We start from the raw sequence: 67,821 nt of genomic DNA, 5'->3' as shown, positions 1-67,821 counted from the left end.
TGAAGTGGTTAACCATTGGTTTTTTTTCTGGAAGGAGTATATTCTTTGCAGGGGCATTAAGTGGGAGGAAGGCCGACTTTGGCCAATTTATCCTAAATCCCGATAGGTCGCCAAATTCATCAATCAACTTGAGAAGATGAGGCATTGCGGTGTCGTCCGCATATAAACAAATTTTGTGTTGTGTGCCCTTGATTACGATTGGTTCTATGAGTTGGGATTGTCTTATATATTGTGCTAAAGGTTCTAGTGATAAATCGAATAGTCCGGGACTAAGAGGGCAACCCTGTCTCGAAGAGCGTGATACCGGAAAGATTTCGGAGGTGATTATGCCTGTTGTAATCATGGCCGATGGGTCTTTGTATAATACTTTAATCATATCAATGAATCCTTTTCCTAACCCCATCCTTTCTAATACTGCCCATAGATACGACCATTCCAACCTATCAAAAGCTTTCATTGCATCCAGGCACAGCATCACCTTAGGTGTGGTGTCGTCCTTGCTGGCATCTAGTACGTATAGTAGTCGTCTTATGTTATCAGTGATCAAGCGGCCTCTTATGAAGCCAGTTTGATCCGGATGAACTAAAGACGTCATATGCTTTTGAAGTCTGATGGCTAATACCTTAGAGAACAGTTTGATATCGGTTCCGAGTAGGCTTAAGGGTCTGTAACTACCGCACTCGGTGGGGTCTTTGTCTTTTTTAAGGAGGACTGTTATGAGTGCAATATTGTCGTTCTTATGAAAGTTCCCCTCCTTGACTGAGTATAAAATCATATTAAGTAATAGGGGTCCAATTATGTCCCAGCATGAGAGGTACATTTCTGGTGGGATACCGTCTCTTCCAGGAGCCCTACCACTTTGCATTTCGGATATGGCCTTCCTGAGTTCCTCTAGTGTGATAGGTGTTTCTAACTGTTTAGCGTCATCCTCTGAAAGTTTGGGGAGGTTAATTTGATTAAGATATGTGTCCATTTTGTTTTGATCAAAGCTTCTTTGAGTTGTGTAATGAATTCCTTGTTATTCAGCAGTGTCGTGTTAAATCGCCATCTTGGGGCTCGGGATGATAGTATACCAAATGATCCTTTTAGTAGTAAATAACAGTGATCTGATAATGCATTGGGTACCATCTCCACTTCATAGTTATCAAATAGTCTCGGGGTTGCGAAAACATAATCTATTCTGGAAAGTGTTTTATGTCTTGCTGATCGACAGGAGTACTTCCGGGTCGTGGGGTTGAGTGATCGCCATAGGTCAGATCGCTGTTATAATTGCTGTTATAATGTTGCTGTTATATTGTTCCAGTACATAATGTTCCAGTACATTCCTCGTGCCATAGAACAATAACAATCCAGTGTATTCCAGAATCTTCCATTATGACTCATAGCCTTCAAGTAAAAAGAGAATAGAAAATTCTAGAATGTTCCAAAATAGTCGGTATCAATCATGACCTGCATATTGCCATGAATCTATATATATATGGTGTTAAGCGTTTTATATCAAATTACTTATCCCTCAATGTTGTCAAAAGCTTGTATGATGCCGTTTTTGATGTCCATACAATTGCAAAGTTATCCATGAAAGATGAATCTTGTCAACCACTTTTTATATTCTTCATGTAGTCTTCTGCCGCCTCAAGCGAACGTAGCACGAATCTCCTTCCCTCCCCCTCCACAATGGAAAGAATGGCTGGATACCGTAGAATGGGGTGGAGACCTTTCTCATATAGACGATGCACTACATCCTTGTAGCGGCCCCGTATTAGTTATGGCATCTTTGCACATGTCTTCATGTCCACTATCGGTTCCGTAGGTAGGATTTCAGGACCTAGAATTTCGACTAGCACTGCAGCAAACTTGGCATCTGTGCAATCGACTGATTCATCCAAACCCACTATACGGAGGTTAAATCTGCGGGCGTGTCGTTCGATTTCAAGCAGTTTGACCAAGTTTTCCTCCTTGTTGTCCTGGATCATTTGCCAAAGTCGTTTGTCTCCCAGTTGAGTCTCCTTCGAAACTACGGCGATAGTCTCAAATAGTTCCTTATTCTTCTCCTCTTGTTTCAGTGAGTATTCGTTCACAGTATTTGCAACCACCGTTATGCGATCGGATTGTGCTACAGCCTGTGCATTGATGTCAACAAGTTTAGCCTCTATAGCTAACTTAAATGCGTTAGCATTAGCTTCGGCTCTCTCCACAGCTTTAGCGATATCATTAACCTTATCGGTTAAGATCTTTATCATAGCTGTCAGCGTTTTGAAGTCGGATGAAGTACTCTCCATGACTGTCTCGGATGAGGTCGTAGGAATGTTGGAATCCATGCGATTGTCTGGCTTTTTGTTATCAATAGCGTCTGCCTTTCCCTTCACCGTGGAGCGTGTCACCGCACCGTCTACCGTTGGAGTATCTGCTTCACGGCTTTTTGTGTTATCTTTCTCTCCTGGCATGCTGCGTTTCCCTGTTGATATAGTTAGTTGAAGGTCTTAGTTAATATATACGTCAAGGTTTAAACATATTAGTGTTGTATAAAGTAGGTTTTTAAGCGAAATTAACAAAAACTGGAGCGGAGCTTGTGACAAATGCGACTGTCACATACTGTCGTCAAACCGGAAGTCTGAACAACGATTCTTGCGTATTTTGGAGGAAAAGTTCCCGGTAAAATCCTTGATAAATCCCTTTACCGACATCCATAATATTCTGGGGTCCTGTACCGATTTTGCATTCTCCAGCAGGAATACAACAAGAGCTTCTTTGAATTGTGTAATGAATTCCTTGTTTTTCAGCAATATCGAGTTAAATCGCCATCTTGGGGCTCGGGATGACAGTATACCAAATGATCCTTTTAGGAGTAAATAACAGTGATCTGATCTGTGCATTAGGTACCATTTCCACGTCATAGTTATCAAATAGTCTAGGGGATGCAAAAACATAATCTATTCTGGAAAATGTGTTATGTCTTGCAGATCGACAAGGGTACTTTCGGGTCGTAGGGTTGAGTGATCGCCATAGGTCATTTACCCCTGTATTCTTAGACCAATCCTTTAATGCATTAGATCAGGGGTGGGCAATTATTTTTCCCGGGGGGCCGAATGAGCAACTGAAAATATGTTGGGGGGCCGGGCCAAAATTCCAAACTCAATTATGCATAATATACATTTTATTTCTATATAAAAAGCAGTAAATGGCATTGTTTTGACCCCTGGTAAGAGTGTATGTTATTATTTGGCAATTAAAAGGTGAGGTTAGCTTTCAAAAATATCATTTATTCAAATAGAATTTATTTCCAAAATGATAAACAAAATGTGAAACATTAATAACAAAGGGCATTTTGAGTTTCATATACTATTGAAACAAGGATTTTCTTAGCTTTCTAAAGACATCACATCATCTTATAGCAAAAATAAACAAGACATGTCACTGAACTGTGTAAAGAAAAGTGTCCCAGTTTTGTAGCCTTTTTTACTTTACATGCCTATATTAAACATTTAAGAAAAAAAAATATCAACTGTCCCATTTCACTTGTTATATTTCCACATTTTAGTGTTCTTCAGTTCTTTTTTGTTTCATTCAGTGTGAGAAATCCAGTCTCTGTTGAGCTTTAACAAGTCCATCAAAGTCAGGTTGCATGTCTGAGGTGGAGATGCGAAGCACAGCTGCCAGATGTTCATCAGTGAGAGAGGATCTGTACCTGGACTTGGTAAACGAGAATGTCTGTTCACATATGTAGGTGGATCCAAAGAGAACCAACATCTTCTGAGCATGTCTCCTAAGCGTATATTGTGCGTGTGAACGTTGACATGAAAAGAAAAAAGTAAAAAAAAAAAATATAAAAAAAAAAATATATAAAAAAAAAAAAAAATAATAATAATTATCATGTAATCTTTCGCGGGCCGGTCAGAATCATCCCGCGGGCCGGATGCGGCCCGCGGGCCGTACAATGCCCAGGTCTGCATTAGATGAATTTTTCTGATCATTGGAAAAGGTGGGATAAGATTTATCCATCCCGGGATCCCAAATGGCATTAAAATCTGCGCCAGTATTCAGGAAAGTTTAACATTGTTCTGGTAAGTGTAGCATAGAAGTTAGCCTCGTACAGATTTGGGGCATATGCCGCTACCAACACTATTTTCCTGTTCCTGTATACAATTTTAGCTATGGTTATCCGACCATCTGTATCAGACCATACTTCCTGCAATTCAATATTCAGCTTCTGTTTCGCGACTATAGCAACTCCACGGGATCTCGTTCCAAAGGAAGAGTGGCTAATGTTATGATATATGTTGTCCGCTAGCGTTACTTTGTCTTCCACTAAAAGGTGCGTTTCGCTTAGAAGAGCCACATCAACCTGTTTGTTTTTCATCAGTGTGAGCACGCTTTTGCGTTTATGTTGTTTATTTATTCCCCCAGTATTCCAGATCATTATATTCAAACTAGCCATAATCTATACATGTTGTTGTGTATTTGTTAGTAATGCGCCACTCTCTGTAGTCTGCTACGGTCTTGTGCAGTGCTATTCCCAAACCAGGAAGTGATATTGCCAGTCAGGATGCTCTCTATTGTGCATGAGTAGAAGTTCTTGAGGATCTTCTGACTCACGTTGAACTTCCTTAAGCGCCTAAGGAAGTAGAGGCGTTGTCGTGCCTTCTTGATAACACTGTCAATGTGTGTGGTCCATGTCAAGGCCTCGGATATGTGGACTCCGAGGTACTTAAAACTCTCTCAATCGGTGCCCCATCGATGCTGAGGGGGCTGTAGTCCCTGACCCCCGACCTCCTAAAGTCCACAATCATCTCCTTTGTTTTGCTGACGTTCAGGGAGAGGCAGTTCTCTTGACACCATCCCGCTAGAACCTTAACCTCCTCCAGGTAGGCCCTCTCGTCGTTTGCAGAGATCAGGCCCACCACTACTGTGTCGTCAGCAAATTTGATGATTGTGTTGTTGTTCCGCTGTGCCACACAGTCATGTGTGTACAGGGAGTAGAGGAGGGGACTCAGAACACAGCCCTGGGGGGCCCCTATGTTGAGAGTGATGGATGAGGAGGTGCAGTTGCCTGCTCTCACCACCTGGGGTCTGCCCGTCAGGAAGTCCATGACCCACTGGCAGAGGTCATAGTTCAAGCCCAGGTTGGTCGGCACAGACTTATAGGACGGGGCCGGGGATGCCGTCCGGTCCTGCTGCCTTCCTGATATTCACTTTCTTAAAGGTCCTCCTCACCTCATGTTCTGTTATACTGAACACTGAATCTCCATCAGCAGCGCCCCCCCCCCCCCCCCCCCCCTCTATTGCAGTGGTTTGTAGGCTGGTGTTGTTATTCCCAGCCTCAAACCTCGCATAGAAGGTATTGAGATCATTTGCTAAGGAGATGTCACTGTTCAGTTTGAGGGAGGTGCCTTTGTAATCTGTCATCGTTCTGAGGCCCTGCCACATAGCTCTAGAGTCAGCCTGTTCATATTGAAGTTTGCCTTTTTTCTTCTATTACTGCCCTCCTAACGTTGTATCTCGCCATCTTGTGGTCATTCATGTTGCCTGCCACAAGCCCGGCGTTGTAGGCTGAGGTGCGCGCCTTCAGAGCTTCGCGGACGGTTTTGTCTACCCAAGGCTTTTGGTTTGGGTAAACTCTAATTGTGGTAGTGGGGATTGTTTCTTCCACCAAAGTACAAACAAAGTCCAGCACTGTCTCCGTGTAGTCATTAATGTTATCTGTGTTATCGCGGAACACACTCCAGTCTGTACATTCTAGTGCAGCTTGGAGCGTCTCCTCTGATTCCACAGACCATCGCTGCACATCTCGCGATACTACCGGGGCGCGCTTGAGACTTTGTTTATATTTTGGTGAAAGAAAGATGGCGTCATGATCAGATTTGCCAAAGCCACTGGCAGCCTGAGACTTGTATCCACACTTAAATTGCGAGTGACAATGGTCTAAAATATTACCGCCTCTGTTATTACAAGTCACATGCTGGTAGAAGTCTGGCAATACTCTTCTCAGGTTGGCGCTATTGAAATCACCCACAACCACAATAGTAGCATCAACATTAGCTGCTTGGAGTTTATTTACCTCGTTGTGTAGCTTGGAGAGTGCGTCGCCTGTGTTTGCTTGTGGTGGAATATACACTCCGACCAAGATGACCGACGTTAACTCTCTCGTGAGAAAGAAAGGCTGACACTTGATGGATATATACTCCAGGTTGGGGGAGCAGTGGTTTGAAAGTTCCTTCACGTTGCCTGGATCACTCCAATTGTTGTTCAACATGAAGGCTATTCCACCTCCCCGCTGTTTACCGGATTCTTCTGTTCGAACTTTGCGGTGGATGAAGAAGTGATCAGCCGGTTGGATAGCATGGTCTGGGACGTCCGGCGTTAGCCACGTCTCGGTGAAGCAGAGAACATTACAGTCCCTAACAGGGTTCGAAATTAACGGGGGCTTGGGGCATAATGCCCTTGAAAATGGACAAAATGCCCTCGAAAATCAGTTAAGGAGGGCACTTAATGCCCCCGACAGTTTACTAATTATATATATATATTTATCCGGTAATGGAGCGTCTGTGGGAGTACGGTTCAGATGACGCGCAAATAAAAAAAAATCATTTGGCGGAGCCGGTGTTCTGCACTGGCTGCAGGCAGCCAGCTGCCAGTCAGTTTGTGTAAAAATGGCACGCACAATATAAATCAATCTTCATTACGACTTTAAAAACATAGCCATTAACATTACATATGCCTACACACATCTTGCCATAGCGTTAGGAGTTTGTAAACACAACGCACGTTTTAACTATGGTAGCCCGACGCAGCCCGCAAGCTAATACTGTAGTCAATGAAATGTCACCGTAGCTACTAGCTACTGTAGCAGAGGAGGAAATGGGAGTCTGAGAGGCGGGGTGTTTAAAGACAATGATAGGCGTTTATTCAACATCCAAGAAGGCTAACATACAACTGTGTTTTACTAACTCCAACCGGGACTATTGCCGCTTTTCCACTGCATGTTGATGTTAGAACGTCTCCTCCTAACGTTACCGGAGCTGATAACATTGTCTGGGCTGGTGGTCCGTGACGCTAAAATGTCCGTGGGGGACCCGGCGCCAACCCATAGATAGTTCCAACTCACCGAATTACGTAATCCACCACAGTTGCACTCAATATTTAAATAATGTTAGTCTAAATAAATGTAGACAGAAACATAATAATTTCAAGCAGAAAACGAATCTTTCCATTAAGAACTGACAATCAGGGAATTTAAACATGGTTGACATTGTTTTTGTGTGTTTATATTAAAGAAAGGAAAGTCTAGTGCTGGCTGAGCATATTGTTTGTTTGCACTAAGTTAATACTTTGACAAATGTAGCCTATATTTTTCAGTCAGTTCGGTCTTTGTGTGCCAAACATTATTAAAGGCTGTAAACACTGTAAACCTTTTATTTTATTTTTAATAAATGAGAAGCATGTTTAGATTTGAGTGTTAAATTTTTTTTAATAAAAATTAACATATATCGAACTGAAAACCGTGACCCCAAAATCGTGATACGAACCAAACCGTCCCATTTTGTGAACCGTCCCACCCCTACCGTTTATCATAAAAATGCAGTGCCCCCGAAATACAAAAAAAAGCCCCTGAAAATCAATTAAGGGGGGCAAAAAAAGCCCTTGAAAAAAAATGTTAATTTCTAACCCTGGTCCCTAATGTCTCTTTGGAATTGAATCCTTGCTCTTGCTCTCTCGTCCAGTTTATTATCTATTGATTGTACATTGGCCAGCAATATGCTGGGCAATGGCGTTCTGTGTCGCCTGGATCTCAGTCTGTTTCGAATGCCGGCTCTCCTTCCTCGCCGCCTGCGTTCTTTGTTGTTGTTGCCTGGGCCGCAGCTCAGGATCTCAGCTGGCCATTGTTGTTGTTCAGTGAGCCGATCCAGAGAGCAATCCAGATGCTAAGTTTTTCTTAATCCAATGTCGATGAGTGACTGCCGGTCATACACATTAAATGCACCAACAGCTGGTACAAACAAAACTCTTAAAACTATAAATATTAACAAAAGTAAGCACAGTCTCGTCGGAGCGAACAGATAGGCAGCCGGACGTAGCAGCGCCAGCCCCCCTCTCAGTCATGTACCTGCACGACTGGCGGGGGGGTGCTTAGTAATATATGTGATTGGGCCAGCCCAGTGTCAGTCAGTACCAATGGGCCGCTGTCCCAGCCTAGTAGTGGGCCGGTCGTTGACAAAAAAACTTTTTTTACAAAAGATTTTTTTTTATCAAATCATAACGGCCCAAATATGCATCGGCCCACCGGGCAAATGCCCGGTATGCCAGATGACCAGTCCAGGCCTGAGGGTCCCCCATTTTCAATTCATCATAACATTTATGACATACAGATAAACAGTACTGTTACATCCAGATATTTATGACATACAAGATATACAAATTTACAGTACACACTGTCCTTTATAAAGAAAATAAACGTAAATAGCTATGTAACGTTACAGTACAGGACTATAGATGGAAATGATAGCTTCTTGCTAAATCTGGTGCACCCATCCATTTGTTTAATGCAAATGATTGTCAGTACACACTGTCCTTTATAAACAAAATAAACTAAAGGTGCCTAAATTATGCATTACTATATTTAGATATAATAGATAATAGCTAAGCTACTGACATTGTCATTGTGATAATGTCAGTAGTAGCTAGCTGTATCTATTGTTTACACTTGAAATGTGTATTTTTATTTTGTGTGCATTTTTCTTTTCACAATATTATTTGAAAAATATTATGTAAAATGTAACTGAGTTGCAGCACTTAAAAAAACTATTTCTGAGTTGCAGCACTTAAAAACATTAAATGGACTGTCGATATATCTTATTAAATTGTGGACATTTATTCATTCCCACTTATTAGACACTATTTCTGATGGTAAAATGAGCATAAAAAGCAAAATACAGAATTCTGAAATATTAAAACGGAAAAAACTGAATTTGGGAAAGAATTTAATGGAATTTGGAAAATAATCAAATGGATTTCATATGGCTCTAATAAATGGTCAGTCCTTGCGAATTGGAATTCATGAAGACATCTCATTGTAACTGTAAGTACAGTTTGTAAGACAATTATGTTACCAAAGTCTGTATACCTTTTGGCAAGTTTTATTTGTATTTGCTCTGCAGTAGCTTATGTTGGACCTTAATTCATTAGACTGTGAGTAAAATATTGCATAGGCAATATTTTTTTTGGAAGTGTTCATATTTGACTTGGTGGCACTAGAGCGAGTGGGGGAGAATTGCGGATCTAGTTACAGCATGTTTGTCAAGTGCCATAGAAATAAGGGCAATAAAAGTTTCTCTCCAGTCGGTTCAAGGTTCATTTGAAAGTCAATATAGGCCTACACTGTATTTGCTGCTCCCTGAGCACACGGCTTAGGGGCGGACAATAATTCAATATTATTGCTTATCGTATAAGGATCATATTGTGATCAGGATGTTGTGAGAATTGACCAGTGAGATCTTCATTATTTGAGTTTTGGTTTGATATCACACTTTACATTATCATACAGTTCAATGTGATGAACAGCTAATTTCTTTCCATCAGTAGGAACAAGGATTATTTATCTTGTGATGTCAACAGATATTGTGGTATATATCCCTATCATAAAGAAATCCAAATGATTATGGTGATATTAATTTATTTCATAATAGCCAGGCACATGTTTTATGTATTAACTCAACTTTGTAACAAAATCGTATTTCTTCTCAATAAGTGCTAGTAAAAAATTACATGATGGGGAATCTCTGAGGTCTCTTCATAACCTGCCATCCATGTTTTGGGGACAATAAATACAGCCATTTATAGGCTATACAGTGTAATAGTCCTGTAATGAGTAAAGCACTTAATAAAACTGCCAGGATAGACTTTATTGTCCCCCAAGGGGAAATACTTTCCACACTGCACACATTACTGCAGTACATACAACATCTAATGACAGACAGCAGTACATACTTTAGGGCAGGGGTGCCCAACCTTTTTTGAACCAAGATCTACTTTTTAATTTGCCACCTAGCCGAGAGCTACCAGCCCAAATGTGTCCTACTCTCGGCTAGTATTAGTATATATATATATATATATATATATATATATATATATATATATATATATATATATATATATATATATATATATATATATATATATATATATATATATATATATATATATATATATATATATATATATATATTAAGCATTACATCACGCGCAGGAGTGGTTTGTGAAAAATAAACCATGCCTAGGGGTGGTCGTTAGACCCCCCTAGGCATGGTTTATTTTTCACAAATTACGACTGCAAGTGGTGTAATGCTTTTATACAACTGCCACATTCATCCAACCTTATTGCTATACAATAAACACACATTAATCGAAGATTTATTGAAAAAACCATCCGCCACAAAAAGTAGTTCCCACAACAACAAAAAAGAGAAGTTGCCTCCATGTGGAAGCAGCTCGGAAGTGCATCCAACTGTTCTCAGTAAGACATCCAGCAACATCCAGCAAACTAACACATCCAACGGTCTCTCAACTAAGACATCCAACAAACTAACACATCCAACTGTCTTTCACCTAGACATCCAACGAACTAACACATCCAACTGTCTTTCAACTAAGACATCCAACCAACTAACACATCCAACTTTTCTTTAGTTTTTAACCTACTTTCTATAGAACTTCATTTTTAGATGCTTCTATAGAAAGTAGGTAAAACAAATTAAAAAAAAGTTTTCTTTGCTCTATAGCCCTATTTTTTTATTTTATTTCTTAAACCTACTTTCTATAGAATCAGCTGGGAGGTGCGCTGTTTTAAGTGAGCGTGGGTTATTGAATTGATTGATTGCTAATTTTATTACTGTCCGCCTTGTTTCCAACTGGTTAAGTTTAGGCCCTCTTTCAAAGTTGGTTTGGAAGGAGTTTGGAACCAGGGCTGGTGGTCTATCGCCCTGCTCTAAAGACAAACTCTAACCTTAACCAACTTCGAAAGAGGGCCTAAACTTAACCAGTTGGAAACCAGGCGGACAGTAATAAAATTAGCAATCAATCAATCAATCAATTCAATAGGCCATGCTCACTTAAAACAGCGCAGCACCCAGCTGCTTCTATGTCTCTCAGTCTGACTCTCCTCCGCCATTGCAGACAGGAGTGTGTGTGTGTGTGTGTGTGTGTGTGTGTGTGTGTGTGTGTGTGTGTGTGTGTGTGTGTGTGTGTGTGTGTGTGTGTGTGTGTGTGTGTGTGTGTGTGTGTGTGTGTGTGTGTGTGTGTGTGTGTGTGTGTGTGTGTGTGCAGGCACGTGCACACATAGAGCCCAAGGGGTGCTTGAGCACCTGCCTTTTTAAGCCTCATAAAAAAGTGCCCTTTTTGAAGAAAACGATTTAAAAAAAATCTTTATTTTTATTTTTTTTATTTTATTTTTTGCGCATTTTGCCAACTGAAAAATGTCAGGATAGAATAAAATATTAGGTAAAGAGAGAGAGATGCCCCATATTCCATTGCAGTTTGCACGACCTCATCAGCATGCCTCTCCGCGGACCTATAATATATTTTATGCATAGCGTGGGTGGTGATGATGATGATGATAGAAACTAGGGATGCCCCGATCGATCGGCCACCGATCGTTATCGGCCGATAATCAGTATAAATATGTGATCGGTGATCGGTGATAATGCTTTATTTTCGCCGATCGTCAAAACCGATCTCACTCGCTGTTGAGTTCTGTCTCAGACACCGGGTGGTGCGGCGTCTGCTCATCCCTCCAGCCCCTCCCGCACGCATGTAAACACGGGTCTAGTCTAGTCTAGTGGGACGGGAGGACGGCGTCTCCCTGAGCTACGTTACAAAATGACCCAGTCAACTATTCACTTTTAGTTTAATACATGATGAGGCATTGTCTAACCGAACGGTATCTAGCCGGCTAGCTATTGATAGCTCCTGATATCAACAAATGCTCCAGCAATAGTCTAGTAGAGACGTGTATGATACCTGTTAGCTCGCGTTAGTGCAAGTTAGTTCACTGTTCAAAACGAAATGTCCCATTGAACTAAAATATACTAAATATTAACGTTATATATCCGGCTAGCAGTAGCTACAGATAGCTCCTGATATCAATGTCTTATAACACTGATTCGACGCGTATTCGAGCTGAGGGCATGCTGAATGTGATATGACCAAAGCACAGTAACGTTATATCAATAGGGTCCAGCTGCAGTGCAGGAGAATCCTTGCCGTAGCTCGAGGCTACTCGAGTATAGGGCCCAGCTGCAGCTCCGGAGAATCCTGGCTGTAGCTGGAGGCTACTCGAGTACACACAGACAGTGGAGCTTGTTGCGTGGTGGCGATGTCTCGCAGATAATACAAGTACAAGTCTAATTATATAATATATATATTTTATTAAAAAATATATACTGTATATTATATAAAATAATTTAAAAAAGAATTTAATAAAAAAAACTATATAAAATAATTTTAAAAATTTTTTAATCAAAAACGATCAGTATCGGATCGGTATCGGCCGATATGGCTCACGACGATCGGTGATCGGTATCGGTGGCAAAAAACGTGATCGGGGCATCCCTAATAGAAACCGCTGTGGCGCATACAGTTGAATGCTGGTATTACACTCATTGAGGGACACGAAGAAGTCAAGTCCGATGGGATTTGTGAATCTCAAATACAAATCGGGATTGGAATAAAAAATGCATTTATATTAAACAATACAGAATATACAGCACTTCTTGGGGTCTGTAGGGTAAGCACTTATTCCCTCCCCCCTGAACATTTATGGAGATGTATGGGCATTTTAAGTCAGTGATAAAAGTGTCTTTCAAGGATAAGTAAGCTCCTGCACTGATTATTATAGTTCAATATTCAATATTTGATCACCAAAAACCCCCAAAAAGCATAAAAATTATTATTTTGTTCCACAATGACTCATGACCCATCAATTACACAATACAACATTGTGTAAGAGACTAAGACATTCGCAGTGACAGAATCGGTTTTTATTTAGTCGTTATGACGCTATCAACATATCCATTTGTAAAGATTATTGTCCGCCATCTTGTTTTTTTTTTATTTATTTTTTAAACTCGCATGCGGAGTGATAGTGATTCGGTTGTGGGCGGGTCCTGGGACCAAGAGCGTGGAATATGACAGATACATACGTGTAAATTGACTGTTTCAGCCAATCAGAATCGAGAAATGTGCATGCCGTTGTATAAATATATATATAGTAGTAGTATATATGATGAATTGAAAATGGGGGACCCTGATGTAAACAAGATGAAAGTCTTTCTCTGATCTGCATCCCCTTAACAATTGTATGTATTGAGCTGTACTGTACTGTACCCATTCTGCAATCTGTTAATAAAGTTTTCAATCAATCAATCAATCAGTAGTAATAGTATTACCCATTCAATATGCACATGACAGAAAATATTATATGGCATATAATATTTTCTGTCATGTGCATATTGAATGGGTATATAATATAATATGCTATTTTATATATCATTGTAACAGTGTAGTGTAGGAATTACAAGAATGACAAGACTGTAACTGTAACTTCTCACGTTTATTTCACACTCTGCATACACACTGACAACACACACACACACTCGGTTCAATGGGCATGAGAAAACATATGTTTACATTGCCAAAGCAAAAGTGGAACAATACAATCAAAACAAAAATATATGTACAATTAAAAGGGAATATGAATGATGTGTAAACAGAGCTGTCACATTGCAAAATGGAATACAATCAAAAAACAATTCCACAAAAAGGTCTGTCAACAGTCACTGATAGTTCTCCTTTATCTGTTTTATTATTATTTTTTAATTAAATGTCTCTACCTCTGTGTGATACTTGGAATTACCGAAGAGTGAATCGGCAGCCACAGTCAATGCCTCTTTTACACAGTCGCCGTCTTTGAAGGATTTTTCCTTTTTAGCGAGAATGTGACTGACACGATAAGATGCAATTGTTGCAGGTTTTGCCTTGGTGTTGGGCTTCGTAAAAGTGGACTGTTGTCCCACTAGTGAAGACTTCATCTGCTGGAGTTCTGTTCTTCGTAGGACTGTTTTTGGAGGAAAATCCGTGCAGTGTTTCTTGTGCATCGTTGTATAATGCCGCTCCAAATTACCCTTTTTCGGCACAGCCACGGTTTGTTTGCAAATCAGACAGACTGATTTTGCGTTGAAATAAACAAAAAAGTAAGTCTCCTCCCACTCTTCATGGAAATGATATGTTTTTGGGCTTTTGGCTGCTCCGGTTCTGCTTGCGGCGCTGCCGCTGGTGCTATCCGGTATCTCGTTGGAGGCGGCGTTGGAGCTGCTCCCTGGCGGCGGCGGCAGCTCGTCGGAATAATGTACAGTTTCCTCCCCCTCATATGTATATATTTTCTGTTAGGATCTCTATTTAACAGTACTGTATATTTGCATATCTTGTATTTCACAAATGTAACAGTACTATGTCATGTAGATGTATGTCATAAATGTCATGATATATATATATGTTGTCGTGTATGTCATAAATGTCATTATGAATTGAAAATTGTGTGTATTGAGCCGTACTGTATTGTACTCATTCTGCAATCTGTTAATACATTTTTCAATCAATCAATCAAAAAAGGTCAGAGCCGGACATCAAAGAGTCAATTATAGGTTGCTATACATGCCTGTATAGCAATATACAGAAGATATGTACAGTATATATGCCTCAAATTAATAATAATGCATAACGCTGGTTAGTTACATAGCAGGGGACACAAACAGGCTGGATAAGCTGGTCAGGAAGGCCAGTAGCGTGGTTGGGGTGGAGCTGGACTCCCTAGCAAGGGTGGCGGAGAGGAGGAGCCTTGCCTATCCCCAGGCCATCAGGATGCTCAATGAACAATGATTGCTCAATGAACAAGGCTTGAACAATGAACAATCGTAACAACCATCAAATGCACTCACAGCACACACATCCACACGCACACACTCACTTTAAACAAACAACTCACTGCTGCACCCACTTTACCCACTTTAGACTAAACTAAACACACTTTATATTTATTGGCAAAGAATTTGCACTACAACCCATACCTCATTACACCTTACTGTAAATTGTACCTAAATTGTACCTCATCCCATTTCTGCATTGTACTGTATATTGTATTGTAACTCAGTTACTTTCTACTCTGCATTATACATTGTATATATGTATATATTGAACACTTTTTGTCTACGTACTTGACTTCTATTTTATACTCACTATACTTTTATACTTATCTATTTTTATCTAGCACAATCTCTGGAGCAAAACAGAAAGAAGCATTTTATATAAAAGTATTCTGTACTTCTGTATGACAACTAATAAAGAAACTTGAAACTTGAACTTGAACTTGCTAAGCTCCAGGCCATCAGGGAAAACCCCTCCCACCCACTATACAGAGACTTGGCTGACAGGAGGAGCATGTTCAGTGCCAGGCTCACACTACCCAAATGCAGCACTGAACGGCACAGGAAGTCCTTCATTCCAATAGCCATCAGACTATACAATGCATCACTGTGCCTCACTGCATCACTGAGCACAGAGTGACAGTTACCATCTTCATGGACTCTTAGTTTTAAAACAGCATTGGGCAATATTACACCTACTGTAGACCTCAGTATATTTGTACTGTATTTATTTACTGTATATTGTATATATCTCTCCATCTATCAAACTCAGCCTGTGCTTGAGCATTAGCATCTGCAGCTAATGTATCTGTCGCCATTAGCATACCCCATAGTCCTTTAGCTTTTAGCAAGTGCTCCATCTGAAACTTCCAGTTGCCCAGTTCTCTGGTCCGCTCAGCCGGTCAATAAACAGCTTGTCATCCATTGTGAAATCCCACATTACTGTTCATCTCACACAAAACTCTGTGTAGCTTCTTGGCGTCGATCTTGGCCCATAACCTGTTGTATATTTACCAGAGCGTGTTGCACCATACAGCATTTACAAGCAGAGCAGAGGTGGTATTTAGTGATAGTGCCATCCAAAGTCTGATCTGCTAATGAGTGTTCATTTATGTTAATACTTGGAGAAGTAAATAGTTATCTGACAGCAGTGGGGGCAATCAAATATTATGTATGTACCTTGCATTCATGAAATACTTGAATCCCTTTCATGTCATGGGGCAACTTGATAATTGAGTGAGAAAACACTTGTTTAAAATACTTTTTGATTTGTAACCAGTTGTATAAATGTAAATAAGCACAGCACTGGTGGCAATACAATATTTGAAATGATGCATGTATACTTCAACTTCAAATTACTTTATTTTCCTTTCGGAACTTCATTTGTGCAGTGGTTGAAAGACAAACATATACATACTCACATGCAAATACTTGAATTAATATGAATGAATAATTTCATGCCATGGGGCAACTTGATAGAGTGATACAATTAATTTAGTTTATTATTAATTTAATTTATTGAGTGATTTGATTTTTGATTTGATTTGAAATCTCTATTTCGAACATGTAAATCAATACAAACAAAATAAATAACTAAACAAAATCAAAACATAACTCAAACAGAATAACAACTAAAAACAAGCAAAACATAACTCAATTTACATGTTAGAAAAGGAGTAGGAAGAAGTATACACTTATTTAATCCTACCCCTTTTCCACTATTCAAATGAGTGTACTAATTTAAAACATTAAAAAAAAAAATATATATATATATATATATATATGTGCAAAAAATATATATATATTTAAAATACTTGTACAGCACTACAATGGCTGCTCTGCTTCTGGTCTCCAGTCCAGTGGCCTTGCTGGCTATTGGGCTCTTAGACAAATGTTATTCTTAGAACAATAGACCCGTTACTGATATTGGGAGTTGTGCCTATAATTTACTATTTCGCTCTGACCTGGTGAATGACCTACAATGGCTAACATGTTTTAGGTTTGTTAATAGTAGACAGCCCTTGGGTGAACAATTATTGTTGTAATTAGGAATCTCTTTTGTAATGTCTATCAATATAATTAAATTTTTATTTCTGTTTTAATTTTATTTATTCTATTTTATCTCTATTATCTTGTCATTATTGCAATATGTTTTTGTCCTGTGATGTCTTATGTATTATTATTATTATTATTATTATTATTATTATTATTATTATTATTATTATTATTATTATTATTATTATTATTATTATTATTATTATTATTATTATTATTATTATTATTATTATTATTATTATTATTATTATTATTGTGTTGTTGTGTCTTTCATGTGAAAAAAAGAGACTTGTACAGCAGTGGTGCCAATAAAATATTTTCTATGAACCCCAATGGCTGAAAAGAGTTGTCCGATCTGCTATTGGTAAAATAATGTAACCTAATACTTACCTTTATACCTTACCTGCTACACTTAGGCTACCTGTCTAGATAAACCCAACTTCCTTTATACTTACCGGTCATACGTAGCTATATTATATAAAAAGAAAAAAATGCATGTCAAAAAAAATTTACTTCCGTTTTTTTGGTGCCCCCCCATACAAGTTCATGCCCCGCCTGTGCCCCCTTGTTAAAAAATTCCTAGAATCGCCACTGCTGACCCCTATCTCTTTAAATGGGGAGTCTCATCTGTACCTGAGAATCTGTCACAATAAAAAGATTGTGGTTAATTTTAAACATCTTTAAAACCTACAATTCACATAAAAAAATGCAGTCAATTATAAAATCACATCACATTTAAGTATTTTCTCTTAATGCGTTTGATTTGTAGCAAGTCATTTTGTTGCTGTGATACAGATTTCCCTATTCAAAACCCCTTCAGTGCTTCTCCTCATAGCCTTTGTTTGGTTGTCTCCACACCGTGTTTGACTTAGAGGGCGTCCCTTTGCTGGCAAAACAGCCATGCAAATGAGGGGCGTGGCCACAGGATGATCTTGAGTACAGGTGAAACCGCAGGTGTGTGTTGGGGTTAACACACGTTCATCTCACAGCTGGCAGGAGTTCCAGCACCGATTAACAACGCACAAGCCTTTTGGGATATAGCAGCAAATCAGGTATGGACACTAATTTATTCAACCTTTAAACTGTGTGCATGTTAGGGAAGACACTTTCCCTACTTACTGTTAAATTCCTACTAATGTCCTACTGTCCTGTAACAGTGTGGGGGAAAGGCCGGCGGAAATTGTTTGCGCTTTTATATTAAATGTTTTCGTATACAGCGAGTCCATTAAATAAACATTAAATTATTAATGTTTAATCATATGCTTGGAATTAGTACAAGAAAGTATACGAAGTACCGAACATACATTGTAAAAATACTCGCAGGAAAGTACATATGGGAAAAAAATATATACTATAAGTATATGTACACATATACAAAGAATATAATTTCACTTTGGAAAAATATAATATTTGTTTTGCTTTGGTCTATACCTCCTACTGGTACTTCAATGTAGAGGTGGAAACTGTATTGAAATGAAATACTCAAGTTACTCCACATTTTACTTAAGTAGGAGTAAGAGTACATTTTGATTCTATATAAGTCAAAGCTTTTGTGGCAGTAGTCCCTTTATAATCATACCAACAAAGCTCATGTTAGTTATGTCTAGAATAACTGTTTTACTGTAAATTACTCTGTAGTCATCATAAAAAATAAAATGTAGTCAATTAGAAGTAAAAGTAAAGGCTTTTAGAATTACTAAAAAGTAGTTTTACCTAAAAAGAGCATTGTGATTAGTCACTCTCCACCCGTATGTCTGTTGTATGTCTGCGTGTCAGGCTGGAGCTGACAGCTATAGTAAAACTGGTCTGACTGAACTCGCCAGTCCTTTATGTAAACAAACTTGACCCAAAACAAGAGCAAAAGGTCCACAGTAACCCAACGAGAAGAGGAGCTACAGTATACTGCACTAGTCAGTCAACGAAATAAACATCTAGAATATGTAGTTTATCCATTGGTATGTAGTGTATCTTAAGAATTATAGATAGATGGATAGAAAACTGTATTGCCATTTCATGGTTAATTGGGATTTGTCTTGGTGCCAAACATACAGTACATACAGTATAAACATACAATATAAAAACACACAAGAATACATGCAATGCAATCCCCACAATAGAGGTATTTCACAAACAATAAAAAAAATGCTACAGTACCTAAAAGAGCTCAGTGTTCCAATTTAAAGTGCATATTGCCTTAAAGTGCCTGTGCTAGCCCTTATGGTACAAAGTGCATTAGGACTTGATGTTGTTATTAGAGTGAGGTAAACAGACTGAACATTTTATCTTATTAGATAAAACCAATGATTTATATATTTTTTATTGCAGATAAATATAGCAATATCACAATATTGTGACAGTATCGTGACAATATTGTATCGTGAGGCCTCTGGTGATTCCCACCTCTGGTATATACAGTTTGTATTGCCACAGCAGTAGACCACAGCCACCTAAACTAAACATATTATTTTATTTTCCATTTCAATCACTATAAAACGTCCATGAATTCAGCAGCCCTGGCCTCACACAGCCTCTATGGTAATCAACAGCCATGCAAAAGGTAGCTACTTTGCATAAGCAAGTGGCAACACACTTATCCAACATAAAACAGTCAAAAAATCACAACAGTCTTAAGTTAAGGCCATGTCCACACGTATCTGGATCTTTTGCCAAACTGATATCCTCAGGCTCTGTTTAAAAAAATCCTCGTCCACACGACAGTGTAAAAAAAAAAAACCTGATCCAGACGCAAACACATACACGCATATAAATTGCTCCACCAAGCATGCAGGCCAGTGGCGATAAGCGATATCTCAAATACCATAGTGGTATACGAGCGGTCAGGACGATTGAGAAACGATAGGAATTGTCCATTGGTTCACCCAGCCCACGTGACCATTCCTAGCATTTCCATTGGCTATATTGACATACATAGATGATAAATAGATAGATAAAGCGGAGGTTTAGATGCTTTCCAGAGGAAATAACCAAAGTCACGATTCAATGCTTTACTTCTGCGCACTGGGCGACGGAGAGATTCAATGTTGGTCACAATCTCCGGATTCTGAAACAAAATATGGCGAGTCCTTATCACTAATTACAACAAGACATTCATTAATTGCATTGTACTGTTCAAGTGTGGTGCCATCGTCCTCAACTATCCGCAACATCAGAGAGCATCAGGTGCAGACCTCTTCTGTCGTGCGTCTATTAACTAAATTTAGAATGCAATTAGGCTTTTAACTGAAGCCGGGCACAAAACTAGACCTGTTTAGCAAAACATAAAATATCTTTGCAACAGTTTGTGATAATGCCTCGCCTTATTTTGTTTCGGAATCGTGATATTGTGATCTCAAGGTCTCAACATTGTATCTCTCGAGAAATAAGCTGACGAAAAAAACGTCACTCGCCACTTAAATAAATCAAACGCATGTATTTAACAACCTCAAACGTTCGAAACACGGTTTATATTAACTTATACAACGGCATGCAAATTTCTCGATTCTGATTGGCTGAAACAGTCCATTTACACGTATTTATCCTTCACAATCCACGCTCCTGGTCCCAGGACCCGCCCACAACCGAATCACATCACTCCGCCGTTCGACTTTGTAGAGGGAGCGGAGAGCGGAGAGGGGAGGAGACGAGAGGGGACAATAATCTCTACAAATGGATATGTTGATAGCGTCATAACGACTAAATATAAACAGATTCTGTCACGGAGAATGTCTTAGTCTCTTACACAATGTTGGATTGTGTAATCTATGAGTCATGAATCATTGTGGAACAAAAGAAAAATCGCGGATTGATTGATTATTTGCAATTAAAAAAAAAATGTCTTCCTTCCCCCTGACACTGTCACACACACACACACACACACACACACACACACTGCTGTCTCCAACGGCGGGGGAGAGTCAGACTGTAGAAGCAGCTGAGTGCTGCGCTGTTCTAAGTGAGCATGGCCTATTGAGTTGATTGATTGATTGATTGATTGCTAATTTTATTACTGTACGCTTGGTTTCCAACTGGTTAAGTTTAGGCCCTCTAAAGTAGGTTTAAAAAAATAGGGCGAAAACTTTTTTTTCCTATAGGGCAAAGAAAACGTTTTAATTTGTTTTACCTACTTTCTATAGAAGCATCTAAGAATGAAGTTCTATAGAAAGTAGGTCTGCATCCCCTTAACAATTGTGTGTATTTAAGCATTACACCTAGGCATGGTTTATTGTTCACAAATCATGACTGCAAGTGGTGTAATGCTTTTATACAACTGCCACATTCATCCAACCTTATTGCTATACAATAAACACACATTAATCGAAGATTTATTGAAAAAACCATCCGCCAGAAAAAGTAGTTCCCACAACAACAAAAAAGACAATTTGCCTCCATGTGGAAGCAGCTCGGAAGTGCATCCAACCAACTAACACATCCACCTGTGTGTTATTGGAATGATTGAGAGAAGTTGCCTCATGTGGAAGCAGCTCGGAAGTGCATCCAACAAACTAACACATCCAACTGTGTGTTATTGGAATGATTGATTGAACATTTTATTACCAGATGCAGAATGGGTACAATACAGTACGGCTCAATACACACAATTGTTAAGGGTATGCAGACCTACTTTCTATAGAACTTCATTCTTAGATGCTTCTATAGAAAGTAGGTAAAACAAATTAAAAAAAATTCTTTGCCCTATAGGGAAAAAAAAGTTTTCTTCGCCCTATTTTTTTAATTTATTTTTGAAACTCACTTTAGAGGGCCTAAACTTAACCAGTTGGAAACCAGGCGTACAGTAATAAAATTAGCAATCAACCAATTCAATAGACCATGCTCACTTAAAACAGCGCAGCACTCAGCTGCTTCTCTCTCAGTCTGACTTTCCTGTGTCTCTCTCAGTCTGACTTTCCTGTGTGTGTGTGTGTGTGTGTGTGTGTGTGTGTGTGTGTGTGTGTGTGTGTGTGTGTGTGTGTGTGTGTGTGTGTGTGTGTGTGTGTGTGTGTGTGTGTGTGTGTGTGTGTGTGTGTGTGTGTGTGTGTGTGTGTGTGTGTGTGTGTGTGTGTGTGTGTGTGTGTGTGTGTGTGTGTGTGTGTGTGTGTGTGTGTGTGTGTGTGTGTGTGTGTGTGTGTGTGTGTGTGTGTGTGTGTGTGTGTGTGTGTGTGTGTGTGTGTGTGTGTGTGTGTGTGTGTGTGTGTGTGTGTGTGTGTGTGTGTGTGTGTGTGTTGCAGTCAGGGGGAAGGAAGAAGAAATTTAAAATAAAATTGCAAATAATCAATCAATCAATCCGCGATTTTTCTTTTGTTCTACAATGACTCATGACCCATCAATTACATCATCCAACATTGTTTAAAGGACTAAGACATTAGCCGTGACAGAATCGCTTTATATTTAGTCGTTATGACGCTATCAACATATCCATTTGTTAAAGATTATTGTCCGCCATCTTGTTTTCTCCGAAGAATCAGCACGGCGGAGTGATGTGATTCGGTTGTGGGCGGGTCCTGGGATCAGGAGCGTGGAGTGTGCCCTATACATACGTGTAAATGGACTGTTTCAGCCAATCAGAATCGAGAAATGTGCATGCCGTTGTATAATGAGCCGTACTGTATTGTACCCATTTGCATCTGGTAATAAAATGTTCAATCAATCAATCATTCCAATAACAACCACTAACTTCATAATTAAAAACTAAAGAAAAGTTGGATGTGTTAGTTGGTTGGATGTCTTAGTTGAAAGGCAGTTGGATGTGTTAGTTGGTTGGATGTCTTAGTTGAAAGGCAGTTGGATGTGTTAGTTGGTTGGATGCCTTAGTTGAAAGACAGTTGGATGTGTTAGTTGGTTGGATGTCTTAGTTGAAAGACAGTTGGATGTGTTAGTTGGTTGGATGTCTTAGTTGAAAGAAAGTTGGATGTGTTAGTTGGTTGGATGTCCTACTGAGAACAGTTGAATGCACTTCCGAGCTGCTTCCACATGGAGGCAATTTCTCTTTTTTTCTTTTTTGGGAACTACTTTTTCTGGCGGATGGTTTTTTCAATAAATCTTCGATTCATGTGTGTTTATTGTATAGCAATAAGGTTGGATGAATGTGGCAGTTGTATAAAAGCATTACACCACTTGCAGTCGTGATTTGTGAAAAATAAACCATGCCTAGGGGGGTCTAACGACCACCCCTAGGCATGGTTTATTGTTCACAAACCACTCCTGCGCGTGATGTAATGCTTAATTAATAAATAAACAAACTAAAAATCTACTTATGTAAACGAAAATGTCCAGTAGGCATAACTAAATAACGGATGCATCCATAGGCGGCGGGTGTGTAAGCCACGGGCAGGCTATGCCTTCCCAGACCAGTCGACACATTATTTTTATTAAAAAAAAAAAGAAAAAGAATTTACCTTTTTATTGTTTAATGTACATTAAACTTGAAAACAAGAGATCTAATGTACATTAAACTTGAAAACAAGTTTTCATTCAGTCTGTCTCGTCTCTCCCTCCATCACAACAGGGGGTACCCTGACTGGTACTGAGTGACTATACTGTGTATATGTAGGTGTGACATTGGAATGCGGCGCAACCCCCACACACACACAAACACACACCATTGAAATGCTAATTGTTGGCGCAGCAGCAGGCACACAGGTTGGTTGTCCTCAAAGATTGTCCAGTGTAATTTCCACTGTCCATTCCTTTTAATAACTGCACTCTATTTTTTGTATCACAAACAGTACTGTATTTGCAAATCTGGTATGTCATAAATGTATGAATGTAGCAGTACTGTCTATCTGTATGTCGTGTATGCAGGGCCGGACTGGGGAAATAATTCATACCGGGAGATATAGCCCCAATCAGGCCACTTTTTAAGCGGGGGGTCTGGGGGTCCCCCACCCGGATTTTTTTTGTTACAAAGACTTAATTTCCTGCATTCTGGTGAATTCTAGTGCATGTGAATCACTAACTAATGAGCCAACAATTGCTTAGTACAATGTACTGTTATGAACCTCAAATAAAACGGTTGTGGCACTAGCAATGGTACTCTCTCCACCAGAGCAAGAGCACAATACCATATTCACTTTACTGATGCACTACCCATCAACAGTTAAAATATCCTTTACATAAACATTAAATAACAGACCTTTCATTACAACAATAACAGTAGCCACTGCCAGAATAGTGACACATGTATCGTGTGTGGTGAGCACACGCATGCATGCACAACAAAGACAGAAGATTGCGTTGTCTCAATCATTTTAACTATTAAATGAGCTCAAAGTATGAGCTCACTGACTGAAATTTCCAACAAAAAGCATCAATTGTCAAATAATATTGATCACATTAACTATAGACTAGATGTTTTTGAGGAAATTAGAAAGGGAACAACAACTTAACCCTTGTGTCTGATCAGATTCTTATTTTTTCGATAACGTTGCAGTGATTATGTTTGTAGCCAATGTGGCAAAGGTGTGTAATTATCTCTCTCTTTCATAAATTGTTTATTCAACTTCAGCCCCAATCATAACCACCACATATTGTTTTTTGTAATGTCAGATTTAACAACTCCTTCCAGAAAAGTGGGAGTGTGCATCTGCCATTCCATTCGCCGCCTCCGCTGTCAATCAGTTGTATCGCCTGGTCCCGCCTCCACCAATCACAAGCGGCAGCACGGCTCCATTGTGTGTGTGTGTCCACGTGAGGAAGAGAGAGTCAGATGGTTCTCCAACTCTGTCGCAGACAGTGAACTCCTGGTTGTTCCCCACCCATCTAGGTTATCTAAAAACTATCGCGCCGCACCGCTGCCACAACTAAAAACAATGGCCTGGCAAAAAAAATAAAAATAAAAAATTATAATAAAAAAAACTTAATTTTTTCTTTTTATATATAATTTTTTTTTTACATGTGTGCAGGCCAGGCCACCGGGAAAACTCCCGGTGCTCCCGATGGCCAGTCCGGGCCTGCGTGTATGTCATATATGTTATGATGAATTGAAAATGGGGGACCCTGATGTAAACAAGACGAAAGTCTTTCTCTGGTCTGCATCCCCTTAACAATTGTATGTATTGAGCTGTACTGTACTGTACCCATTCTGCAATCTGTTAAATAAAGTTTTCATTCATTCATTCATCAGCTGGGTAAAAATTAGATATCTTACTTACATAAAAATCATTAAAATGGTTGGCAATATCGCATGGTTTGGTTAGGACAATTCCATATGACTCAACAAAGGGTGTACAGACATTGGATTTTCTACCCATAATTTGATTTAAAACATTCCATAGATTTTTACCATCATTTCTCACCAGTTGTTTATTTTGTGTGTGTTGGTGTTGCCCCCCCAGCATACCACAGCGAAGAAGAGGGCACCAGCAACCACAGACTGCCATAGTAGAACATCTGCAACAGTTTGCTGCAGACATTAAAAGACCTGAGCCTTCTCAGGAAGAACAGTCTGCTCTGTCCCTTCCTGTAGGGCCTCGATGTTGTTCGTCCAGTCCAGTTTACTATCACTTGACCCAGGGTTGTTCCCAGCCTAGTGCGACTCAAGGTTCTTTGGTAGTCTATTGCATTGGTATCATACATCCCTATTACAATTACACGCAAGCAGCGTCTGATGGCCGAATCTGTCTCACTGTAGATACAGTACTGTTATGTCCAGACATTTATGATGTACAAATATACAGTACTGCTTAAGAGGCAGAGATCAATAAAAGAAAATATATACATTAGAGGGGGAAGAAACATGCTATTTCTGTCTGTCATTTCAGCACCAGGCGCTGTCCATCTTATTACCTTCATGCGCTTCAAGGCTACGGGCGCCTATTGCCATAGAACAACAGTCTGTTTATCTAGACTATGCGTTTACAGTGGCTACAAGGATCCACTGAACCGATATTTTGTAAAATCTTCACTTTAAAATGTGTTTTCGAAAATCTCAGTTTATGTTTCTGAAAACACTGTTTACGTGTGGATGAAAGGCCCAAACGTGGAAGAAAATTTGTGTTTTGCAAAAGATCCAGATACGTGTGGACATGGCCTTACTCTCCTTCCTTGGCTTTTTCTGTCTGTTCCCTTGTTAGCCCTTCTTCTCTACCCACTCTGAAAACAGTAATTTTCCTCTCACTAATTGGGGTGATTTGTCTCTGGTGTGGAGGTCAGGGCTCTGCCTCCATCTGCCGGCTGTATAGTAGTGCCCATCTAGTGTGAATAGAATAGAATAGATCTTTATTGTCATTGTTACAGTTGTTACAACGAAATTTAAAAATGCAACCCTAGGTGCTAGTAAAAAAATAAAAACAGTCCTAAACACAGTATTAAATATAAAAACAGGGGTGGGGCATGAATAACATTAATAAAACAGGGGGGTATAAAATATAATTGCACTATCCCTTAATGTTGTGTGTGTGCGTGGGGGGGGGGGGGGTGCAAGGGAGACTGTTGTTTTAAAATTTAGCTGAGTTTAGTGCACATATGGCCCTGGGATAAAAACTAAACTTCAGTCTGTTAGTCCGGGTGGGCATGACGCTGAAACGCCTGCCCGAGCGCAGCCGCACGAGGTGCTTGTTGCCCGGGTGGTGTGGGTCCTTCAGTATTTTTACTGCTTTTTTGAGGCAGCAGGAGTTGTATAGTATAGGAGGGGGCAGCCGATGATCTTCTGGGCCGAGTTGACGATCCTCTGGAGCGCCCTCCTCTCTGCGGCTGTGCAGCTGAGGAACCATACATTGATGCAGTAGGTGAGGATGCTTTCCACGGAGCAGCGGTAAAAAGACACAAGCAGGTCTTGTCTGAGGTGGTCGTTTCTCAGTACTCTCAGGAAGTAGAGTCTCTGCTGTGCCTCTGCTGTCGACACCCAGGAACTTGATGACCGAGACTCTCTCCACACATCCCCTGTCGATATACAGGGGCTGTATGTCGGTCTTCTTCCTCCTGTAGTCCACGATCATCTCCTGGGTCTTTAGCTTGTTCAGCTGTAGGTTGTTATCCTTGCACAGGGCTGACGGCTGCTTTATTTCATCGCGATACGCGGTCTCGTCACCTTTTGTGATGCAGCCCACCACGGTGGTGTCGTCAGCGAACTTGATGATGGTGTTACTGGGGTGGACTGCGGTGAAGTCGTGTGTATAAATAGAGTAAAAAAGGGGACTCAGCACGCAGCCCTGGGGGGATCCGGTGCTGATGGCTGTGGATGTGTGGGGGCCTATTCTGACCCTCTGGGGGCGGTCAGAGAGGAAGTCCTTAGACCACCGGCAGAGGGGATGGTTTAGTCCAAGGTCCATGAGTTTGGGCACTAGTATGTCAGGCAGGATGGTGTTAAATGCAGAACTAAAGTCCACGAAGAGCAGCCGTGCGTAGCCCCCCGCTCTCTCCAGATGGGACAGGGTAGAGTGGAGAGTCGTGGCGATGGCGTCCTCCGTGGACCTGTTGGCTCTGTAGGCGAACTGGTGGGGGTCTAGTCCGGATGGGAGGCTAGAGATGATGTGGGGCTTGAGTGTCTTTTCAAAGACCTTCATGGGTAGGGAGGTGAGTGCGACTGGACGGTAGTCGTTCAGGCAGCTGATGGAGTTCTTTTTTGGGACCGGGATAATTATGGAGGTTTTCCCAGTATGCCCAATCTGTGAAGTTGAGCGGTAGCAAGGCAGGAAGAAGTTTGTTTCTATTTGCAGGCTATACTGTAGTATATTCAGGCCAGTTTGTGTAGAACTAACAGATTATTTTGAAGATTTGGCGATTAATCCGGTTATGTTTACAGTAGGTCTGTCAAAGGGGATTAGGCTATAAGAGAAAAAGGCTTGACAGGTGCATACAGTATATATATACACAAGCCAGTAGAGCTTATACTGTATGCAGACTATAGCTACTGTGTCGTGGGTCTCAGCGCTGTCTCATTCAAGCTATTGGAGAGTTGTGACGTGGGAGAAAAGGTCATTGAGCTGTATCACAAGTTTCTTCTACAATATTATTTTCAGAGGGATCTGAAAGCAGAACACTCGGATGCCTACACCTGACCCAGCTAACATGTATTATTATGATGGGGCTATATTTAGTTTCTGCCATCCAGCAAGACATCTGACTAGAATGTACCTCAACTGTGGAACTTCTGACAGCTGTGCTCACAGCTCACACTGGAATGTGTCTCCCTGTAGGAGAGATGACTGTTCACAGGAAATATGCTTGTTTGAACTAAATCAATTTGTCTTCCTCTCAGGTCATGAATGCGCACATAAAATGTTATGGCAATCCGGCCATTGTTGTTCTCAGTTTGGCCTGAGGAAAGGTCATGGGGGCCAAAACACCAGAAATTCCCTTCAGGGTCATGAATGTTCTCAGATAATTGTATGGCCATGACTTTTCAAGATGTCTTGTTCACAGACAAACAGACAAATATGGGGCGAAAGCATTATTATGACTATTATTATAAACACATTTTTAAAGACATTTAAAAATGCATTTATTGAATGTTTCCAGGCATACCAAAGGATGGCCAATTTTGGGGGCCATGCTATCCCAGGCAGCTTCTTCCTGCTGTTTGGCTTCTGGTTAACAGTAAAATACACACTGAGGCGCTGCTGGAGGAGGAACCAGCCTGAAGGACGACACCCACCTCCCCCTTTCTTCAACAGGATGGAATACATTGAGGGAGCATTATCAATCTTTGCTGCCTTTGTTGGTGAGTATTTTCCTCCCATTGTTATGCGCTTCGATAATTTCTCCAAACTTAAAGGAAAACTCCATTAGCTTATTTGCCATCTACCCTGGAGTTAGACAAGAAGATGCATACATTTACATTTACATTTAGTCATTTAGCTGACGCTTTTATCCAAAGCGACTTACAAGTTCTGTGCGACAAGACAGCAAGAAGGGTATAACTCTATCAGCTGAGTAACAATGTTCATCAAAGTGTTGCGTGTTACAGTGTAGGTTAGTTTATTAGGACAAGTGCATGACATTAAGGTTAGTCGGGGTTCGTTTTTTTTTTTTTTTTTTTTTTTATCATTTCAGATAATGGTTGAAGAAGTGAGTCTTTAGTCGACGGCGAAAGATTGGACGGGATTCGGCTGTCCTAACTGGGATGGGTAGTTCATTCCACCATTGTGGGGCAAGGACTGAGAATAGGCGGCTTCTCTTTGATGACCCTCCGGGAGCTTGGATAGGAGTAGATCTGAGGCGGCCAGAAGATGCAGAGCGTAGGGGTCTTGAGGGTGTGTAGTTAGAGACCATTGACCGGAGGTAGGCGGGAGCGGTTCCCTTTGCTGCACGGTATGCTAGGTCGAGGGCCTTGAAGCGGATACGTGCAGCAATGGGGAGCCAGTGCAGGTCCCTAAGAAGTGGTGTGACATGGGCCGACTTCGGTAGGTTTGAGATCAGGCGGGCCGCTGCATTTTGAATGAGTTGAAGAGGCTTGGTGGCAGTGGCCGGGAGGCCAGCTAGCAGTGCGTTGCAGTAGTCGAGGCGGGAGATGACTGTTGATTGGACGAGGAGTTGGGTGGCTTCTTTTGTCAGGAAGGGGCGTATCCTTCTGACGTTGCTCAGGAGGAATCTGCAGGTTCTGGTTGTCGCTGCGATGTGAGCAGAGAAGTTCAACTGGTCGTCGAGGACAACACCAAGGTTCTTGGCGGTCGGCGACGCGGTCACAGCTGCATTCTCGACTGTGATGGAGAGGTCGGTCAGGGGGGAGGATTTGGCCGGCAGGTGGAGCAATTCTGTTTTGCTTAGGTTCAGTTTGAGGTGGTTGGTCGTCATCCAGGCGGAGATGTCGGACAGACAGGCCGAGATCCGCTCAGAGACGTGGATATCTGAGGGAGGGAAGGAGAGGAAGAGTTGAGTATCATCGGCATAACAATGATATGAGAAGCCATGAGACGTGATAATGTTACCCAGTGATTTAGTGTAGAGGGAGAAGAGAAGGGGTCCTAGGACCGAGCCCTGGGGGACACCCGTCCGGAGGGGGCGGGTGGCCGACAGAGTCCCTCTCCATGACACTTGGTAGGAGCGGTCATTGAGGTATGATGTCAGCCATGTCAGCGCAGATCCAGCCACTCCCATTCCTGCGAGGGCCGCGAGGAGGATCTGATGGTTGACTGTGTCAAAGGCTGCAGATAGATCTAGGAGAATCAGGACAGAGGAGAGGCCTTTCGCTTTTGCTAAGTGAAGTGCCTCTGTGACCGCAATGAGGGCCGTTTCTGTGGAGTGGCCAGTCCGGAAGCCAGACTGATTGGGGTCTAGGAGGTCATTCTGTAAGAGATAAGCAGTAAGTTGGTTGGATACAGCACGTTCAAGTGTTTTAGAAAGGAAGGAGAGAAGAGAGACAGGGCGATAGTTGGCTATGATGGTGGGGTTCAGGGTTGGTTTTTTTATGAGGGGCGTGACTCGGGCTTGTTTTAGGGAGGTGGGGACCACCCCCGAGTTGAGTGAGGAGTTGATGGTTGCAGTTAGGAATGGGAGGATGTCCGGTGCTATGGTCTGGAGGAGTGGGGAGGGTAGCTGGTCCAGCTGGCATGTAGTCGGACGGTTCGACGTTACCAGTGTCAGGGTCTCGGCTTCTGTAATGGGAGAGAAAGATGACAGTGAAGGAGTGCATACCCTTTTTCTTCTCTGTGCATGCAGTAGGTGTAGGAAGACGTGCACCGTTAGCCTAGCTTAGCGTCAGTCATCGGTAGGGTGACCAGGTCAAAATGGTTCAGTCGCAGGACAGCAGCACTGCTTTTGCGGGACAATGCGGGACACGTATGGGGGGAGGGGGGCGAGGGTGGCAAAAAAAAATATATATAAAATTTTTTTTTTATTGCTAATTCAAATTAAATAAATGTATTTATTATTTAAATGCCTATATATCATATTCGACGCAGACGGTAGGCTATATATAGCTAATTTTGTTATTAATCTTATTAAACTCACCTCCGGTTTTGGGGATATTAGCCTCCGGATTCTATTGCCCCCTTCCCTCTGGACAGTGTCCCGGCGATACTCCCCGTGTATTCTGTTATTATAACAAACCGACCCTCTGATTGATTCAGTTCTCAATAATAGTCGGGCCAGACTTGCTGAACAACTATATGTGACGTCCCCCTCTCCTCCATGTGTGATGGTGAAGCTCCTGTCAGTGGCAGATCCTGCATTCTACCTTTTGGGGATCATCTGAAACGGTGTTCTGCGAAATTCTACTATACCTGCTGGCACGCATGGCGCACGCATTCGCATGACCCACAATCGTTCACACTACAATATCCTGCCACCTTGCTGACGAACGTCTTGTTGAGTCTTGTTGTTGATATATCTTAAACAATATCTTAAACATATGTTTTTCATTGCACCTTTTGAACTGTATATGCATGTAAATATTTGCATGTAATTGGCTTTGCAGCCGAATGTATTTGTAGATGATAAAATGTCGGTACACCTGTTGGAATTCGGAGTGAACTATAGGGTGACGTCACCCAGCTGTCCAAACATATATAGGCGATTCGCGCTACGGCAGCAGTTCTCAGCAGAGTAGTAGAATTTCGCAGAACACCGGCTCGGACAGGTGACAGGCAGCGCGACTCGAGTGAGCTGCTCAGCAGCCTCGGCTGGAGATGCATCCTGCTGCAGGACCACAGCACCGATACTCTCAGGACCGTGACACTTTGCGGACCCACACTCTCCACTCAGCCATTGGGTGGGACGGTCACGTGACCCAAATCAGCCAATGGGAGCGAGGGTCTGGAGAGTGTGGGTCCGCAAAGTGTCGTGGTCCTAAATGTTTCGGTGCTGTGGTCCTGCAGATGGATACTATTGCTCGGCTGCGCAATGCATTGGTTTGTGACGTCGCCCGATTTTTTTATTTTAAATATAAGAGGGTATTGGAACGAGGCATTAAATTAACAACATTTAAAAAAAAAATTAAATAATAATCTTTGAAAGATAAAAAATAAATTTTTTTTTTCTTTTTTTATCTTTGAATTGCAGGACATTGCTTTGTTGTTGCGGGACGCGGGACAAACGGCCCAATATCAGGACTGTCCCGCGAGTCGCGGGACAGGTGGTCACCCTAGTCATCGGAAGTAGGTTCCTCCATTAGCCTAGTTCCCAACGTCTTCCTACTCCTACTGCATGCACAGAGAAGAAAAAGGTATGTATCTTCTTGTCTAACTCCAGGGTAGATGGCAAATAAGCTAATTTCCCAAAATGTTGGAGTTTTCCTTTAAAGGAACATGGCAAGATTATGGGAAATGTGCTTACCGTCTTCTCCGGAGTCGGGACAAGAAAATAGATGCCAATTTCCTCTGTGTTCAGTAGAAAGCTACTGTATCCGGCCGCAAGCTAGCCTAGCTTAGCACAAATTAATGGAAGTGGATATGGACCACTAGCCTAGCTTAAAACTCTAGGTGTCTTTGACCAACAGCTATGCTAGCTGGTCCGTATCCGCTTCCCTTAATTTGTGTTAAACTAGCTTGCAGCCAGGGTGCAAGCTGAATGGAAGGAAATTGAGGAAATTGGTATCTATCTTGGTATCCACATACCAGCTTGCTTGCGCATATCTGGCAAACTAGAAAACTAACCACAATGTTGTAAAAATCCACTTTCATAGCTCCATTCGTACTGAAAAGTTTGTTCCGTATGCTTCTGGATTCTACTCCAGTGCTTTCCTTTCGTCACTGGTTCTACCGTGGCAACTCTCATTCGCTCCCTGTTGGTCCTGCAATAGATAAAAGTCACCAATACCAGACCCTGTTGGTAGAAGACATTATTATGTTGTACAAATACGTTGTAGTTGTTCATGTATTACGGGTGGGAAAATGTTTATCTTGGCATATCAACTGAATAAACACATCCTCATTATCTTCTTATGTCTCTTTATTTAGACAGTTGCTTAGCTTGAGATGGAAGGAATGTCTGTATAGCTTGATTGCTATCATCACTCTGCCTCTATACCTACTGCACGGCAAGTGACCTGTAAACCTAAAGCCATCTAGTGGACATACCCTGTAACAGCAGTGTACATACTGTATTGTAACAGCCCCCACTATTGGCAACATTGCTTGACTTTTATTTTGACACGTCTGTGCCAGAGGGAACAAAAATTCATCCCATTCATAGAAATACATGGGATAAGAATGTGTCTTGACAATCGTTTTATATGCCAGAAACCAATACTACATTCACCTAAACACACAGGAGTTTTGCCATATCCACGTTGAGAATAGAAGTAGATAAACGTGTGACTGAGCTTGAGGCAGTGTGTTTCACATACAGACAGACATACAGACAGACGGTGTGTTTCACAGACAGACAGACAGACCGATGGTGTGTTTCACAGACAGACAGACAGACAGACAGATGGTGTGTTTCACAGACAGACAGACAGACAGACGGTGTGTTTCACAGACAGACAGACAGACAGACAGACAGACAGACAGACAGACAGACAGACAGACAGACAGACAGACAGACAGACAGACAGACAGACAGACAGACAGACAGACAGACAGACAGACAGACGGTGTGTTTCACAGACAGACAGACAGACAGACAAGATGGTGTGTTTCACAGACAGACAGAAAGACGGTGTGTTTCATAGACAGACAGACAGATGGTGTGTTTCACAGACAGACAGACAGACAGACGGTGTGTTTCACAGACAGACAGACAGACAGACAGACAGACAGACAGACAGACAGACAGACAGACGATGTGTTTCACAGACAGACAGACAGACAGACGGTGTGTTTCACATACAGACAGACAGATGGTGTGTTTCACAAGACGGTGTGTTTCACATACAGACAGACTGTGTGTTTCACATACCGTGTGTTTCACAGACAGACAACGTGTTTCACAGACAGACAGACAGACAGACGGGATCTCCTCTCTGGTAAACAAGAATACCCTGAAGACTCTACAGGAGCACTCATTCAAGGGTACTACGACTATGCTTGCACCTCATGGTACCAAAGCACCTCAAAGGCACTAAAGATTACAAACATCACAAAACAAACTGGTCAGACTACTGCTTGACCTTACTCCTAAAACCCACCTCACCCCTGCCCATTTTGACAACCTAGGATGGCTTAGAGTAGACGACAGAGTACAGCAACTAGCAATGGGCCTGGTCTACAAGATACACTACACCACTAAGGTACCCATGTACATGTCGAAATATTTCCCAAAGGTCAGTGAATACCACGACCACAACACCAGAGGGAGTTCCACAAATCATGTTCAACCCAGATTCGGCTCAAACAAGGGACTAAACACGTTTAGCAATTATGCCACATCAATGTGGAATGCCCTACCCACAGCCGTAAAATAATGTGAATCCCTACCCACCTTCAAAACTGCTCTCAAAGAGCACCTACGAGAGGCTGCAATTTGAAACTGGCCCCTATAAATGTCCAACCCCCCCACCCAAACCCCTCCAATGTACAGTTTCTTCCCCCTCAAATGTATATACTCTTTTAGAAACTGTCTCTTAAACAGTACTGTATATTTGTATGGCATAAATGTCTGGATGTAACGGTACTGTTTATATGTATGTCATATGTCATAAATGTTATGATGAATTGAAAATGGGGGACCCTGATGTAAACAAGACAAAGTCTTTCTCTGGTCTGCATCCCCTTAACAATTGTGTGTATTGAGCCGTACTGTATTGTACCCATTCTGATCTGTTAATAAAGTTTTCAATCGGCGCTCCAGTAGCACATCATATAGCGCGCTGAGTCGCGAAGCGGTCGTCCTGGGTTTGCTTCCCACACCCGGTGACCATTTGCCGCATGTCTTCCCTACTTCTCCTCCCGTTCTCCCTCCCCTTATCAGTCCTGCGTGGCCAGAAAAAGCTGTAAAAATGCTAAAAGATAATAAAAAATTAAAAGTTTTCAATCAATTAAATCAATCAATCTAGCAGCTAGTAGCTTATTTAATGCTGCTTCATTACATTGATTGATGTCAAAGGGATCTGGCAGCTAGTAAGTAGGTAAGTAAGTAAATGTTATTTATATAGCACCTTTCTAGATACAGGATCACAAAGTGCTTTCCAATCATCATCGTCATCGTCATCGTCATCATCATAAAAAAAAAAAAATACTAACATCAAATACCAATCAAACACACTAACTAGAAAATATAATACAAAGTCGGATAAAACTAGCCAAATGCCTGTCTGAACACGTTTTTAGCAATTTCTTTTTAATAATTAAAATAATTATAATATAAAATAATTTATAAGAGTCATGTTTCTACTGATCTCAGAGAGAAAGGGAGGGCATTCCACAGTTTGGGAGCAGCTACCTGAAAGGCACGAATCACCCTGGGTTGCAAGCCGGGCCAGACAATAGAAGTTTGTCAGAGGATCTAAGGGCCCGGTTTATTGAGTGAGGTGTAAGAAGGTCTGAAATGTAGGCAGGTGATAGACCATGAAGGGCTCTAAAAGTAGTAAGTAGTAGCACCATAAAATTAACTCTAAAGGGAGCCAATGTAGGGAGGCCAAAATAGGTGTGATATGAGGCCTCTTATTATTTCTGGTTAAAAGTCTAGCAGCTGCTTTTTGGACAATTTGCAGGCGGTCCAAAGCAGACTTATTTAAACAAGTAAAAAGTATATTACAATAGTCCAAACGGGTGGAAATAAAAGCGTGGATGACCATCTCCAGCTCTGCCTTGGATATGACGGATCTTAATTTAGCGATGTTCCTCAGTTGGAAGAAGCAGGAACGAGTGAGTTGACTAACATTGTATTTAAAAGATAAAGTTTGGTAAAAAAATTCAACTGAAGAAAGTTGTTAGACATCCATTCTTTTATGGCCCCCAGGCAATCATTTAAAATAGTTTGTTTAAAGGAGTAATACAGTTGAATATCATCAGCATAAAAATGATAAAATATGCCTTTTTAAAACGGCTGATAATCTGACCAAGAGGTAGCATAATGAAAACAACATTGGTCCCAGAACAGAGCCCTGAGGGACACCACATGACAGAGGGGAAGTGTCTGACTCTGACATGTACTGGCCCACAGAAACAGAAAAACTGCGATCAGCCAAATACGATGTGAGCCAATCTAGTGCAGATCCAGTAATACCCATATCCTTAAGCCTCCACAAAAGGATACAATGATCAACTGTATCAAACGCTGCAGAAAGGTCCAACAACACCAGCAAAGAGCATTTCCCATGATCTGCAGCCATCCCAATGTAATTTGTGACTTTGAGAAGGGCTGTTTCTGTTGAGTGCAATCTACGAAAACCTGCTGGATTTAAGAGCCCGGTTTACAAAAAAAAGCTGCTTCATTAGTTTAATTAATTGATTGCCTGTCACCTGCGCCGTTGTTGGACTATTGGTCTTGATAACCAAACATAATTAAGTTTTGAAATCGGGTGGGGCGCGTACTAAGCCTTTAAGCTATATTGTGATTTTGATCTACTTTAAATTAAACTAATTGCTCAGCCCTATGGTCAGAACCATGGCACTATCTTTGCTTTCATAGATCACTATGAACACATTTCAATGAGCTGATTACTAATTCACTTCCATCTATTTCAAAACACAGCATTTTGAAGTGGCATATTTATAGTTAAGTTTTAACATTGAAGTGAACGGGCACTTCCACATCCGTACCTCACATTGCATCAAACTTGACCAATATGGAGACTAAGTGAATGAGGCGTATTACATGGAAAATAACAGTTGTTGTCATCTTCTCTGACAGGTATAATGGTTGAACAGTTTGTGGTGGATGGGCCCCATGCTCATCTCTATGACGGAGACAATCAGTCGTGGGTTAAACTGATGAACTGGCAACACAGCACCATGTACCTCTTCTTTGGAATCTACGGAATCGGCAACGTCCTGAGTGTCTCTTTCAAACTGGTTCCGACTGGTCTGGACCGCCTTACACTCTCCATGGCTCTGTTTGTTGAAGGTACAGTATTAACACTTTCAGTGCCTTTGATTAATGTCCTTGGATGCCAGCATCCACTTCAATGATGGCGTTAAAAATGTATAATCTATGTTTTAAATTATGGCTATGTGTCTAATCTGCCCGTCGTTTATCAATGACTTGTTTGCAGTCAACATTTTCGAAACGGATTGTTTTTTAATCGGTTCATATCCTTTTTATAGCATTTCGAAAAGCTATAGTTTTCTCAAATTTCAGGAAAATTCTCAGAATATTCTCGAATACACTAGACACGTTGTCATTTGTCAGCCTATTTGAATCATTTTCAAATAAACGCTAGATTATCGATAGTATATGTGTACTCATGCACGCTATAGAAGCGAGCTGAGAAATCGATTCTCTTATTTCCAGCACACACACACACACACACATATACACATACGGGGCACGCTGTTATCTCAGTGAAAACAGCTCTGATTATCCTAAAACTGGTAACATAGACTCCTTACCTTAGATCAATTGTTCTCCAAAAAGATTATTCCAATTCCTGATCGCCATTCCAAATATCGATCGCGTTTATTGATTGATTATTGGCTGCTGTAAATATATATTCCAGGCTGCTTTCCATCTCGCAATCACTTCTCTCTTCATCAGACGGCTCGCCAGCATAGTGGAGCCAGTAGGTAGGGGGCGGTATTTTCCCATCGGAGCTCCTAGAGGGGCTGCTGTCCCAACGGGAGACTCAGTTGATGAAATATGAATTCAGATCGCTAATAAAAAAAGAAAAACGACAATTGGCGTCGTTGGCATTCAACGGTCGGGGCGAAATAACGACATAACACGTCGTCGGCACTCAAAGTGTTAAGGCACTCTATAGTTGGGTTTCATGTTTGTAAACGCAATGTGTCAAGCCAATCAGCAAACCCATGGAGTCATATGACTGAGTTGCGCACTACCTGCATTGAGCTGCGGCACTAAAAAACAGGGCTTAGCCTCTATGGAGAAACCATCCCACATATCTTTGTTCAAAGTAACTAGCAACTGATGGGTTCAGATAAATGTAGTGGAGAAAAAGTACAAAATTCCCTAAATAGAAAATACTCAAGTAAAGTACAAGTACCTCAAAGTTGTACTTTGGTACAGTACTTGAGTAAAAATACTTCGACCACTGTAGTTGTTAGGTGGTAGCTATAGCTCTCATGGAATGCTTTCAGCCATTCAGATTTCTCTATCAAAATTAGAGCTGTTAAAAGTTATACATATCAATTGACTTCACAATCACTACAACTGAATAAAATAAAAAATTGTATATATATAAAGGTTATAGTGTGGCAATTTAAAAAGGTAATTAAAAGGTTTAATGGAAAATGGGTTTTGTCTTCATATAAATTTGGCAGTCTGTTATTTAGGTTTGGCCGAGGGTTGGTACCTGAAACAAAGGCTTCAGATTAACAAGCCTTAACGAGCAGTTCAGAAGTATTACCAGAGTCTACATTATGAGGACACGGAGCACTGTGCCGTTTTCAATGGAGAAATCCACAGCACTAAAGATGTTGGCACCCAGAGAGGGTTTAACAAACAAATGATACATCTGAAGCTGAAACGAACTACACTTTTGACATTAAAACCTCTTAACCTGTGCCCCCAAAATTGGCCATTTTAGTTTTTTTAGGACTGCATACTTTTTTTGCAAACCAAAACAACATACTTTATACTTATAGCACATGCATGAACCTGGTCTCTTTTGAAAGATGACATTCTGAAGTTTCTGATTCCATAAAGAAAATTCACTTTTAGTGCTAATGAAATAGAGTAACATTTCGTTGTAGAAAAACTTGTTACTCAAGTTTTTCTGTAGTAGTTAGTAGTCCAGGGGTAGTATTTCCCCAGAAGGTGATATGGCTTACAAATCCATACGGACCCATAGCATGAAGCCTTATGTAGTACATGTCCAAATTTCATAAAGATCCATTCAGAAATGAGTGATTAGGAGTGATTTTGGTAAACTGTGTACAACTCAGTTTTCTCATAGACTTCAATTCATTCGGCTGTTTTTCTCTTCCTGTTTTTGCTCGTTAGTTTTTCACCTAGATCCCTGATTCATACATCCCCAGATGGGGTATCATTGGAAAGCCACACTCATTGGCTATAACCTTCCACAATCATTTTTGAGATTACCAAATGATTGAGAGTCGGGAGTGGTATTTTGCGCAATACCGTGTACTTTGCACAAGCCTCAAATACCGGCATGTAACTGGAGAACCGCTGAACGGATTTTGTCGCTATCGACCGGCAACAGCCTTCAATTCGATATATATATAATATAATTTGCACACCCGAGCCACTAGAGGTTGCCAAAGTGCCGGTGGGCAAATCGTCCTCAAAAGGGCCCACATTGAAAATTGTATTAACAGATTGCAGAATGGGTACAATACAGTACAGCTCAATACACACAATTGTTAAGGGGATGCAGACCAGAGAAAGTCTTTCGTCTGTTTACATCAGGGTCCCCCATTTTCAATTAATCTTGACATACATGACATACAGAGACAGTACTGCTACATCTAGACATTTATGACATACCAGATTTACAAGTACAGTACTATGTTTGTGATACAAAAATAGTCTAAAAAAGAAAGTATATACATTTGACGAAGAAACTGTACATTGGAGGAGGTTTGGTAGGTGGGGGTAGGTTGGGTAGGTGGGGGGGGGGGGAACTGTACATTGGAGGGGGTTGGGTTAGGACATTTACAGGGGCCAGTTTCGAATTGCAGTCTCCCGTAGGTGCTCTTTGAGAGTGGTTTTGAAAGTGAGTAGTGATTCACACATTCCTTTACAGCTGTGGGTAGGGCGTTCCACATTGATGTGGCATAATTGTGAAACGTGTTTAGTCCCTTGTTTGAGGCGAATCTGGGTTTAACATGATTTGTGGAGCTCCCTCTGGTGTTGTGGTCGTGGTATTCACTGACCTTTGGGAAGTATTTTGACATATACATGGGTACCTTAGTCGTGTAGTGTATCTTGTAGACCAGGCCCATTGCAAGTCGCTGTACTCTGTCGTCTCTAAGCCATCCTAGGTTGTCAAAGTAGGCAGGGGTGAGGTGGGTTCTAGGAGTAAGGTCAAGCAGTAGTCTGACCAGTTTGTTTTGTGATGTTTGTAATTTAGATTTTAGCGCCTTTGAGGTGCTTTGGTACCATGAGGTGCAAGCATAGTCGTAGTACCCTTGAATGAGTGCTCCTGCCAGAGTCTTCAGGGTATTCTTGTTTACCAGAGAGGAGATCCGGTACAAGAATCTAGTTCGTTGGTTGACTTTTTTGATTACATTGGATGCCATTTTGTCACAGGAAAGATTTGCCTCTAGGATGGAACCTAGGTATGTAATTTCATCTTTCCTTGTGACAATATTGTCACCCACTGTAACTGAGAAGCCGTCGGTCTTGCTGAGTTTGTTATTTGAACCGAAGAGTGTCCGTTTACCTCCACCATCTGTTCTCTCCCCTCCAGGTAGAATTGCATCCAGCTCACTGATAAGGCTATCAAAACCAATTGCTTTTAGCTGTCAATCAGAATGGAGTGATTGACAGTGTCGAAGGCCTTTTGTAGGTCCAGCATGACCATCCCGCAGTATTTGCCTGCGTCCACCTCTTGTTTGATGTGGTCGTTCAAATAGAGAAGGCATGCGTCAGTGGAGTGGGATGTTCTGAAGCCAGATTGGAATTCGTAGATTAGATTTTTTCCGCAAGGTACTTTTCGACCTGTTCGTATACTATTTTTTTTTTAGATGGAGGTAAGAATAGAAACAGGGCGGTAGTTGCCTGGGAATAAATAAGCTTTTTCTCACTGAACGTGATTGTACTGGCTCTTTAATTACTCCACTTTATAATAACACTCAGTTATAAGACCTTTATAAGGTATTTGTAGATAATTAACTAATCATGAACAAATCATTTATATACATTCATAAATTATTATTAAATAATTTATAACTATTTGTATAACATTTACAAATTAGTTCTACATTATTTATAATTCATTATCAACATTGTTTGTACTTGATTTGTTCATCATTAAATAATGTTGTTTAATGTGTAGTAACACATTTGTAGATGCTTTGAAAAATGTATATATATGTTCGTGTTCAACAAATGATTTGTTAAGACATTCATAAAACATCTATAAATCATTTGCAGATGCTATTGTGTGCCCTAATCTAAAGTGAAGCCTATTCATCATTAACAGATGTCTTAATAGTTTGTTTATTTGTGGACTTTTATGAATACACACAAAGCGATTACCAGACTTGACTTTTCATGTTTAACAAATGATTTGTTAAGACATTCATGAAACATCTATAAATCATTTGCAGATGCTATTGTAACCGTCTCGTATTGCTCTGCGTTGTGTTTCAAATTCCGATTCGACCCCTGTTAAGGGATTGCCCTGAGTGGGAGTTGAACCCCGGTCTCCCGCACCGGGGCCGACATCACAAACCGCTGCGCCAAGAAAGGATATCCCCTCTAAGCGCTCAGTTTGGATGCCTCTGGGGAGTGAGTTTACTTGCAGTACCGCTTAACATCCACAGCCACCGAACTACTTGTACCACGTGACTGTGGATAGACTGCGGTACCTCCGTTACACTATTGTGTGCCCTAATCTGAAGTGAAGCCTATTCAAACACTTTGAATGCCCAACCCGAGTTTTCTCGGGTTTACCCCCCGTTTACATTATTTAATGATGAACAAATCAAGTACAAACAATGTTGATAATGAGTTATAAATAATGTAAAACTAATTTGTAAATGTTATACAAATATAGTTATAAATGATTTAATAATCATTTACGAACGTATATAAATGATTTGTTCATGATTAGTTCATTATCTACAAATACCTTATAAAGGTCTTATAACTGAGTGTTATTATAAAGTGTTACCCATTTTACATTTAATTTAAAAGAAAAACTACTAGTTTTTAAATTGTGGAAGATTAGCCCAATCCGAGTTGGTATTTGTATGTGTTTGGTGTAGTGACTAGGTCAGGTTAAACATCATTGAGGTCCATGTCTGAGGCTGTGTTTTAAGCAGAGGACAGGGAGCAGTTGTTGAGGTGGAATAAAAAAAAATTGTTGTTGTTTGTAATTAACTACCTAAGCTACATGACTCAACGTAGTTAACTGCTACAGATATTTGAATGTAGTTAAACTACCACCCAACTACTGCAACATATAGTTAGTAATTAAACTACATGTAGTTATAGGCAACAGGAGGATTTCAACTTCAATACTGTAAATGCAATGTTCATACCTTAACACTTTGAATGCCCAGCAGGGGGCGCACATTTAGTGCTTGAATGCCCACTATCCGCTTCAATGTTAACGTTAATATCGCCTAATCTATGTTTTAAATTATGGCTATGTGTCTAATCTGCCCGTCGCATTATCAATGACTCATTTCCAGTCAACATTGTCGAAGCGGATTGTTTTTTTATCGGTTCATTTCCGTTTGATAGCATTTTGAAAAGCCCTCGTTTTCACGGAAAAAATAAGAGATTCCATGATAATCGCCCTGTACTGTAATATTCTAGAACGTTGTCATTTTTCGGCCTATTTATGAATCGTTTTCAAATAAACGCTAGATTATCGATAGTATATGTGTACGTGTGCACGCTGATAGCCATTCCAAAAATCGATCCTTTTATTGATCCCACGCGTATACTGTAAAACACAGTAACCACACTGTGCTGAGGGTCCAGCATGAAGCTGATCGGCTCCGGTTACATGCGTGAGAAGTAAAATGTGGAGTCCGGGTTTTTTTTTTTTATGCATTTTCATTGAGTCCAATCCAAAAGGGTGAATTACCATCTGGGAGACGATAGGGGGCGCTTTTTTCACATCTGAGCGCCTGGGGTGGCTGATTTACCAATGGTAGACTCGGTTGATGAAATATAAATTCAGATCGCTAATAAAAAAAAAAAGAGAAAAAACGAATATTCTCGTTATGGGCATTCGGGGGTAAACCCGAGAATATTCGTTATGGGCATTCAAAGTGTTAACAGGATTACTGCATAAACATGTTGAGACTGCTGAGAATGAAAGACAATTGACGAGGCCATGAGGAGTCCGTTAATATCCTCTATTTGGTATTGATATTGTGTGTGACCTACTGAAGAGTTCTATTGACGACATTACAGCGCAAAGGAGGCCTTTCCACACTAAACTTGCTTTTATGGTATATCAGATAATCGTATATGGTAAATATGACTGTTACAAAATTGGCTAGAAAACGGAACCTGAAACTATGCAGCTGGATAAACAGCCACCAAGGAACATGTCATTGATTGATTGATTGTCTGCAAAGACAGAGCAGATGGGGTTTGTTGATAGCAGGCAGTAAATAACTAACCCTGGAGTAGAATACAGTCGACTGTGGCCAAAAACCCAGCAGGTCGTAACAGTATCCTGTTATCTGGTGGCAGTCTAAACAAGAGCATGCCTATTTGCATACAAAGCAGCTGAAAACCCAGCCTGAGGAACCTATTTTTATTACAGGAACTTAGAAAGATGTGACAGGATTAGCAGAAGCTCTGTTCACAAAGGACAGAGTGGTTTTGATTAAAAGCAGTTTAATCTAGGTAACACAAAACAATAACAAAACGCTAAATAAGTTATCTTGTCAATCGGAATAGAAGGATATTAAACACTTGGTTTATACTACAAATAGAACTGGCATTGGCTGAAGCAGTACTCTAGTAACTGTTTCACAATTTCCTAATACAAGTAATAAGAAATGGCATGTTACATTATGTGACAAAAACAGTTACATTTCAAAGAGGGTTTCAGCAATACTGGTTGGCTGGGGAATATTCTTTAACCTAGCTTTTAGCTTAAATCAAACAGTACAAATATTAAGTAAAGAATCTATATCTTTGTCTTTAAGAGGTAGATACTGATCGCCTAACTCTAATTTGGAAAACATTAATCTAAAAGGTTTAATTGGAAGAAAACTATTTTCTTAGAACTAATAGAGGGAGGATCGTCTTCCTGACTCACAGGCCAGAGGCGGGCTCTGGCGTGGTTTGATTGGTTGAGGGTGGGTGGGTGTCCTTCATGCAGGGGGGCGCGGGCCTGAAAAGGTTTAAATGCTCGTGCCCCGGCAGATGGAAGACACACACAACAGACAGAATGCAGACTGATGAAGATGAAGATGACGAGGAGAAATGACCAGAATTGAACGCTGATAAAGGCCCTCCGCTCGCCATGTCAATCTGACTAACCTACTATGCGAATTGCCAACGAAGACCAAAGCTGCTGCAATAATGCTTTTGTAAACACTGTAAACCAATCCAGAGGAAGAGTGTGTATTTAGAGAGCTTTTGAGACAACCACCTTCAGCGAATCTCTTAAATAAAGCGACAGAAATACCACTCTAACTTGCTCGTGTGGACTCCGATTTCTTCTGCACCTCACACCTGCACAAGACCGGTGGTCGACCCAGACACGTAGCCACAGAATAAGCAGACTACTGACCAGAATATACGACACTTTCTCAACAGAAATAACTCCATGTTGGTGCTTAGCAAACATCATCATCAAAACAAATCCCATGCTGGATGCTGGGAACAAACAGCAAAAATGGGGTTAAGGGAAATGTGGTCTTATCATGAGAAGTAGGCGACCAATTGTTTTGGCAGCGGTCTCAGTTGTTTACTGTAATCATACGAAGGTATCTCAACCAATCTGACAGTGATATATTTTTGTTAAACTCCTTGTAGCATCTTTAACTGCTCCCCAACACTGATCCATTTCCCTGCATGATTAATAATTAATATACACATCTTCTCATCTAGGTTTCCTGTTCTACTACCATGTCCACAGTCGTCCTGCTCTGGACGCCCACATCCACTCTCTGCTGCTGGTCGCGGTGTTCACAGGGTCAGGCTGCACTCTGCTGGAGGTGTTTCTGAGAGACAACATCATTCTGGAGCTACTGAGAGCCTGTCTCTTTATCCTGCAGGGATCCTGGTTCTATCAGGTAACAAACCACTTCTGAGGAGGAGGAGGAGGAGGAGGAGGAGGAGGAGGAGGAGGAGGCGGTGGTATAACAGAGTCCTGCACAGGGCCCACTTTGGAAATCCACCCCAGTTCCCTCACTGTGCGATACTGTACCCATTCCACAACTCAAACATAATATAATCAATTACTTCCCACAGTCCTCCCAGACGTGCACATGCAGAGTGCTCTCATGGATCATGTTCTTCCATTATCCTTCCGTCTGCACCACCTGACTCATCCACTTCCTTGTCAGTCTTTTTGGCTGCCACCCTTAACACATTGACTGCCACGCTGTTTTCCCATCTTTGTACTTAGTGTGCCAGCGCTGTAAAGTATAGGGATTTTCACTGTGCGTTGCGGTGTTTGCAGGGCTATATCTATATGCTATATTATAGCTATGGAGACAATACTATGGCTCATTTGACATTAACACTTTCAGTGCCGGCCTCCGTTTCCTATTTACCCCATTGAATGCCGCCACCCACTTCAATGATAGAGCTCTCATATTTGCGAACGCATAAAATATATCTTAAAGGTCCCATGCATTATAAATGTCATTTTTCAGTCTCTAGCATTGTATTATAGTAATAGGAGTTCGTATCAATGTGTTTTAGGGTCTAAATACCATATTGGCGAATTGCTCCGTTTCAGCCCACCCCCTCTGTGCCTCTAGTAAATCGGGTCATTTTGATTTGAAGTCCCTGAGCACGTCACTGGGCGCTGTGGATGGACACAGTGATGCGATTGGCTCTGTGGTTGGAGCTAATGCCCGCCCCCATTCTACCTAGACTAGACAGCGAGTGGGGCTGCGGGGCCGAGAGGAAGAGAGAGCCGAGAGGGAGCCGAGAGAGAGGGAGGGAGGGAGAGAGAGGGGGCACTTGGGGGGGGGGGGGGGGGGGGGGGGAGGTCCGCGCGACACACACCTCCGAACGGGAGAGTGATAGAAAGAAAAAAAGGAAGAGAGAGGGAGGGAGGGAGAGAGAGGGGGCACTTGGGGGGGGGGGGGGGGACCTGCCGCACGGAGGTCCGCGCGACACACACCTCCGAACGGGAGAGTGATAGAAAGAAAAAAAGGAAGAGAGAGGGAGGGAGAGAGAGGGGGCACTTGGGGGGGGGGGGGGGGACCTGCCGCACGGAGGTCCGCGCGACACACACCTCCGAACGGGAGAGTGATAGAAAGAAAAAAAGGAAGAGAGAGGGAGGGGCTTCTCTCTCTCTCTCTCTCTCTCTCTCTCTCTCTCTCTCTCTCTCTCTCTCTCTCATGGTATAAATGATTATTTGTGTAAATAAGGTTATACGCCGACCATTAAGAAAATACATGTTAGTTTAGGAATAAGGGGCAGGTAACTATATAACTATAAGATTTATTCTTCTTCCTGCTCCTTTTGTCCATGGAATGACTATTTATGATTTTTTAATGAAGAAACTATGATTGTATTATTCCATGTGGCAAATAAAAACACTGAACTGAACTCTCTCTCTCTCTTCCCCCCCCTCCCTCCCTCCCTCTACCAGTGCAGACTGTGGTCTGACTGTCACTCAAAGTGCTTATGGGCGGAGCCAGGCCATAACAGCCTGATTTCTCGAGGCTGAAAAATGATGGTTTCGAGTACTTGATTAGAAATATAAAACAATGAATTTTTTTGAAAAAAAAATTACAAATGTCTTCAATAGACTAACAGGAATTGTGTAAAGTTGCCCAAATAGTGCTAGGAATAGCAGTGCATAGCCCCTTTAAATTATGGCTATATGTCTAATATGGCCGTCGCTTATCAATGACTTGTTTGCAGTCAACATTGTCGAAACGGATTGTTTTTTAATCTGTTCATTTCCGTTTTATACCATTTTGAAAAACGCTCGTTTCTTGAAACTTCCAGAAGATTTCAGAAGATTCTGTGATAATCGCCCTTTACTGGAATACACTGGAATACACAAAACACGTTGTAATTTTTCGGCCTATTTATGAATCGTTTTCAAATAAACGCTAGATTATCGATAGTATATGTGTACTTATGCACGCTATAGAAGCGGGCTGAAAAATCGATTATCTTATTTCCTGATCGCACACATACACACATATGGCACACGCTGATATATAGGTGAAAATAGCTCTGATTATCCCAATACTGGTCAAATAGATTCCTTACCTCAGATCACCAGATCAGATGTTCTCCAAAAAGATTATTCCAATTCCTGATCGCCATTCCAAATATCGATCGCGTTTATTGATCCAACGCTGGGTACTGGAAATATATATTCCATGCTGTTCTGATGGTCCACAATGAGTCCGATCGGCTCGGGTTACTTGCCTGAAAAGTAAAATGTGGATTCCGGACTCTTTTTTTCCCATGCGTTTCATTCAATCCAATCCAAAGGCGTGCAGTACCATCCGGGAGACGATGGGGGGCGGTATTTTCCCAATTCGAGTTCAGACAGATCCCCACTGGTAACGTGAGGCTAGATTGATGAAATATGAATGGAAATCGCTAATAAAAAAAATAACGATTAAAAATTAGATCTCGTCGGCTGGCACTCAACTGTTGGCATGAACTAACGAATTATGCCGTGGCTGGCACTCAAAGTGTTAACAATCCATCGTTCAACATGTGAAAAAGAATAAATGTTTTCATGTATACGTTTGTGTGTTATAACGTGGTGAATATTGTATAGTTTCAGAGTGATCCTGGCTAATTCCTGAAAACTGCACTATGGAGCAATATTTTGCTAAAAGTGTTGGCGTTGCTCGCCTGTACACGCTACTATTTCCAATTCAAAGGTATATAATAGGTATTATGTTTCATCATGAATGCATGAAGGGGGGGGGGGGGTCGTTTTTTGATGCTTTGATCGCCAGTAACGGCATTCGTTTTGAATACTACATATGTTGATCGGCCCGGATCGATATGAAATCATTGTAGGATCAAGGTGGAATTGATGTCATATAGTCCTTACCTTTTACTAGGAGGTATCCCAAAAAGAATATTCCAATAGTCTGATCGCGATTTCCAGTATTGATGTCGATCGCGTCCCTGACACGAAGTGGCACGGGATATGCCTCAAGTGTGCTAAACGCGTTTCGAAGTACTCGCATGAAGCGAGTTCACTTGGCTTGGTCTAAATTCTGCGCCCAGACCATATACGATTTGACACAGAGTGTGAAATAAGGTTTCAAAGGGTGGGCAATACTGCCACCTAGCAGGATGTGGCCGGTATTGGGTTTTTGGGATTTCAGAATGATTTCCTATGGTACCACTGAGGTCCGTGAACCTGTAATGAATAAAAAAAATCGAATAAAAGAAAAAACGACCAAAACCAGAGAAATCTCGGGTCTGGCACTCAACGCATGGCGAGTTAACCCGAGAAATCTCGGTCTGGCAGTCAATGTGTTAATATGTTGAAAATATACTTGTCGTCATTATCCCTTATATCAAAATCTGTTCCCCCCAAATACAACGTGTTGAATTTTAATGGTATTTCTACTTCTAATACTTTCCATGTACTTGTGGCCATGGAGGGAGAATGGATGAACAATAATCCCAGAACAGGCGATAGTGGTCTTTATTCCCACAGTCCCTCTTAACAGTCTGCTCCTGCATTATGTTTTATTATGAGGGTGTGTCACAGTGTTTTCACACCTGCCTTGTTTAGTCAGCTTGAATCTAACCCTGGATAATTTATCCCGAGGCGGTTTGTTTGAGGTGTGAAAGCAATTAGACCAAAAGCAGGAATAGCCTAATAATGTTGGCAAGCTTTTCACCAGGGCACTTCAAAATAGACTACCCAAAGGAAGCCACTGGAGCACTCGTACTGTCTACACGTTTATTACAGGGGAGTGAGTGAGTGAGTGACGTTTCCACAAGCTGCTTCTTCAGAGTTAATCTCGCATAGCCATACCTCTCTCCACACTACGTTAGCATTGTCTGGCTGAACCTGAACCACTCCGCTCATAAGGGAAAACAACATTTTCGCTTGTATGTATTTCTTTAAACCATTGCAATCATTCTGGGCTGTGCTAAACCCAGGAATCCGGATGCAGCAACGGTGCCCTTGCAAAATAGTGTTTGAGACAGCGGAAAGGGAGGAGAATTCCCACTGAAATAGTCGGCCAATGGGATGTTTATAGCCACAGTCTATATCCTGTGATCCAGACTAATGGCATGCTTATAGCCACAGTCTATATCCTGTGATCCAGACTAATGGGATGCTTATAGCCACAGTCTATATCCTGTGATCCAGACTAATGGCATGCTTATAGCCACAGTCTATATCCTGTGATCCAGACTAATGGCATTCACACACCATCCCTGCTCCCATTCACACATGATCCCTGTTCCCATTCGCACATGATCCCTGCTCCCATTCACACATGATCCCTGCTCCCATTCACACATGATCCCTGTTCCCATTCACACATGATCCCTGTTCCCATTCACACATGATCCCTGTTCCCATTTCACACATCATCACTGCTCACACATGACACTGCAGGAAATGTTCCTGAACACTTCAGGGATAATGTATGCATTTCTCAGAGGGGAAGAAATATTCCCAGAGGAGATTAGATATATTATAAATATTATACAAAAAACAATAGCCCAGACCATGTGACATTCATGGCTGTTCATTGTTGTTTCAGATTGGGTTCGTGTTGTATCCCTTACGTGGACCAGAGTGGGATCTGACGCTACACGACAACATCATGTTTGTCACCATGTGTTTCTGTTGGCATTTAGCCATGGCCCTGCTGACTGTGTCCATCACAGCTTCCTTGGTTTGGTTGTAAGTATATCCTCTTTAACCTCTTTAGTGTTCTATTATTTCTCCTGCGCACGGAATGTCTCTACGCACAGAAAAATCTGGATGTAATAAACATGCGTACACAGGTTGTACGCACACAGGTCGTACACACACATGCAAGTACTCTGTGTTGATAAATACCAATTGTTCTTACCGTCTTCGCTCGTGCACGACTTACCATTTACCATTTACATGATGGGGCGGGCCTTAGCGCTGCTACTTTGATGAGGATGTGGAATTGAGATCATAAAATGTTTCTGTTTATTGATGATGTGTTGCAACAAGGTCTCACCAGAAAATGTAAATAAGTCATATATTTACTTTATTGTATCGGCAAAAGTAAAAAATTTAAATAAAATAAAGGATGTCGTGACTGGGAGTGAACCAACAATCATTACAGTCACAGGGAAGGAGGCTACTCTCACCATTACACTACAACACCCACACACTATTACTATGATCATGATTACTTAACATCCGCTTAACGGTTATGGGATATAAAGTGGATGATGACATTCATTCAGAAGTGTACTGCCACATTGGCTTCTTGTCAATTTTATTAGTATGTTTAAGTTTACGTTTATTTGGATCCCCATTAGCTGTTACAAATGGCAACAGCTTCTCTTCCTGGGGTCCACACAAAACGATAAATACAAACAAACAACATAATTAAAAATAAAACAACAATAACAAACATACGAAACGGTATACATAACATAATCAAACATAATTCACCCCCGTGACACCCATCCAACCCAACCCACCTCATTACATTAGCATTATACCAAAATATTACAAAATGACTAGTAAAATAATCAAATGTTATATCAAGCATTGTGTCTGTACCAAAAAGTAACCTTTTTACTTGCTTTTTAAAGCTTTCTTTGCTTGTTGCTTGAGTAATTTCATATGGCAACCTATTCCACTGTGAGATGGCCCTATACATAGCAGTTATTTTCATTTTTTTTTGTTCTCGGTAGAGGAATTGAAACATGACCCCTGGTAACTTGTCTTGTCCTGCTCATGTCTGTCTTGGGAAATGGTTATTCTTGAGTACAGGCAGTTTGGTTGTTTAGACACAGTTATATTCCTGAATAGTGTTAGTAGGCTGCGTGTCGATCTGTCCTCTACTTTCAACCACGCAATATCACTATGCATTTGGTATACACCTGTTCTCGTAGAACACCTGAGTTCAAGACGAGCTGCTCTATTCTGCACAATCTGAAGTTTGTTAAGATCTTTTTTTGCTGCACTTGACCAGATTGCTTGGCAGTAGTCAAGGTGTGATAACACCAAGGCTTGAATAACCTGTAAGAGGGTAAGTGGCGTTAATAGAAGAGGAGTATCTTCTTATCATAGATATTCCTTTCCCCATTTTACTAGTCACCTTGTCAATGTGATTCTGCCACATTAGCTGTTCATCAAGTAGGACTCCTAGAAGTTTAGCCTCAGTAACCTGTTCTATACAGTTGCCTTTGATGGATAATCTTAATCTTGGTTCTGATGTCTCAATACATGGTTTGACACAAACATTTTACATTTAGTCTTTCCTACATTCAGAATCAATTTGTTTTTTTATTACCCATTCCAGAATTAAGTCTAGATCCTTTTCCAATTGCACAGTTAACTCATCCATGTTGTTTGATGACATATACACTGTAGAATCATTGGCAAACATAGCTACACTAGCCTTACTGAGGACAAGTGACATATCATTAGTAGAAATAGAGTAGAGCAACAGCCCTAAACAACTGCCCTGTGGGAACCCACACTGTACTGTCTTTACAGTAGAAAAACTACCATTAAAGTAGACAAGTTTGTGTTCTGTTTGATAAATAGCTCCTCAAGTTAGGAGTAAAATTATTAAAACCATAAGCAGCTAGTTTCATAAGAGCATATTGTGATCTATTAGGTCAAATGCAGCGCTAAAATCAAGTAGTACAGCACCCACAATCCTTTTCCTATCTATATCACTCATCCACTGATCAGTCATCTGCATTACTTGTGGAGTCATCTTTTTTGTACGCATGCCGAAATTCCGAGTTCAGTTTGTTAGTAGAAAAAAAAGATGAAACCTGTTCAAACACAATTCTTTCCATGAGTTTGCTAAACACTGGGTTAGAGTTAGGGTTAGGGTTAAGCACTGGATTAGGGTTAGGGTTAAGCACTGGGTTAGGGCTAAACACTGGAAGAATGCTGATAGGGTTAGGGTTAAGCACTGGAATAATGCTGATGGGACGGCTATTGGCACCTGAAAACATGTCCTTGTTTTTGGGTAGTGGAATAACTTTTGCAGCTTTTCATGCCAATGGAATGGTATAAGCTTAGATTGAAAATATGGCATATGGGATAGTTGATGTTGACAAGCCTTAAAAAGTATCTCCTATTTAATACATTTGAATCAACACAGTTGGCGAAAGGAATGTTTACTCAACTAATAGGCCTACTAACTTTAATGTTACTGTTTTCATATGGCATTTTCTCATCAAGGGTGAAGGAATAATGTTCGTTATAGAATAACAGGGTGGGACTCAATATTGTGTATTTGTTTGTTTTTTAATGTCACTTGTAACATTGGTTTGAAATATGTTTTATAAATAATAATTATAACGATAATAAGTACAACAACAATAATAACAACCATAATTATACAAATATAATAATACATATTATTAGGGATGTCCGATATTATCGGCCGACCGATATTATCGGCCGATATCGGCAGTAAAATGTGATATCGGAAAATATCGGTATCGGTAAAAAAAAAAAAAAAATTTTTTTTTTTTTTTTTTTTTTTTTACCTTTATTTACCCAGGCAAGCAAGTAAAAACCAATTCTTATTTTATTTATTGTCAAAAGTATGCATTTTGGTTTAATTCAACAACAAGAGATATGTAATGTTAATTTTTACTTTTTTAATTATCATATTTTGCACAGATAATGCTTACATTTAGAAAGCCTTTTGAATGCATCCAGTGAAATTATTAGTTACCTGAAATTATTCCGTTTTTTTGGGGGGAAACCCTGCATATATCGGTATCGGTTGATATCGGTATCGGTATCGGTATCGAAATTAAGAGTTGGACAATATCGGAATATCGGTATCGGTAAAAAAGCCAATATCGAGCATCCCTACATATTATTGTATTATCAATAATAATACAATGCTGTAGACATGAAGAAAGTGATATTGGTGATCTGTTATTCTGATTACCACTAAAACCAGGGGAGCTGTAAATCTAAAAACTTAAATGTACTAAAATCTTTATAAAAATGTACTGATTACAATAAAAAAATTTCTTCTTGTTCCAACAGCACAGTGATAAAGTGGTCTGGAAGAAAACAGGACACAGAGATTGGAATGAGAAACACGTCCTCCTACTCCGTGTCCACTTCCCAGAAGGCCCTGTTGGACGAGTCAGAGGAGGAATAATGGGCGTCTTTTGGTTCTTGATGTCTGGATGAAATGAAAGCAGAGAAAACTTTAGCAATTTATGCAAATGAGCAATTATGTCACAGCAGCGGATGTTCAGTACATTTTGAAGTTTCATACTCTATTCACCCTTGACTAAACTCTTCCCTTGAGCGGTGATATTCCAGTGCCGGCTTGGAGACCGTATTTGGACATCGGACATCGGATAGCATTTTTTCCCCCAAAGCATTCATCCATATATTAATTTACCTAGTTACTGGTTGTGAATATGGTTAAAAGGTGTTTACTCTGGCAATCAGTGCGCAACATTGTTGATAACATTACGTATCGTTATGCATAGGGATAATCAACAGTAGGTGTGTGTTAAACCATTTTAAGGCATCATGTGGTGGCAAAGAACCACCCGACATGCAGCAGAGAGCCTTAAAACCATTTAACGCACACCTACAAGTTGATTATGGACACGGATGACGTGTGAAGGGATTATGAAGTGAAAGTTGGGTAGTGGCGATTAATCTACCAACTACATGTGCATTAAATGGTTTTCAGGCACACCTGCCGGCCAATCAGAAAAGGCCATGGTATAAATTATTTTAATATACTGCTAGCCGAACCCTGCGATGCAGGATTGTAACAATGTTATCTCACTGCTAATCTGTGTGACTTCCTGTATGTAGCCTTCAAATGCATATTGTGCTTCTCTCTGAAATCAATGGTACTCATTCACGAACGGACACGAAAAGTTACAAGCTAATTTCATCGTAACTCCACTTACAAGCTTTTCAGGCCGATTTTGGTATTCTCGAACGGTTCCTTCTCAGGGATTCGCTCGTAGCTAAGAGCAGGATTTACAAGCGCGGAAAAGCAGTCGTAAATCGGACAGACTGGTGTGCGTCTGTGTTCTTAAGGGCTTAATTTGGGAGACAGCATTGGTGATTGCGTTCACGTAGATTGTACACACATCCTTGGATAATTATAATACGTTTGACAATATTTGTATGATTTAAAAATTATGTTTTACATTTATAGTCTTCATCCAGAGACATTGTGATGTCCAAACATAAATATAAGCACTACACTGCAAATGATGGTGAATAAATACATAAATAAATAAACAAGAACTAAACGGATATAGTTAGTGAAATAGAATGGACACATCTACATTCTGCTCTCAGCACACCCCATTCTTTTCATGTATAGGCTATATATTATAAATCTAGTTTATTAGCAACGATGCACTAACGTACGTTACATAGAATAGAAATACTTTTATTATCCCGAGGGAAATTTGACACTGCAAATCGCTCACATTAAACATTTAGACAGAACAAGTCACGAATAAGAATAACAAAACAAATTGCTTAAGAATAGAATAATATATATAAAATATAGAGTAAATAAATACAGTAAACATATAGTAGGTGTAATATTGCACAGTGTTGTTTCAAAAGTAAGAGTAAGAGTCCAGGAAGATGGTAACTGTCACTCTGTGCTCAGTGATGCAGTGAGGCACAGTGATGCGTTGTATAGTCTGATGGCTGTCAGAATGAAGGACTTCCTGTGCCGTTCAGTGCTGCATTTCGGTAGTGTGAGCCTAGCACTGAACATGCTCCTCCTGTCAGCCAAGTCTGTGTATAGTGGGTGGGAGGGGTTTTCCCTGATGGCCCATGGAGCTTAGCAAGGCTCCTCCTCTCCGCCACCCTGTATTGTTGTATTGTACTTGTGCTGTATAATGACAATACATTTGCATCTAATCAAATCTAATTTTGATCAGTCGCAAATCGCTTCTGCGCTACCTGTTGAATACGGCGGTCAGCACAACTGCATGGGATGCAATGCTTATAGCCTCTCCCTTCCGGTATATGGAGCTGTTGAATCTGTTTGCATGCCCTATAAGGAGCTGGCCGGGCGTGTCTGTATGCAAATTCAGGTGTACGGGAACACGCTTTCAGTTTAAGAAGGAGTGACATTCTTCATTCAGTTGCGATCATTTTGGCAACTTAAGAGCACCTCTCCATGCCTTCGGGTATCCGGAGGAGGACTATTGTAGGTTTCCTCTTACAAACTTCTTGCAAGGTTATTTATGAGGAAACTTACGATAATGTTCGTGAATGAGGTCCAAAGGTAAACATTTGACTATTTATATTATATCTATGACACTATAGAAAACTACAGTATAGAACAAATCTATAGTTGTGAGAAAACACTGCAGGTGTGGAATGTTTGTCCGGTCACTGTGTAACATCATGCACATCATTTGAATTCGGCAGGTTTAAGAATCAATTGTCAATAGTGAAAGTATTCTGACGTTAGCTACCGCTACACTCACTCAGTATTGCTCTGACATTAGCTACTGCAACACTCATTCAGCATCGTTCTGGCGTTTGCTAATGCTACACTCACTCAGCATTGATCTGATGTATAGCTACCGCTACATTCACTCAGCATCGCTCTGATGTTAGCTACTGCTACACTCACTCAGCATTGATCTGATGTTACCTACCGCTACATTCACTCGGCATCGCTCTGATGTTAGCTACTGCTACACTCGCTCAGCATTGTTCGGAGTCTGACATTAGCTACCACTACCATACCAGTTCAACATCACACTCATGTCATCCTAACTTTGCTACACTGGTCACCAGTTCAACATCACACTCATCCTCACTCTGCTACACTGGTCACCAGTTCAACATCACACCCATCCTCACTCAGCTACAATTGTTACCAGTTCAACATCACACTCATTTCAAGATCCTCCTCCTCACATAAAAGTGCTCTCTTGCACCCCACATCTCTCTGACCTCCGCGACTATACCCCAACTTGCACATTCTGCTCCTCCTCAGCTGGCCCCCTGTCTATCCCACCACCCGGCTTTCTACAGTGTGTGCTCGAGTATTCAGCTCTACATGCTCTGGAACTCTCTACCCACACACATCCGCCATGCAGAGTCACTAACGGCTTGCAAAATTGTTCACTCTTGCTCTTCCCTGATTGTTTTCTCTCACACATTTGTCTGTCTGTCTGTCTGTCTGTCTGTCTGTCTGTCTGTCTATGTAGATAATTGTAATGTTGTATCACATTTTTATGAAGCCATTTCAAATCAAATTTATTATTATTATTATTATTATTATTATTATTATGCCATAGTAGGTAGAAATGGAAATAGAAAAAATAAATGTGAGATTGAAAAGAAGTGAAAATTTTGCTTTTTCTGTTTAGTAACTATTTCACAAATCAGGAATACAGTCATTGGTGTGTCTGTGTGTGGGGCTGTGCGTCATTGAAAGTCATCCAGGCGGAGTTATCTTGTAACGTGGATCAAGATATACACCCGATCACATTGAATCGCCTTCGGGATGCCAGAATCATTATGCTTTTGGGGGTTATGAGTTATGATGTGGGCCAAATGGACATCAAATAATTGGAATATTCTTTTTGGAGTCATCGGCCACAGGTAAGAGCAATTTAACGTCAATTCCAGCTTGGTTGTCCATTGTTTTCATAGCCAACGCCCTGATCAGTGTATGCTGTTGTACTAACGAATGCCGTTATTGACCATCAATTAATCATAAACAACCCCCCCCCCCCCCTTACATGCATGCATGATGGAACATAATATACCGATCATATGCATTTGAATTTTTTATTGTAGAATGTATAGGGACGAAATGCCAATGGATAATAAAAAAGTATAATATGCGTCACAGCCTATAACTAGCCTTCCAGGAATTATCCTAGACCACTCTAAAACTATACTTATTCACCACGGTATAAAACGACAATGTATGGATGGAAAAAAGATTCCCTTTTCATATCTTGAACGATAGATACTCGATGTCAAATGGGCCATAGTATTGCATATATAGCTATAATATTTAAATAGTTATAGCCCTGCAAACAAGGTGAGCGACTCCCACCGTTTACAGCAATGGCGGTAGCTGCTAAGGATGAGGCTAATGCGTGGCAGAGAAAGAGTTAATAATTAATTATGTTTTACATTTATAGTCCTGACTCAATGAGGCATCATGAGCATTACACACACACACACACTGCAAACTAAATAAATAAGAACTAAACCGATTGCCACAGATATAGCTACTGTACAGTGGAATATACTGTATTAATATGCCATATACTGTCTTCTCTATATTATTTATTGTTGGGTTGATGTATTCCTATTGCTAAATAAATAAATGCGTTAGTGAGGCAGCCCCCCTCCCACCCACCCACCCCCTCCTAATGTACAGTTCCCTCCCCCTCGTATGTATATATTTACTGTTAGGATCTGTTTAACAGTACTGTCTATTTGCATATCTTGTATCATGTCACAAATGTAACAGTACTGTATATCTGTGTAGAAGGGTGGATTATCCCTGCTTATGGGAGTAGTTATACACAGCCACCTGGTAGCAGGATACAGTAGAGTTCAATCTATCTGCACCCCCGTCTTTGGGCCCGGAACGTCGTTCTGGAGGGCGGGCAGCAGGAGCGGATGGGGCCCAGGATTTACTAACCTGGGGGGTGGTACTCTGGTCTTCCTCGCCTTCCAGGGCGGTCAGCAGTAGCTCCCCACACACTCTCACTTCCCCCAGTACCTCCGTTAGCCCTCCCACACCCGGTGGCTGTTAGTTCAATAAAGATATTGGGCTTCCCTTTAAGCAGTACCCTTCCTTGACCACCTGTAGAGACCATTAATAATATGCTGCGAATGGGGTGGAAGGGTTAAATAAATATACCACAGTCATATGTATTTACCCGGTCAACAAGGTTAGCATATGATCAGAAATAGACACTCACACCGTGCTCCCATTTACTTCTCCTTTATGTAAGCCTGGTCAATTAGCAAGTTACAATTTATACCTTCTGTGGTTCATATGGCATGTATTCACATTAGGCACCGGGTGCTCTCACTTGTATTATAGGGGAACGCTATTCCCAACATAGGCACCTAGTGCTCAATACATTATTACAAAACCCCGCTTGGATTAGGGGAAGACCCAGGCACATGGTAAGGAGTTCAATGGGAATTCAAGAACGTCACAGTTATCACAATACAAAAGAAATAATTTACATGTGGGCCCACGTTACCAAATAAAAACCTACACTAAAGCCGGCTTATAATGGTTGGGGTACCCCTAGACACTGGTCGTTAGCGTTCGCTCGAATGGATGCTGTTTTGGGCACACGAGGTACTGCTGTACTTAGCCAAGATGGCGGATCCACTCTCACCACCCCTCGTCCGGATGACAAGATGGTGTCGGGCGATCCCGCGAGCACAGCCAGCGGGCTGGGGTAGACAGCATGTGCAGTGGTGGAACTGGAGGAGCGTGCTGTGTTGTGGCGACCTCTGCTGGTGGGAGAGGTGTCCTCTGCGGCATCGATGAGACATCCACTGCGGGGCTGCTGACTGGGCTGGCGCGCTCTAAACTGTTTGGCTACCTTAAACACAGCTAAACTGTGGGTCTTAGTGAACCCTCCTGCTATCGTCTGTACTTGTAACTGAGGGGTACAATTCCCTGACTGTATTGTTAGATATGATATTTAATACCACTACCTCATGTACTTTAACTTCTGGCCATCCAGTACAAGATATAAGTATGATGAACACTTTCCCACCTGATGAAACGAATCCACACAAATGTACCAAATCGAAGGTTTAATACAGCAAAAGGTGTATACAACGATCACTTAATTACATTTATGATTTGAAATATGAAATATGCACTTTTATGGCAAATGAGTATTCGTAGGTAAATCAACATTGAATGTCCAATCTCTGGTTCCGCAGGGAGTAAGTATACAACCTGGAATATTTAGGAAACGATAGCGATGGTACTTAAATGATTATAGCTGGATACACTAAAGGGGGGGGGGGGTCCCGCTGGTTGTAAGACAGTAGGAGGGGGGGGTTAGAGAAGCCGCTGGCGGTATCCCATCTGGCCGACGGTGTCTTGGGAGAATCCAAAGTCTTGGACACGGTGCCCACAGAACCTCGGACCGCAGACGAATACAGCTGGACCCTCTGTGGACGGTAGCTGCCGGTCCACAACGGAGAGACGTGAGGCGACCTCACTGGTGTAGAGCGCCGTCTCACCTGGAGTCCTCTCCGGGGGGTAGTTCCAACACTCCGCAGTGTTGGCCTTTATCCATGGAATAATCAAAGCACCCAAAGCATAATCCAAGCCGTGGAAGGCTCGCCGTCGTCCGGGTAGAGTAATCCAATATACAGGTCCAGTCGCTCTTGGCCCGGAGCTCCTCGGATGCAAGCACCACTAGGGGTCTGCCCAGCCTGGTTAAACGTCCAGATAACGTCAGGAACGATGGGGGTACTGATAACTTTAGAACTCTAACCGAACGATGCACCATACATAAATAGACTATTATTAGCTTAATAGAATACGTCCAACTCGACGGTATAGTGCCAAACTATGACTATTCAACTATTAATCTACACGATATCTCAATGCCTATTCTGGGCCAAGTAGGCCTTACTACACCACACGTGCGTCGTGGGGAGGCTTTGCGTCTGTCACTCTGTTGGAGGGTAAAGAACTGGACTAAAAAGAAAGTTCTACTTTACTTGCGCCATATATATATGCGCTATGAACAAATAGTACCATTCGTATTTCGCCCGACATATTCCTGCGCGGAACCGGGGCTTGCCACGACATGTTAGGCGGCACGATTGAACTTGGACCTAGGGGTATGGCAACCTGGCGCCAGGTTCTCGTCCAATGGTAGAATGAAACTATTATGGGCTGTTTAGTAGACTAAAGGGATATTCAGTGCATATTGTACAATGAATATACAGGGGATATCAAACGATATACAAATACAATTAAATATATATATATAAATAAATATACATATTCGGTTTAATCTGATCCTTCACAACAGCCGCCCCCTAATTAGTCCCACCTAATTAGCTAAGCAGAGACAGATTAACCGCACTGTCTACCACTCAAGGTCCGCTGTAAGGGTCAGTCAACTCACAAAGTCATGGGGTCATGGTCATCATCGATAGTATCTGGGAGTCGGGGCAGTTCTATGAGCCTCGCCACGGGACGTGTGTAGGTGCGCCCTTGGACGAGTACTTCAGCTGCTCGGACCCTGCCATCGGCACCGGTGATCACTTTGCTTACGCGGCCAGCCGGCCACATAGCTCTGGGTAGTGACTGGTCAATAATCATGATGACTGTTCCTTCTGTCAAATTGTCTCTCTCTTTTACCCACTTCTGGCGGGTCTGTAGAGACGGTAGGTAGTGAAGTAGGAAGCTGCTCCAAAACTTGTCAGCTAGTACTTGGCTGTACCTCCACATTCTTCGGCCGTTCGCTTCTTCAGGCCTGTACATTGTCTGGGGTAGCGCGGGGTCCAGCCGCCCCATTAGGAGTGTGTTGGGGGTGACTGGGTCGACATCTGCTACATCACTGGAGACGTAACCGAGGGGCTTTGAGTTCAATACTCCCTCGATCTCCGTAAGGACTGTCATTAGGACTTCCTCCGCCACAGTCTGGGCTCCGAGTACGGCGTACAGGGCTGTCTTTATAGAACGTACTTCTCGTTCCCAGGTTCCACCGAAGTGGGGTGCGTTCGGGGGATTAAACTGGAAGTCAATCTGGGCTGGAGCGAGGTGGGTCTTAAGTTCTGGGCCCATAGCTTGGAAGCTCTCTCTCAGCTCTCTTTCTCCGCCTTTGAAGTTGGTCCCGTGATCAGACAACAATGTAGACGGTTTTCCTTTCCGTGATGTGAATCTCCGGAAGGCCATAAGGAATGAGTCTGTGCTCATGGTCGGAAGGAGCTCGATATGTATCGCTCTGGTGGTCATGCATTTGAATACAATACCCCACCGCTTCTCGGTGCCTCTTCCTCTCTTTATATACAACGGGCCAAAGCAGTCCATGCCTGTGGAGTGGAATGGCTTGTCGCCGATTCGGAGGCGACAGGGGGGTAAGTCAGCCATCCGTGGTATGCTGGGCTGCGCGCGCCACTTACGGCAGTCTAGACAGGTTCGCTGGAAGCGCCGTACTGCTTCTCTCCCTTGCAATATCCAATAACGACGTCTGATCTCCGCGAAGACTCTCTCTGCTCCTGCGTGGTGTACATCCTCGTCGTATTTCTTCATGATCAGCTCTGTGACCTTGTGTCGGCTGTTCAAGATGATCGGGTACTTAATGTCATCTGGTAGATCGGGGGCTCTCCGCAGGCGACCACCCACTCTGATGAGATTATGGGCGTCACTCTCTGGTGCCAGGTGAATCAGTCTGCTGTCTGATGGGACGGGGTTTCCTCCCTGTAGACAGTCTAGCTCATCGGGGAACGAGTCTCTCTGGGCTCGTTGTAGTAGAAGAAGTTCTGCTTCTTCGTAGTCAGCTGCTGACATGTCAGTGGTGGACTGGATCTCTGGGTGGTGCCGCAGGAATGTTCTTTGCTGCGCACTCTCTAGGGTAATGCAGTCATCTATGTTGGGGTCTGTGGAGACGACAGTGCTCAGTCCACAGAACATAGGTTTCTTGTTCTCAGCCTCCTCGTTACTTGCTTCTCGCGGGGTGGGCGTAGGCCAATCTCCTTCCGGGAGCTTGAGGAATGCTGGTCCGTCACTGTAGATGTTGCGACGGGTTAGGTCATCCAGAGACATTCCCCGGGTGATGACGTCAGCTGGGTTGTGTTTGGTGTCCACATACCGCCAGCTTGCTTCTTCTGTTAACTCTTGAATCTCGGTGACTCTGACTCCCACGAAGACTTTGTATCTGCATGAATCAGACTTGATCCATGTGAGTACTGTCGTGGAATCTGACCACAAGATTGTTCTATGCACCGGAATGGTGAGTTCACGTTGGATTAACGTGGCTAGATGCGCTCCTGCGAGGGCTGCGCAGAGCTCTAGACGTGGGATAGATTGTTGCTTACGTGGGGCTATTCTTGAGCGGGCCAGGATGAAAGCAGTGTGTATCTTTCCTCCCCTCTCTTGGGCACGCAGGTAGGCCACCGATCCGTAGGCTACTTCGGAGGCGTCGCTGAAGACGTGTAGATCAATCTCGCATGTCTCTGGCCTCACTGTGGATGGGAAGTAGCTGCGGCGTATATTGACACCTGGGAGTGAGCGGAGTTCCGTCTCCCACTCTCTCCATGTTGAGGCAAGGTGTGCGGGTATTGGGTCGTCCCAGCCCTGGTCCTTGTCCCATAGTGCTCGTACAATCATCTTTGCCCTGGTGGTGTAAGGTAGAATACATCCCAACGGGTCATATTGTCTGGCGAGTGTTCTGTACACACTCCGTCTGGTGGTCGGTATCGCCGCCGACCTTCCCTGCTCTGGAGCCAAGGGTTTGTGTCTATAGTGGAGCGAGTCTGTTTTGAAGCGCCAGACTAGTCCTAGTGTCATTTCTTGGGCTTCTCCTGGGATTGTCGCCATCCAGGTCTCGCTGCTGGCAGCCTTGTCCGCGGAGGAGAGGCTGCGCAATACGTGCGGGTCACTGCTGGCCCACTGCCTGAGGTCAAAGCCGCCTTTGATCAGGGAGGCGCGTAACTTGATTAGGAGAGCCTCGGCTTCTTCTTGAGTCGAAACGCTTTGTAAACAGTTGTCCACGTAGAAACTGTTCTTCACACTGTGTTGGACCTCTTCATCTGCTGCTGGGTCCTCTGTGACGTGTTTCTGTAGTGCAAATGTAGCACAGCACGGGCTGCATGTGGTTCCGAAGGGGAGTACTTCCCACTGGTAGATGGATGGGTTCTCATCTCCGATCTTCTCTCTCCATAGGAACCGTAGCAGAGGCTTGTCCTCCTCTACTAGTCTCACCTGCAAGAACATCCCTTTGATATCCCCGCTGATAGCCACCTTGTCCTGGCGGAAGCGCAGTAACACGCCTAGTAGAGAGGGCCCGAGTGTGGGGCCGGGCAAGAGCTCTTTATTCAGATTTTGGGATCCGATCTGGTAGCTGCAGTTAAACACAATGCGATCCTTGCCGTTGTGATGGACCTTGTGATGCGGCACGTACCATGATTCGGTCGTCTGATCGGCCTCTTTAATGTCAATCTTTGTTACGTGTCCCGCTGTGGTTAGCTTCTCAATCTCAGCTCGGTACACACTCTCTTGAGCGGGGTCTTTGGCTAGGCGCCGCTCTGTGTTCAGTAGATAGCGCTCCGTGGCGTCTTTCTTTGCGTGAAAGGTGGGCATTCCCTCTCGCCTCAGGAGTGGAGTTGCGTATCTCATCACTCCGCCGACTGTGACTCTCTTTGTCCCCTGCTCGAGTAGGTTGATGGCGTAAATGTCTTCTTTAGAGCGAATGTCTTTCTTTTCGTTCTTAAAGGGCATTGTCTCTAGGGTCCATAGCCTCTCGACATGCTGCAGGAGAGTGGTGTCTTCTTCTGTCGTTCTGGAGTGGAAGCAGCTAGTGGCTGCTGTTCGGTTGAGAGATTTAGCGAGGGGGCCTTGTAGGGTCCACCCTAGGCGGGTCTCGACTGCTGCAGGACAGCCTCGGGGGCCTGTATGGACCCGGTCAATCGGGACTATGAGTTCTGCATGGTCGGAGCCTATCAGCAGGGTCGGGGTAGCGCCGTCTATGAGCGGGATAGGTAATTGGCGCAGGTGCACATATTTATCCATCAACTTGGTGACAGGGTAGGTGTACTGCGATAGTCCTATTTCTTGGCTGGTGAAAGCATTTGTAATCTTGTACCGTCGCTCTGGCTGCCCGTTGGCTGCGATGGTGAAGGAGACATTCTCGCCCTTTATCGTCTTTAAATCTCTTCTTATTGTCCGAATCGTCATTTCGTTCTTGCTCCCCCGCAGTCCCAACTGGGTCGCAGCGGAGGCGAGCAGAAGGGTCTTCTCTGACCCGTCATCAAGGACGGCGTAAGTGTCCATGACTTTATCTTGGTAGCTCAATGTCACACGGACTACCTTTAAGAGCACTTGGGCTCCGCTGCTGCTGGCGGGGTCAATGTACATGACACTTGCCTTGGTGCCGCTCCGTGGTGCAGGTATAGGCCGTCTTCCGTTACTTTCGTGTAGTATATCTAGATGGGCTCCATCGCACCGGCTGCACCTTTTCTTTAGGCGGCATTCGGCTGCCATGTGGGGCCGCGCACATCGATAACAGCGCCGGTTGGACTTTATCCATTGACTCACTTCTTCTGCATTCATCTTTGTGAATAGGTCACATTGTGACAGCCAGTGTTCTTTCTCACAGTAGGGACACGCTATCTTCCACTTCTCTTTTCTCGAGGGGGTGCTGTGACTCTTACTGCTCGGTACTGACTCTGATTGGTGCATGACAGTCACCGATCTTCTTCCATCATTTATTCTCCTGGGTCCCTCTCTGGAGCTTGGCGTGCTCCGCCCGAATGTATCTAGTCGTAGGCTGCTGACTTCTCTCGCCAGGAAGTCGGCTAGATCAAGGAGGGATGGCTCGGGGCCGTTGGGGTCCCGGTAATCTCTCTGCCGCCTGAAGCGCTCCTGTCTTGTGGGTGGCAGCTTCTCCAAAATCCTCTCGACGTTAGAGTTGGCGTATAGCTCATGCATGCCCTTCTCCCGTTGCGCTCCCAGCATCCCTGCCAGGGACTGCACTTTGATTGACAGGTCGTCTAGTGAGCGATTGTCTGTGGCTGGGGGTAGGCGATCAATATGCCGTATCTCTTGGATTACGTAATCCCATATACGTCCATATCTCTGATCCAGCGCTGCAAGGGCCGCTGTGTATGGGGTCGAAGAGGTAGCATAGGCTAGCGCTATATTGTGCGCTCGCGGTACTTTCAGGTGCTTCAGTAATATTGCATACTTGTGGCGTTCATCAGCGACATCCACCATCATTGTCTCTAAACACATCCGGAGCTCCGTGTACTGTGCTCGACTCTCATAGGCGAAGTCTGGGAATGACGGCGTGGCATTGTATGACGCCGTGGATGGCTGATACATCGGCGAGCGTTGGGGGAGAGACCTCCTGGGCGAGTCCCCTCTTGCGCCTCGCTGTGGGCTGGTACTGACAGGGTACCATGGCCCGCTGGTCCAGGTGCTGTTCCTCGGGGCTGGTCGTGCGTCGTGCTCACCCGTGAATAGAGTCGGGGGTCTGTAGCGCAGCGCCGCGGGGGTATAGCCTGGACTGTATGGGACCTCCTGGTCCGGTGGAGTACTGTGCTGTCGTTGGGCTTGGTTCTCCTCCTCTCCCTCTTCTTCCTCTATCAGATCCTCCAGATCCTGTAATCGTTTATTTAGCTTCTCCGCAGTGTATGCCGCTCCTTCCTTGTAGCTGGGTCTCGCTTGGACCGGTCTGTGAAGGGGGCCTGCGGGGGGTATAGGCTCGGTCTGTTGGTCAAGTTCAGGGTCGCTTGCTCGTTGAGGAGACGCTGCCCTTGACTGTTGTCTCGACGAGTTCCTTGAACCCCTAGCGGAGGGAGAGGGTGTTGTCCTTTTGATCAGCTGCTCTATTAGTTGCGCTTGTAGTCTGTCGCGCTCTGCGTCTCTTTGGGCACCGGCAGCGGCGCGCTGGGCGTCGGCCCGGTCTCTTGCCATATTCTCTTCTGTCTGGAGGCGTCTCATCTCCAGGCGTGTGCGCTCTTCTTCGCTCCGTTGCTGGGCTTGGAGGCGTTCTCTTTCAATAGTAAAATGTTCGCGCTCGCTAAGCGCCTGCGCTTGGAGTCGATCGCGTTCGGTAGAGGCTGTCAGGCTGATGAGGAACGCCTGTTGTAGTATCCTCTCCGCTTCGCTGGGGGAAGGCGGTTGTGGAGGTGAGCCGCTCCTGCGTGAGCCGCTCCTGGGGGTACTCGTTGGGGAGTCCTGGAGCTCTAGTTCCTCGGCGCTCTCCTCCTCTTCTTCCGTGCAGAGTTCTCTCTCTGTAGGGTTGTCTTCCTCCCGGGGCTGGTCGGGGACTACTTCTTGGGTAGTGGCGGGGGGTAAAGGCATGTCAATTCCCTCCTGGTCCCCACCGTGAGCTTGGTCAGTTACATTAGGACCTACTAGGGCCTCTGTGGTCGGGGAAACCTGGGCGTTAAGGTCAGACATAATTTTACTTTCTACTTTTACCGCGTTTACCGTTTGTCGAAGGCTAGGTAGTTGACTGACAGTGTAAGCCTCTAAGTACTGAGGTGTCTGTCGTCTGCGCCGCGGGCGTTCTAGGTTAGGAGGATCGTTTCGTGGAGTGTTCATCATAGGCCATTTCGATATTAATAACACTATATTAATATTACACTAGTTACCCTCCGGCTCGAAGGACCAATTGTAACTGAGGGGTACAATTCCCTGACTGTATTGTTAGATATGATATTTAATACCACTACCTCATGTACTTTAACTTCTGGCCATCCAGTACAAGATATAAGTATGATGAACACTTTCCCACCTGATGAAACGAATCCACACAAATGTACCAAATCGAAGGTTTAATACAGCAAAAGGTGTATACAACGATCACTTAATTACATTTATGATTTGAAATATGAAATATGCACTTTTATGGCAAATGAGTATTCGTAGGTAAATCAACATTGAATGTCCAATCTCTGGTTCCGCAGGGAGTAAGTATACAACCTGGAATATTTAGGAAACGATAGCGATGGTACTTAAATGATTATAGCTGGATACACTAAAGGGGGGGGGGGGGTCCCGCTGGTTGTAAGACAGTAGGAGGGGGGGGTTAGAGAAGCCGCTGGCGGTATCCCATCTGGCCGACGGTGTCTTGGGAGAATCCAAAGTCTTGGACACGGTGCCCACAGAACCTCGGACCGCAGACGAATACAGCTGGACCCTCTGTGGACGGTAGCTGCCGGTCCACAACGGAGAGACGTGAGGCGACCTCACTGGTGTAGAGCGCCGTCTCACCTGGAGTCCTCTCCGGGGGGTAGTTCCAACACTCCGCAGTGTTGGCCTTTATCCATGGAATAATCAAAGCACCCAAAGCATAATCCAAGCCGTGGAAGGCTCGCCGTCGTCCGGGTAGAGTAATCCAATATACAGGTCCAGTCGCTCTTGGCCCGGAGCTCCTCGGATGCAAGCACCACTAGGGGTCTGCCCAGCCTGGTTAAACGTCCAGATAACGTCAGGAACGATGGGGGTACTGATAACTTTAGAACTCTAACCGAACGATGCACCATACATAAATAGACTATTATTAGCTTAATAGAATACGTCCAACTCGACGGTATAGTGCCAAACTATGACTATTCAACTATTAATCTACACGATATCTCAATGCCTATTCTGGGCCAAGTAGGCCTTACTACACCACACGTGCGTCGTGGGGAGGCTTTGCGTCTGTCACTCTGTTGGAGGGTAAAGAACTGGACTAAAAAGAAAGTTCTACTTTACTTGCGCCATATATATATGCGCTATGAACAAATAGTACCATTCGTATTTCGCCCGACATATTCCTGCGCGGAACCGGGGCTTGCCACGACATGTTAGGCGGCACGATTGAACTTGGACCTAGGGGTATGGCAACCTGGCGCCAGGTTCTCGTCCAATGGTAGAATGAAACTATTATGGGCTGTTTAGTAGACTAAAGGGATATTCAGTGCATATTGTACAATGAATATACAGGGGATATCAAACGATATACAAATACAATTAAATATATATATATAAATAAATATACATATTCGGTTTAATCTGATCCTTCACAACAGCCGCCCCCTAATTAGTCCCACCTAATTAGCTAAGCAGAG

At 42.4% G+C, this 67,821-nt stretch overlaps 1 protein-coding gene across 1 annotated transcript; it reads left to right on the top strand.

Moving 5' to 3' along the window:
• Window positions 1-17,984: 17,984 nt before the first annotated feature.
• tmem45b (transmembrane protein 45B) lies at window positions 17,985-56,302 on the top strand. The gene is made up of 6 exons (XM_084319609.1): window positions 17,985-18,076; window positions 28,479-28,680; window positions 36,693-36,905; window positions 44,730-44,914; window positions 49,571-49,713; window positions 53,047-56,302. Exons 2-6 carry the CDS (start codon window positions 28,491-28,493, stop codon window positions 53,162-53,164), a joined length of 849 nt encoding a protein of 282 aa, XP_084175735.1. The 5' UTR covers window positions 17,985-18,076; window positions 28,479-28,490; the 3' UTR covers window positions 53,165-56,302.
• Window positions 56,303-67,821: the final 11,519 nt, after the last annotated feature.

Source organism: Notolepis coatsorum (genome assembly GCF_963971535.1).
Source record: "Notolepis coatsorum genome assembly, chromosome: 8".
Classification (NCBI taxonomy): domain Eukaryota; kingdom Metazoa; phylum Chordata; class Actinopteri; order Aulopiformes; family Paralepididae; genus Notolepis; species Notolepis coatsorum.
The sequence above is the reverse complement of the archived record's forward strand: the minus strand, read 5'-3'. Positions and strand labels throughout refer to the sequence as shown.

Coding starts and splice junctions, on each gene's coding strand:
- tmem45b (XM_084319609.1), top strand. CDS start 28,491: ATGGCCAATTTTGGGGGCCATGCTATCCCAGGCAGCTTCTTCCTGCTG. Junction 28,681..36,692: donor AATCTTTGCTGCCTTTGTTG/GTGAGTATTTTC, acceptor CTTCTCTGACAG/GTATAATGGTTGAACAGTTT. Junction 36,906..44,729: donor CATGGCTCTGTTTGTTGAAG/GTACAGTATTAA, acceptor CTTCTCATCTAG/GTTTCCTGTTCTACTACCAT.